Source organism: Apium graveolens, chromosome 1 (assembly GCF_009905375.1).
Source record: "Apium graveolens cultivar Ventura chromosome 1, ASM990537v1, whole genome shotgun sequence".
In the NCBI taxonomy this organism is placed as follows: domain Eukaryota; kingdom Viridiplantae; phylum Streptophyta; class Magnoliopsida; order Apiales; family Apiaceae; genus Apium; species Apium graveolens.
In genome coordinates this window covers 153,096,957-153,164,460 of record NC_133647.1, presented here as the reverse complement: position 1 = coordinate 153,164,460, position 67,504 = coordinate 153,096,957, and the positions used below count along the sequence as shown (strand labels likewise).

At 34.3% G+C, this 67,504-nt stretch overlaps 4 protein-coding genes and 1 long non-coding RNA gene across 5 annotated transcripts; 2 read left to right on the top strand and 3 right to left on the bottom strand.

Moving 5' to 3' along the window:
* Positions 1-18,858: 18,858 nt before the first annotated feature.
* On the top strand, positions 18,859-20,911 carry LOC141668362 (uncharacterized). The gene is made up of 2 exons (XM_074475220.1): positions 18,859-19,092; positions 19,227-20,911. Exons 1-2 carry the CDS (start codon positions 18,924-18,926, stop codon positions 20,669-20,671), a joined length of 1,614 nt encoding a protein of 537 aa, XP_074331321.1. The 5' UTR covers positions 18,859-18,923; the 3' UTR covers positions 20,672-20,911.
* Positions 20,912-23,544: 2,633 nt separating this feature from the next.
* On the top strand, positions 23,545-25,772 carry LOC141668353 (uncharacterized). The gene is made up of 2 exons (XM_074475210.1): positions 23,545-23,833; positions 23,992-25,772. Exons 1-2 carry the CDS (start codon positions 23,668-23,670, stop codon positions 25,500-25,502), a joined length of 1,677 nt encoding a protein of 558 aa, XP_074331311.1. The 5' UTR covers positions 23,545-23,667; the 3' UTR covers positions 25,503-25,772.
* Positions 25,773-26,891: 1,119 nt separating this feature from the next.
* LOC141708310 (dirigent protein 21-like) lies at positions 26,892-27,458 on the bottom strand. Its single transcript, XM_074511876.1, has one exon. The coding sequence runs from the start codon at positions 27,456-27,458 to the stop codon at positions 26,892-26,894; it is 567 nt and encodes a 188-aa protein (XP_074367977.1).
* Positions 27,459-29,727: 2,269 nt separating this feature from the next.
* Positions 29,728-32,382, bottom strand: LOC141721244 (uncharacterized). Its single transcript, XR_012574678.1, has 7 exons — positions 32,326-32,382; positions 31,475-31,557; positions 30,761-30,870; positions 30,632-30,668; positions 30,485-30,555; positions 30,256-30,369; positions 29,728-29,886 (listed from the first exon to the last, which is right to left on the bottom strand). It is a non-coding gene; the product is annotated as an uncharacterized LOC141721244 (long non-coding RNA).
* Positions 32,383-45,943: 13,561 nt separating this feature from the next.
* On the bottom strand, positions 45,944-46,666 carry LOC141721234 (peptidyl-prolyl cis-trans isomerase-like). The gene has a single exon (XM_074524061.1). The coding sequence runs from the start codon at positions 46,612-46,614 to the stop codon at positions 46,096-46,098; it is 519 nt and encodes a 172-aa protein (XP_074380162.1). The 5' UTR covers positions 46,615-46,666; the 3' UTR covers positions 45,944-46,095.
* Positions 46,667-67,504: the final 20,838 nt, after the last annotated feature.

Below are 67,504 nucleotides of genomic sequence, written 5' to 3'. Positions count from 1 at the left end.
CATGATTCCTCTTTCCAATGACTGTTATTCTTTTTCAAAGTCTAGGGAGACGAGGTAGAATTAATTCTACCTGTCAGCATTAAATATCTTTGCGTCTCTTGGCATTCTTTTTCCTATATAAACAACCACTTCACATCAGTCTTTCCATCATATTCTTCTCACACACTTATCCTCCTTCTTCTGTCAAAAACACAATGGTTCGATACAACATGTTTTTGAACACACAAACCTTCACAATGGAGCTCAGTTGTGCCGAATGGCAGCAGGAGTGGCATGTAACAGCCATTCCTGAGGAGATCTGGGACTCTGTCCCACAGGAGGTGCTGGCTCACCTTCTATTCTTCGAGATGGATTATCATCGCCATCTGGAGCGCCTAGAGGAGGAAAGGCGGGAAGCTATCCGTCAGCAAGAGCGAATCATACGACTCGCCATCTTGTTCGTCGAAGATAGGAAGAGGAAGATGACTTAATCTCGTCTTCTTCTTGTTCTTCTTCATCCTCAGCTTTGTCAGGCTTCTCAGCTAGGACTAAAGCTGTTGACGTTAGGATTAGAAGCTTAGGGAAAATCTTGTATTGATGTCCTTTCTATTTCATATATGTTTTGACTTGATATATTAATGAAAACTGTTTTTACTTCAAGATTTTGTCTCTGAGTTATTTTATCTTGTGTTGTTAAATCCTGCTTGATATTCTGATGACCATTTAAATTTTGTCTTTATTTAAGTTCTGATTCTTTGTCAGCACTTATTCATCGAAATTATCTCGGTCATTTTTAACATGATTCATTTTCAGAATATTAATGTTGCAGTGAAAAATAATTCAATCAGTGCTAACGGTTTAAATTTTGAATTAAAACTGTGTCTCTTGATAAATGGAACGGTTTTTCCTTGAAACAAGGCAACTGGGTAAGTAATCATTCCTGTTTTCTCGAGCCCAGTAACTATCCGTTATTACTGCATGTCTGACAGGTGTCCAACGGTAACATTTTTTTTCAGAGTATAAGTACAACAGAGAGAAGATTTCTTTAATCTTTTATTTTCTTTATACTTTATCTCTCTTCTTACTTTTACTCTCTTTCTCATTCTTTCTCACGTTGGTTTTTCATACAGACATTATCTCAAACACCTAACAGGCATACTTGAATCTCAACATTTTTTCACATGGCACCAAAGGATTTAATCATTGATGGAGCAAAGTTTGTTCCAAACAACTATTCTTCAATTCTTGATCATGCTGAAGCTCCATCTGAATTGCACTTTGTGCAAGATCTTCTTGCACATAGTGAGGTTGGGTACGCCTTAACTCAGCCTGAATTATTTTCAAGTCAACAAGTTCTGCGGTTCTGGAGGACTGGAGTTTTTGATGATGGTGGTAAACGAGGCACTCCCAGTATTATCTTCCAAGTGGGTGATTCATCCTTTGTAGTCACTCCTGGTACAGTACGAAGAGCATTACATCTTCCAGAAGATTGTACCTTCTCTATACCAGAGGAATCAGAACTTCGGGGGTTAATGACTGATTTGGGATATGAAAAGAGTCTGACGAAACTTGGACAGTTAAAACGGGCTAATATCAGAAGAGAATGGAGTTTCTTCTTCGATTGCATCACCAAGGCTTTTGGCAACAAGTGTTCAAATTTTGATGCTATTCCCATTATGAGTCAGCACATCGGGTATGCAATTATAAATCAAACTTATTTTGATTTTGCAACTGCTTTAATTGGTTTTATTGGGGATAGGATGACAGAGGATCGAGATGTTGTTTATTTTGCTAGATTCTGTCAACTTATTTACACTTATTGTACTGATGAACCTCAGTTAGTCAGCATCCAAACCCCACCTTTTAAGGTTGCAAAAAGGTACTTTAATGATCTAGTAAATGCTGATACTAAGAAGAAAATGGTTAGATCATTACAGATTCCTAAGTCTGTAAAATAGATCCTGGTAAATGCTGATCCTGATACCTATAGATCTGTTTACTCTGATGTTCAACCACCTCCAACCACCCAAAATCCATCAACCTCGGAACCTACCTCTCATTCTACTCAACCTACCCTCAGAACTTATCTCCAATCCTATCTCTCCACTTCACAGACTGCTCAACCTTCTTCTTCAGCACCTACTGTGAAGCCTACATCCTCTAAGCCAAAGAGAACAAAGACTGTTCCTCACACACCTCAAAAGAGGAGGAGAATTACTTTGAGAGATGAATCAGATTCTGAGGATCAGATTCCTTCTTCAGAACCTGTGGTCAATGAAGCTGAGAAGGCAACTTCTCAGAAGGATTCTGCAATTGGGGGTTCTAGGCTTCTCAAGAGGCTTAGACGTATGACGGTTCCTGAAACTCCCAAGGAATCCAAATCAACAAGGAAGTACAAGAAACAGAGGGCACAAAGGCCAGTTTCAGATGATGAGGAGGAAGCAGCTAAGGAAGGGGATCAGGAATCTCTGATCTCACAAGACAAGGAATTTGCTTCAGTCACTTCTTCTCCATCAACTCCATCTCAGGAACCTGTATCTGACAAGGCTAATTCACCTTCTGTGTCTCTTGTTGATCCAGGCACAAGTGCTGAAATTGATATTCAGAACCTGGTTGTGCCTGAAATACTTTTCTTAGAAGCTCCAACAGCAAATAATCCTTCCACAACACCTGTTACTGATGATGTTCAAACTCCTGAGTTATCACTAACACCTTCTCTGCATCAAGATGCTGATGATCAGATTTTAGGTGAGCATCAGGATATGGCTGTTGATCAGAACTTAATATCAGATCAGCAATTTAAGGATGCTGAAGCCTCCATTGCTACTCACACTGTTGTCTTATCAGAAGATACTGATTCTCTAAGTTCTGATGCTGCAAATGTTGGAGATACTGGTGAGGCTGCTACAACTGTAGATGCTGATGAAGCAGGTCCTTCAGGACATACTCCTCCACTGACTCTTCCTAAGTCTGAACTGGTAAAGGAGTTTGTTATCAGGGATGCACCAGTACCTTGGAGTGAAACTCCTACAGGTCAGGAGTGGACTAAGGAATGAAACTCGGTTTCCTGTGTTCCAAATACTTTACATCTTGCTGAGCACTTGACTAAAGCTGATGAAATGTTACATTCTGATGATTTTAAAACCCAGCTTAGAGTCACTGCATTGAGTACTAAACATCTACAAGGTCTTCATTCTAACACTCATGCAGAGCTACACAAGATTCAGGAGAACTTTATCAAACAGGAACAAGTTTGGAAAATTGATAAGAAAAAGTTCTTCCAACCTACCATTGACAGGGTTGCTTATATTGAGAAAACTCAAGAGAAGCAACAAGCTCAGATTGATCAAATTCTGACAAATCAAGCTTCTCAGCAATCGCAACTTACTGAAATCCAGACCTCAGTGGAACTACTTATCTCTCTTTTATTACCTGCTGATGCCAAAAAGGGGGAGAAGGTAATTAAGTCCAAATGCAAAACCAACAAGACACTGCAAGGAAAGGATGATGGAAAAGATGACCAAGGAAACTCTGGAATGGGTAGTGGTCATAGTCAAGGTAGAAGGTTTACATCAAGACAAGATAGTCACAGAACAAGTTCTGATACTGGGAAAAGAATAAGTTCTGCTGCTGGTAAAAGGATAAGTTCTGATGAACTTCTAGATCTTGATGAGGAAATGTCAAGACAGTTATTTCTTCAAGAAAATCCAGGGATGGACTTGGAAAGTTTAAAGGAAGAAGAAGCCAGACTTAAATCAGAGAAAGTCACATCTAAATCTGAAGCTTCTGGTAAAAAGTTACTTCCAAAACCTAAAGGCATTGTGATCAAAGAAAGGATACATACTGAAGAAACTTTGGCTAGATCACAACCACAGATAGATCCAAGATCCAAGGGTAAAGAAAAGGTTGGTGAACCTATCAAGCCTTATGTACCTCCTGAGGAAGAATAAATTACCGATGGAAAAGATGATCTTGCTCTGACTTCAAGAAAAGTTCTTAAAACAACCTCTGACATGGCTCAAGTTGTTCAGAGTCAAGAAATTGTAAGTTCTGATATTCAGAAGAAGCAAGTAACCTCTGACAGTGCTCAAGTTAACTTGATATCAGAAAATAGATCTAAAACACTCCTACCAGGATTCACTAAAGCAAAACAGACTCAATCTTTGAAGACTACTCCAAGTGGTTTTGAAGCAAGAGTAGTTACTGGAAAGGAAGCTAGAGATAAAACTGGATTGGGAAGTGCTGATGAAAGAAGAGTACACAACACTACCGATGATCCAACTTCCTTGAGTGAACCAGGTATTGGAGCAACTCCTGAGAGATTGAATCAATTAGAATCTGTACAGATGGTTTACCATACCTACTTGAAAGAATACATCATGTTATATTTCATGACAGATGGTAGGGTTTATCATATAAGACAAAATGCCATTCCTTTGAAGTATTTTGAAGAATTGGAGCATGTACTTTTCTTACTTCAAGTGGATGACAGAATAACAGAGACTGCTGCAAACTACTTAAAAGAACAGATTCAGAGACAGAAAAGGCTTTATTCTGTTAAGTCTGACAGCAGATATGTTCCAAAGTACAGAGATCACAATGGGGATATTGTTGATATGAAGCCTAATACTGCACAGATCAGAACGTATCTTGGTATTAAGGGACTTGAATTCAATCTTGAATCTGACAAAGCTTATGTCATAAGACTAGACCAGGAGTTAAGGAAAGCAAAGATTAATGATCTCAGAGCTGCAATCTTTCAAACTGGTGAAGATACTGCAGAGCTTAAAGGTGTTAAAAGGAGAATGATTGATGAACTAAGATATGCTGAGAAATGTTTGTTGAAGAACTATCTCAGAACAACTCCTGACATCAGAGAGATCAGAAGTTGATGAAGCCAAGTCGAAGATCTACAACTGCTTAAATTCTGATATTTATGCAGATTGAAGTTGTTATCAGAAGTTGAAATTGGTAAAACTTTAAGGATTGTAAGTTGTAGTTATCTAGTCTATTTCTCATGCATTTGTACTTAATGTTTTTGATATCATCAAATATCTGTTTAACTTGTATATTTTGTTAATTTACAAGTTGGGGGAGATTGTTAGATATATTTGATAATGTCATGGCTAATATGTCTTATGTTTAGCTTTCAGATCTTGTGTAAACAGGATAGATCAGTACTTAACTGTTGATCAGTACTTATACTGGAAGTCAGGACTTAAGGATATCAGTACTTATATTATCAGGAGATAATCATTAGAAGATAGATATCAGAACTTAAGTGCTGAAGGACGATCAGATAAGGACAGTAGCTGATTAAAGGAAAGAAGATAGAGATAAAACATAAGAAGAGATATGCATGAAGAAGGAATTCCGTGAAGAATGGAATACTTGGAATAGAAGATATCTGATTGATATATTTTAGGAAGCAGAATTATATTCCATATCAATTAGCGATTATCTTGTAACTCTGGAGTATATAAACACAGGCATAGGGTTTACACTATAAGTGTTATCATCATCGAAGTTATTATTATATATAACCCTAGCAGCTCTCGTGATATTTGTTCATCACTGAGAGGTAACAGTTCCATATTGTAACAGAGTTTATTGTTTCAATAAAGTTTGTTTTCTGTTACTCAAGTTCTTTAAGTTCGATTTGAGTGTACTATACACTGTATTCACCCCCTCTACAGTGTGTGTGTGACCTAACAATATTCTTCATCTTCTTCATTGGATTCTTTGTTTAAGCTGGGATCTCAATTTCTTCATTAATATAAAAGTTTAAGGTATCCTTAATCTCTTCTTATTAATAAACATATGTTTTCTATGGCTTTCTTATTTATTCTTGTTGTTTTTATTGCTAATATGAGTGAGTAGTCTTATTCTAGTGCTTAAGGGAAGCCATGTTTGCACCGTGACAATTCTTTGATTTGTTAATAGTTTAATGGGTAAAGAGTGATTCTAATTGATATGCTTTATTATTTAATCTATGTAATTGGCCAATATCGTGGATTAATTGTATGCAAATGGGGGTAATAGATCTAGATATTTTACTCACTAGAGGCACACATACGATTAACAGAAATGAGGATTAGTGTGAGAGCATAATTGGATTTTCTGAAGGTGTTAATGCTTGAGAGAGATTAACCGTTACTTTAATTACTCGACCCAATAAATTGTTGCATTTCTGTGAATGTTTTGGTGTAAGCATGGTGAACCTACATTGCCTAGACTTTAGTTATTTAATTTTAATCACATTAAATTTGCATTACTTAGTTAGCTAGAAATTCACAACACTCAATTTAATCTAGAAACAATTTGTAATAGCTAAATTAAAATCCTTGAAACAGTCTCCTTGTGGATATGACCCGTACTTGCCTGTATCTGCTAACAACAGACACCGTGCACTTGCAGTACTATAATTTACACATCAATATCTCTGAGTTCTCTAATACAGATTTGACTTGTCCATATCTCCAATCTTCATGTCTTCATTTGGCTTGTCGATGTCTCTGAGACTTCTCTATAAACTATTATGGACTTCTCGATAAGTCATTCTGGAGTTCTCGAATGACTTTTCTATATGACTTGATTTGTGACTTGTAGATATCCTGACTTAGAATATTTTTCCTAAACAGATTTATTCAACTCCAAGCTTCTTCACAATTTCTCTGAGGCATGATCTTTTTTATCTTCTTTCATAGTTTATTCTTAGACTTGATACCGTTTACAGAAAAATACTCCAGTCTAATCTTTAACTTTTTTACAGACTCAAGTGATACAGTATAAAATACAAATTTAGATTATCATACATCTAATTCCTAGGGTTGTCAATATGACTTAGTCTTATTATAGTACATGCATGTTTTGCACAACACAAATGATAAGGTATAAGCAACCCGGATAGACCCCAACCCAGATCTAGGGTGAGATAAGCTCAGTTGGGAGCCAAGACCCCCCTCTCCCGGAACAATCAGGTTAAGAGAGCCGATCTCAGATTGACAGCCGCGCCCAGGCCCAACCCGGAGACAGAATCACCTCACAGCTTGAATCCAACCCAGCTAGAATAGACTCGAGAGGGTCCCCCAAATACAGGCATACCCCACAACCCATCAAGAAAGGGCACATGTGCACGTGACAATGATAACTATCAACGACAAATAACTGAGGCAAGCGTGACACGCGTTAACATACCTTTGGGGCATCCTAAAGGTGGTCCTTACCTAGACACGTGTATGCAATCCATCCAAGCCAGGCGTCATCTGCCTCCAACAACGAACGACCTTGATATAAAGGTAACAGTCCTAAACCCTACCTTAGCGCTATAAATACCCCAAAAGGAAAGAGTTTAAGGGTTACACGCTCTATTACACACAGATATACACACACAGCCACCTGCCTTTTCTATCTATTTTCATCTTCCACAAGCGAGTTCTTATTCTCACACCAGAGGCACCGCGAGGCTCAAACCCTCCTCCGGTGTTGTTTTGCAGACTCCCCGCAACACCTACACCTCAACCACCGCAAGAAAGTTCAGACACGGCGTCGGAAGGAGCATATCCGCACATAGAGTTATCAACTATCACATATAGCAAAAAACCTTTGATAACTAATAAGCAAACTAAACTTTAGACATAGTTAAAATTATAGTTAATCCACAATATAAGAAAAGTACTGATTAAAAATATATTAACATCGTAATATCAATATAGTAATATGTTCAACTTTAAGACAGAGTTCCCGTTTGGGAAAATTTAAAATAAATATTTTTTAACTTAAAATGAATAAGTAACTTATAAGTAATAAGTAGATGAATGCTTATAAGTTATCTAATCTAAGTGTTTGGATAATTTTACTTAAAAGTTAGAATTTTATTTTACTTAAATGAACTAGAATAAATTATTTTTAAATATAATTATCTTAATTCGTGAATTTTATGTTAAATTGATATTAAAAAATATATTTTAAAACCAAAATTAATAAACAAATAAAAAATTAAAATAAGTTAAGAAAAAATATATTATTATTAATATTCAACTTATCAACTTTATAAATTAGGCAAAAATAAGTTATAATAAACTTATAACGTAAGTCCCCCAGAAACTAAAATCCGTTAAATTTCATACAAACAGAAGTAAATGACCAGGTTTGGATATAATAATTTATTTCTATTGCTGACAATCAAACCGTGAATGGAAGATGAAAAGATATTTGAAAAACCTTCACGTGTCGACCTTAATAAGAGGCCGAGAATGAGTTAATCCGCTGAGACTGATGTCATGTCCCATGTTTCTCCTCTTGCCTAAATTATTCTTGCAGAACTGTTGAAAATAGTTACAAAGATGTAAAGTTTAGTTTTTTGAAGTTCTTTTAAAAACCAATACAATTATTATAATATTTTTCGATAACTCAAAACATGATTAAAATATTAAGAAAATGAGCAAACACAAACAAAAAAAAATAGAAATTAGGAAACTATGGCTGATATTACAATGTATTTATTTAAGATACATAAGAATTAATAATATAATGAACCGCTTAGATAAGAAATATGCGACCACTTATAATATATATCTTAGTTCTCTTATTGTGCATATATTACAATAATAATGCATATGCTCTGTGTCACTTTAGCTCACGCTTAAATTCTATTTAGGGTATTTCTTTTCTTTCCTTTTTCTTTTTGCTTAGCTATTTAGAAAATACTGTTTTAAAATTTCTGTTTTTTATTTTATAGAGATAAATTGAGTGCTAACTTCTAAGTTACTAAGCAATATTCTAGCTGTAAAGTAAAAATTACAGGAGTGAAATGAACATGTAAAATGGTATATTCTCTCCTTTTACTAACATGTACCATATTATGCTCAAATAATTGTATGCTTGAATCTAATATAAAACATGGACTAATTAAGAGCCAGTCCACTTAATAAATTGGTAAATTAATTTAATTAGGCATTATCAGTAAAAAAATCTAACATGCTTTTGTTCAATATTGACAACTTAAATCTCACCTTGGCAAATTCTGATAATTAGGTCAAGACATGTTCCAGTCTCCCACTCTCCGTAAATCTATAATTTTGGATCTTTCTAGTCCAAAAAAAATTAGATAACAATTAAATTTTATAGAATAATTGAAATTATATTCTCTAATTTACAAAAGTATTTATCTATGATTACAAAGATGAGGCAAAAACACATGGATTGTTTAATAAAAATGTAACAAAAGATTTAACTTTAAAAGTTAATCACTATACAAATCAGGCTATTTACGACGGGTTTTTTGTACTGAAATTGTTGCAATTGAGGCATTTATGACGGAAAATTTTCATCATTTTTTCTCAAGTAGTAATTTCAGTTTTTCGTCACAAATTCCACTTTCGTCGTAAATTAGTGAACATGGACCCACTTCTTAATAAAATTAAAAAATGAACTTGAGATGGAACTAATTGTCGAATGGTTATAGCTAGCGACAAATTAAATGTCGCATTTTAGTCTAAGGGACCCACATTTAATACAATAATAATAGTATTTAAGGTGATAACATTCGTCAAATGTTGGTAACTTGGTAACTTATGACGGATTTGTCGTCGTATCTTAACAAATGGACTCACCTGATTTTTAAAATTTAAATCAAAATAAATAAATAAATATGAGTACTTACTAAATTGCGACGCTTTATGCTATGAACAGCCCTACAAAAACCTTTAAAATTGGAATATAATTTTTATGAAATGAATATTATAAAAATTCGAATATAATTTTTTAAAAAATTATAAAAATTCGAATATTAAATTTTTAATAAATTGGTTAAAACGTTCATTTTCTATAGTTGAAGCTCAAAATTGTAAAAAAAATTGTTTAAGGGTTTAAATAAAAAACCTGTTAAACTTTAATGATCAAAGTGCAATTAGAGACATGGTCAAATTACTTCTTTACCCCTGACGTATTTAACGGTGACGGCAAAACTAACGGAAAGGTGTGCAAAATGCAGTGCCTAAACTTGCATAGGATACAAAGTGCAATTGTTGAAATAAAGGTATCAAAGTGCCAATTATCCAAAATAAAGGGATAGAATATGCAATTTTCTCTAAATAAATAAATTAATATTAATTAATTAATTCAAAATTAATAAGAAATAACCAAACTAATCAAAATAAAAGTATATCAAATTTTACTCATTTCAGGTTATTATAGTTTAATATAGATTAGTCATTAGGAGCAGCTGCTATATCATGTAATGGTAGTAAAATGTTGTACTATACAATAATACTGCAGGATCCCCTCTTTCCCTTTAAAAATAAGTCTCATTCATGCCTAGGACAAACTGCAATTGTAGTGGGAGAGTACTTTGGAGCACAACTAATTCTTGATATGGAAGAAGAAAGGAAAAACTTTGAAACACCAAGGAAGCAAGCTTAGGCACCTAAGTAAACAGAAACAGAGAGGATTGTTTAGCACTTGACCATAAATCAATTAGATTTAGTATTTTGACAATTCATTGAATATATTCATAGATGCATTTATCACATACCACTACAACTCACACTGGAAAGAAGGAACCAAAATCATACTTAAGATTATCTCATTCAAAGCATCACCAACTAAGGTTGCCTCATTGTGGCAATTCAATGAAAAAATAAAAATTCACCAACCAAATGTATATGTATCTAACTCATGCATCTATGATATACCTAATGCCATAATTGTTTTGATCTACTGTTTCATTTAGAAAATGTGGATCCACCAAACCGCCTGTTATAGGTGAAATATAACTCATACTTTGGAATCATGATATCTTCATGCATTTTTCTACTTTGAATTAGTTTTTCTGGTAACTACAGTTTACATATGATAAAGAGTCCGGTTTTTCTATCCGATAATATATGCTTTGTCTACCAGAACACTAATTAAATAAATCCAGCTTGTCCACAAAGACGTTGATAGTGTGCTTAATTAGTATAAAGTCTGCATATTGTGACTTGTGAAAGAGAGATGCGTGAACCAAACTTACTAAATTGTTTGACAATCTTAAGGTAATGGTGTTAATTAAGATAGTAGCAGCAAATGCCATGTCTAAAAGGTCTAGTTATTGTGAGGACATGCAATTAAGCATTCTTATATACATTTCTGCATCTGCATATATAAACTGAATTAAATCTGCTTGAATATATGCAATTATCTATCTTTGTATAATCTGGCTCAGATATTGAAAGATGCTCCTTAAAGGCCACATTCCACAGGGTTAAAGACAGTTCTACTACTGTGAAATTTCGATCTAATTTCATCACAATAAATGTGTTAATTGTTTATGTACTTTGAGATATTTCCAATCTCCCTAACTGTGATAGGAGTACAAATGTTCAAATGAAATTCTGAAGTACTGTGAAGATCATGAAGGATTTATAACAAAATTGACCTTCTATCTTAATAGGGAAGCTAGTTATTAGAGGTTGTAGGCGGGTTTGATACTTTAGATAGAAACTAGTAGATAAGCCGTGGGAAACACGGCCTCAAAATATCAATATTTAATAATGATTATAAATTTTTTTAAATTTTTTTTATCAAAATATATAATAAATAAAATTTTACGATTATAGCAATTTTCATTTTTAAATTATATGCAACACTAAGTAATTGCATATTAAATTTCTTATTGTTAGCTGAATTTGTGTTTTTATATAGTTTGTGATTGCATAATTTTTTCTGATAAAATATTTATTATGTATGTATAAATTTGCAATTAGTGCTAAAATAGCATTCTGTAGGTATGAATCTAGAAATTACAATGTATATACGATTTTGTTTATATAAAAACAATATAAATATGTGGTATATAAGAATCAAAAAATGGGTAAAGTATTACATATAGAATTATAAGTCATATATGAATAAAAAGGAATAAAAATGTTATATTTAGAGTTATAGCAAGATTTAAAAAAGGGTGAAACCAAAAGTTCGTAAAACCGAAAAGAGGTGAAACCAAAGTATCTCTTAAAAGATGATTTTCTTATTAATTAATAATAATACTGTTTAATGGATTCCATTTTATTATTTTAATAAAAAATAAAAAAGAATTCTACGAAAAATAGAAATATCTTAATTATAATATGATTCCAATCTATATTTTGTTAAAAAATAACATAGAACTCTACATGAAAGAGAACTACAGGGGTGAAACCAAAATACCGCGTAATTGTATTAAGATGAAACTAAGTACCCTGTCAAGAAATAATGTGGAGTTCTACGAAAATAGAATTGCAATCATATTATGGTTTGAACAATTTTATTATTTTCTAAAGGTGAAACCAAAATACAATTTTTTATAATATTCATACCATTTTATTAAAATTGAATTCTACCAACAAATTAAAAAATTCTAAATTAAAAATTTCAATTTAAACACATGGCCTATTTACTTGGTCGTGATTTATATTTCTCGGAACCTATTTAGTTGAGTCAATTTATGAACTTATTTATTTTAAAATATAATAAAAAAATAGGATTCAAACCTATAAAAATAATAAAAAATTATGGCTTATAAAAAATTTAAAAATGAGTAAAAATAATAGATCTATTTAATTGAGTCAATTTATGAACTTATTTATTTTAAAATATAACTAAAAATAGGATTCAAACCTATAAAAATAATAAAAAATTATGGCTTATAAAAAATTAAAAATGAGTAAAAATAATACATATACAATTATAAGGCATATAGCAATCAAAAGGATAAAAATAATACACTTGGAGTTATAAAAGGTGAAAGCAAAAGGTGGTGGAACTAAAAAAATAGATGAATATATTTCGTTTATTAATAAAAAAACGGGTAAAAATAATACATATAGAATTATAAGTCATATAGGAATAAAAAAGGATAAAAATATTACACCTAAAGTTACACCATGAATCATAAAAACAAAAAAAATAAAAAACAAAAGGTGATATAACCAAAAAATAAGTGAAAAGCATAAAAAATTTATTAAGAAAGAAAAACGGGTAAAAATAGTATAATATATATAGAATTATAAGTCATATAGAAATCAAAAAGATAATAATAATACAGTTAGAGTTATAACATGAATGTGAAACCAAAAGGTGGTATACTAAAAAATAAGTGAAACTAAGTACCATTTGAAAGATACCCTACAATGCTCCTACAATGCCTGCACTAGCTCCTTTACAATAATAGTCCTTGTAATAAGAGATACACTGCAAACAGTAATTAACAAATAACAAGAATCGCAAGCAAACTGAGTTCAAGTTAAAACTAAGAAGCGATGAGCTATAGTCTTGCATAATTGCAAGTGTCTTGTTCATGTGACAAGGGTTTAATCATTTGTTATCAGTTTGTTCAGTTACGTAAATGGGGTCAAATACAATGAGTTTGGAGGCGATGTATGCACGTCTAGCATTGGAGGAGGAAGAAGGCGGAGAACAGATCGAAGGGGTAACCGAGAATACACAAAGACAAGCAACATTTGTGTTGATTGGAAGGTTTTTAACAGAGAAGAATATCAATTTTCAGGCCATGCAGAATGTGTTGGCATCCATCTGGAGACCTAGGGAGGGTATGGAGATTCATGATTTAGGTGGATTACGGTATTCATTCGTATTTTATCATTTTCTTGATTTACAAAAAGTCATTGAGGGGGGGCCATGGACTTTCGAACAAAACCTTCTGTTACATCACAAATTAGAAGCAAATGAGGATGCCCATTCAGTCCAGTTAAATAAAATGGAGATATGGGTTCAGATTTACGATCTACCTGTAGGCATGATGTCAGAGAAGTTACTGGAGAATGTAGGGAACTATGTGGGAACTTTTGTGAAGGCAGATTCTCAGAAAATTCATGGAGGGTGGAAAGTATTCTATCGTATTCGTGTTATAATGGACGTTGATAAGCCGATTAAGAGAAGAATGAAGCTCAAGAGGGAGGGAGGTGTATGGTCATGGATAAATTTTAAATACGAACGATTAAGTACGTTTTGTTTTGTATGTGGTTTGCTTGGACATTCTGACCGAGATTGTGGCATTGTCTATGCGAATCCTGATAAGACTATCGAGAGGTCATATGGGACGTGGTTACGAGCTCCTACTAGGGGGGGGAAGAATCAGAATATCGGAGCTCGGTGGTTACGTAATGGTGGGGATGGAGGACAGAATTGGCGTTCGAATTCCGGTGGAATTCAGGTACCAGGTAGTGCGGATCAGGCGAAAAATATGGGTGAGAGATTCATGGAGATAGACGGGCGAGTTACCGAAGTTAGTGGAGAGACAGGTGTAATACGGTTTGGCCAGTGTTCTCAACAGAGTGGACAACATAATTTGAGTGCTAAAATTATGGAAGGGATAGAGGTGAGCGGGAACATAAGTGAGGATGAGACAGTTGTCATGGATTCAAAACGAAAGAGGGGGAATGAGGATGTTATGGTAGATACAAGTGCGATAATTAATGTGGAGTCAAATGGGCTGGATATATCTAATGTCGGGCCAAAAAACTTGCTAGAGGCGGGACCTGTTGTGCAGGCCCGCCTACAACAATGAGTCTGTTATCGTGGAATTGTCGTGGGCTGGGTAAACCACGTACAATTCGGTTTTTAAAAGAGCTTACCTAACAAATAAAACCTAGTATTATTTTTCTATCAGAAACCTTATCAAAAAAGAAAAAAATAAGTGATTTATGTAAAGCTCTGAATTATGCTGATTGCTGGTCGGTTGATGCTCAAGGCCATAGTGGTGGAGTGGCGTTAATTTGGAGGAATGAAGGAGGGTGTGAGATAAAAGATGGGGGCACCCATTACATTGATTTCGAAGTGGTAAACGAGCAAGTTGGGCGATGGCGATATACTGGTTTTTATGGTTGTCCGGAGCGGGGAAGAAGGCAAGAATCATGGAATTTATTGAAGGATTTGGCGGGTAGATCGAATCTTCCATGGTGTATTATCGGGGACTTTAATGATATGATGAGTGCGGATGAAAAAAGAGGGGGGAGACCTCATCCGTTTCATTTGATTCAAGATTTTGTTGATGTAGTAAATGAGTGTGGATTGAGGGATTTAGGCTACGTGGGGGATAAGTATACATGGGAAAAATCTCGTGGTAAGCCGAACTGGATTCAAGAGAGACTCGATAGGGGTTTAGCAAATCAAGATTGGTGCAGTCTATTTCCACAAGCGGAGGTTCAAAATCTGGAAGTAGCTACGTCTGATCATTTGCCGTTGTTCTTAAATTTGAATAAGCAGGTATATCAAGTAAAGGAGCGCAGATTTAAATTCGAGAACTCATGGTTACGTGAAAAGGAGTGTGAGTTGGTGGTTCGGAATGGGTGGAATGAAGCATTGGGCCTGGATATTGTGAATAAAATTAATTTATGTGCTGTCCGTTTGAAGGAGTGGGGAGGTGGCTTAGCTTCAGAATACAAGCGACAGGGTAAGGAGTATCGAGCAAGGCTGAGAAAACTTCGTTCACGAAGAGATATTTGTGGGATTAATCTGTATAATGAAGTTAGGTGGCAATACATGAATCTGTTGGAGAAACAGGAGGTGTACTGGAAGCAACGGGCAAAAAATTTTTGGTTACGGGAAGGGGATAATAATACACGGTTTTTTCATAAGTATGCGTCTGGGAGAAGAAAGTCTAATCGCATGAAAAGAATCAAGGACGTAAATGGTGTCTGGAGAGAAACGAAACAGGAGATTCAGGAGGTTGTAGAGGGGTACTTTTCTCAATTGTTTACTGCATCGGGTGAGGATGGAAATATTGCAGATGGGGAGGCTGTAAAACGGGTGTCAGAAGCAGAAAATAACGATTTAATAGCTAAGGTTACACGAGAGGAAGTCAGAAGTGCAGTCTTTTCTATGCATCCGGACAAATCACCAGGTCCGGATGGGCTTAATCCTGCATTTTTTCAATCTTTTTGGAGTGTGGTGAGTGATGATGTAGTCCGGTTTTGTCAGCAGTACATAGACACAGGTGTTCTTCCTGATGGTATAAATCATTCGGTAATTTGCTTAATTCCAAAGGTGAAAGTGCCTCAAACCATGTCTGATCTTAGACCCATTTCGCTTTGTAATGTATTGGTGAGGATTCTTTCTAAGGTTATGGCTAACAGATTGAAAATGTGCTTGGGATCGATTATATCTGATAGGCAGAGTGCATTTATAGAAGGGAGATTACTTACGGATAATGCAATGTTAGCTTTTGAAGTAAATCATTACATGAAGAGGAAGACACAAGGTAAAAATGGATTGGCTGCTTTAAAAATTGATATTTCTAAAGCGTATGATCGCTTGGAATGGGGCTTCGTTTACAACATGATGGTAAAATTCGGGTTTCATGAGCTGTGGATAACTCGAGTAATGAAGTTCTTGCAATCTGTGTCTTATAGCTTCTCACATGAGGATGGTGCTTTTGGTAATATTGTGCCTCAAAGGGGATTACGTCAAGGTGATCCTATTTCACCTTATATTTATATAATGTGTGCGGAAGGGTTAAGTGCCATGATTAGAAGGAGTGAGCAGGTCGGGTTGGTACATGGGTGTACGGTTGCACGAGGGGCACCAACAATATCGCACTTACTATTTGCCGACGATTGTTACTTTTTCTTTCGTGCAAATGCAAGTGAAGCAAGGGTAATGAGAGGGATATTGAATCGTTATGAACAAAATTCAGGTCAGATGGTGAATTATAACAAGTCAGTGGTTACATTCTCGCCTAACACGACTGTGGAATGTAGGAATGCGGTTTGTCATAAACTGGGTGTTCGAGAAACAGAAACACCTGGACGATATCTGGGGGTTCCAATGCGTGTTGGAAGGAATAAGGCAGGGGAGTTTGACTTCCTGGTAAAAAAGGTGGATGACAAATTACAGAACTGGAACAATCAAATAATATCAAGACATGGGAAAGTTACATTGCTCAAAACAGCAGCGCAATCCATACCTAATTTTTGGATGCAGTTATTCTTGATACCTAATACAGTTTCTGACAAGATTGAAAAACGCATGAACGCCTTTTGGTGGGGGAAGGGGGAAACGAATGGGGGGATTAAATGGTTATCGTGGGATAGAATGTGCACAATCAAAGAAGAAGGGGGGTTGGGTTTTCGAAAATTGAATGAATTTAATATAGCGATGTTGGCAAAGCAATCATGGAGGCTGATGGTGGAGAGCAACCCTTTGGTTAGTAAACTCATGAAGGCACGTTATTATCCAAATTCAGATTTTTTAAATGCTTCACTTGGTTCAAATCCAAGTTATCTTTGGCGGAGTCTTATGGAAACCCAGGAAACGATGAAGCGGGGGGTACGTAAGAGGATTGGTAATGGTTTGACGACTACAATATGGAAGGTGCCTTGGCTTCCTGCTCTGGATGATGGGTATATCACAACGGAACCATATGAACAGTTACAGGATATCAAGGTGCAGAATCTGATGGATGAAACTCAACGAACATGGGATGTGGAGGTGGTCTCAGATTTGTTCAATGAACGGGATAGGAGACTCATTTTACAAATACCACTTCCTATACAGAGTAAAGAAGATTCGTGGTATTGGGCATTAGAACACAAAGGAATTTTCTCTGTTAAAAGTTGCTACAGGAAAATTCGAGGTGAATATGCAGGGTTGGATCGAATCTTTTGGAAGAAGATATGGGGTTTGCAAATACCGGGAAAGATGATTAATTTCTTATGGAGGGCATGTATTAATGTCTTACCAACGGCAATGGCTTTGCGGAGTAAAATGGTGAATGTTTCTTCTTGTTGTTTCTGGTGTCATGCAGATGTAGAAGATGCAGTACATGTTCTGTTTACTTGTGGTATTGCAAGAGAAGTATGGTGTTCAGTGGGATTGCAAAATGTGGTCAGGGTCATACAAAATGATACTGTCATGTCAATTCTTAAACGAGTGCTTGAAGTGGGTACACGGGAACAATGGATTATGGTGGGTCTGATGTGTTGGAGTTTATGGACGAGGAGGAATAAATGGGTGTGGGAGAGAGTCCATATGTCTGCTTTTGGTATTAAGGCCATGGCACTTAATTTGGTGGCTGATTGGAAACGTGCTCGAGCCTCAGAGGGTGCAAACCGGAGTGTGACTACTGAACACTGCAAAACATGGGTGAAACCACCGGAAGGGTGGATAAAGATAAATATCGATGCATCGTTTTGTGCAGGAGGCAGTAACGTTGGGATTGGTTGTGTGGCTCGTGATAGCAGAGGCCGTTTTCTTCGAGCAAGATGCAATGTATTGCATGGAACTGCACAGGTGCGAGAGGCGGAGGCGTGCAGTTTGAAAGAAGCTCTAGAATGGATTCGAGGATGGAGAACAGAAAAGTGCATCTTTGAATCAGATGCCAAGCTACTAGTGGATGCATTTCAGAGGGATCGAGGGAGATCAAACTTTGATACTATTGTTGAAACTTGTAGTAGTAGTCTTAAACACTTTAAGGAAGTGTCGATTGTTTTTGCTAGTCGATCTGCGAATAGTGTGGCTCATATATTAGCACAAGCTGCATATTCTATGTCAGGTCCTACGGAGTGGTTTAGTGCTGCTCCAGATTTTATTTCATGTAACCTTGAATTGGATTTAAATTAGTATAAGCAAGTACGTTTTATTCAAAAAAAAAAAAAGTACCATTTGAAAGGAGGTTTTGCTTATTAATAAAGATTATTAATGTATACATTATCATTCAGAAATGACAAACAGACAATGACCTCATTGAATAGAACGACAACGGATGGCTATTTATTAGTTCAATGTGGCCATGAGGCCAAGTTCTTCACTGTATGGGTCCCTAACACTACATGACCATTGTGACTGTGCGTCTGTGAGAAGGTCAAATCATTTTTCACATGAGTGCCATTGTATTATATATACCTTCGTATCTGAGACTATGGAATCAGTTCAGGGCTGCACGATGGTATGATCTTAAATGAAAAATGCTGATTCATTGCATATCCCGCGGAGTCACTCTCGGGTGCTTTATTACACTGCTAGTTGCCGTAAACTTGTGTTGTGGAGGTGATGACAAAACTGTTGAGGTAGTTGGACTAGGAGAATGTGCAGATTGCAAGGACAATAACATTGAAACCAGTTCAGCCGTTTCAGGTAAGACACTATCTTTTGGTTTCAAAGGTAGCATTATTAAACAAAGTGGCACTGAGACATTTTGAATTTTCGAATGAGACATGGATTTGGTTCTACACTATAGCAATAAGTAAGGTGCATATTTATGAATGCAGGTCTTCACATAACAGTTGATTGCAAATCAAATGGAAACTTTCAGACCAGAGGAGTTGGAAAGCTAGATAAAGAAGGGAAGTTTAAGGTTGATCTTCCTACCGAAATTTTGGAAGATGGAAAGCTGAAGGAAGAATGCTATGCACAGCTTCATAGTGCATCAGCAGCACCATGCCCTGCACATAATGGCTTAGAAGCATCCAAAATTGTCTTAATTTTAAAATCTGATGCATCACATATTTTTAGCACTGCTGGAAAACTGAAATTTTCTTCCGCTTTATGTGCTTCAGCTTTCTTGTGGCCTTACTACCATTATCCTCCACTTCCCAGATGGCCACCTTTTCCTCAATTTCCTCATCTCCCTTTCCCGCCGCAAACTCCTGCTGTACCAGAAATTCAACCCCCGGTTCCCGAATTTCCTCCACCACCGGTACAAGAGCTTCCACCGCCAGTTCCAGTATATATGAAGCCCCTTCCACCTCCGGTACAGGAACTTCCACCCCCCGTCCCGGTATATATGAAGCCAGTTCCACCATCGGTACCTGAACTTCCACCTCCAGTTCTTGACCTTCCACCACCCCCGGTTCCACTATATACAAAGCCCCTCCCACCACCGGTACAAGAACTTCCACCACCCCCGGTTCCAGTATATACGAATCCCCTCCCACCACCAGTACACGAACTCCCACCACCCCCGGTACAAGAACTTCCACCACCAGTTCCAGTATATACAAAGCCCCTTCCACCGCCACTTCCAAATCTTCCACCTCCAACTCCAAAACTTTCACCACCACTAGTTCACAACCCGCCTCAGGTTCCAGTGTACAAATCTAAGCCAAAGCCACCAGTGAAGCCTCCTTCAGTCCCAATTTACAAACCAAAACCAAAACCCAGTCCCCCAATTGAAGACCTCACACCTCCAGTTCCAGTTTATAAATCAATACCCAAGCCACCAGTTCCAGTTTATAAATCTCCTCCCGTTCCAATACATAAACCAAAACCCAAACCACCAGTTTTTAAATCCCCGCCTGTTCCAATATTTAAAACAAAGCCTCCAACACCGCCAGTTTACAAGTCTCCTCCGGTTCCAATATCTAAACCAAAACCCGAACCGCCAGTTTATAAATCCCCGCCTGTGCCAATATATAAACCAAAGCCTCAAACACCAGTTTACAAGTCTCCTCCCGTTTCAATATACAAACCAAAACCCAAGCCACCAATTTACAAGTCTCCTCCAACATATAAACCGAAACTTAAACCACCAGTTTACAAGTCACCTCCAATATCACTTGGCAGACCAACACTTAAACCATCAATCAATGTATCTCCTCCAGTCCCCGCAAACAAACCAAAGCCCAGCCCACGGGTTGTTCCAGTTCGCAAGAGGCCAATCCCACCTCCAATTCCAATTTTCAAATCCCCTGTACCTCTTCCACCGCGTGTTTAAGAAACCTTTCTCGACCATTATTCCAAGGAATTTCTGCTACTTTAAAGATGGATACATTTCAGAACTTTCACCTTACTCCCCTCCCATTCATAGGCATTCACATTGTTAGAATTTTAAGTGTGATAATTTTCTTTTCTTATTTTATCAGCAATTTCAATGTACATCTTTTAGCTGAAGTTTGTTCTTGCCTGATCATTGATCAACAAAATAAATAGAAATTCTTTCTCGTTACAGTATTAATTTTCGTTCTTCGATGTTCCTACCTGAGCAATAATATTATTAGTACATCTTTTTAAAGTATCAACTAACATTCAACTGAGGTTTGTCATCGCTACTTAGTGACTCGATAAACATCCTATAAGATTTTGATTAGAAATTGTGTATCTGTATTTTGTATTTATAAACAAAATAAAAAATCTGAAGCTGAAGATGATCTATGCTAAGGACTTCTATGCAAGTCACAAATGCTTGCAAATAATGTTCCAATTTATGCCATCTAAAAGAGATCCTAAGAATACTTTTCTTCATGAACAATAAACATCGAAAAGATATTATAATCCATTTAAACCTGAGATTGCTAAATATTAGTAATGACTACAGACCTCCTGAATCTTGGGCTCCTCTGCTTTCGAGTTTCGACCCATCTATAGTTAAGCATTTTGTCGTTTGACTATACTAATTGGCAAATGGATGGAGTTCTGTAATTCTAGTGTTGCTTTAGAAGGAATGCTACTATTTCTTCTTCGATGTTTTTTGTGTGTTAATATTTCTTGGGGCACTAGAAGCACCATTACCACCATGCAGAGGCTCCTGTTATATCAAATCTCCTGTATTCATGGAGCCAGAAATATATTAAGCCTCCGGTATTGTTTTTTGTTTGGTTTGTTTAGGACTTTATCGAAAATCAGACTCCCTTTCCCCGCAATATAAGATGTTTGTCGAAACAAAAATGTATCAGTATTTTCGAGAAAAAAGACTCAGTATGCAAGAAAAACTGTCCATCAGTAAGAGTACTTTCATTGATGGTGTGCAAGTTAAAAAGAGGATTGTCCAACAACAATAGTACTTTTTACCAATGATAATATTAATGCTTGAACCGACTATTAGCCAAAGCAAGAGAAAAGTAGAGCTGAACAGTACTTGACACCTCTAAAGCTAAAAAAATCTCACTAACACAAATAATAGTTTTGCTATATGCAACATGCTTCTTTCTTAGAGAAGATAATCCAGCTTTCGAAAGGGTAAGAAAGATTTTTAATGCCTATAAGTAGAGATCTAATCGAGGCACCCGAGAAAAATGTAAACAGCCGAAGAGTCTCTAGCATTTGATCAAGAACTAATAAGATGACGTGAGTAACACTGAATGCATTCATTTACACATTTCTCGTGTACTATTACATCTCACATGGTTACATCAACAATCCACCAACTAAGGTTGCCTCATTACAGTACTTTAATGGATAAAAATCATCACTAACCAAAAAACAAAATCTATTCAAAATGATGGAGTTGGAGTTCTAGTGTCCACACTTTTGTACAAAGGGAGCATTATCACAAGCATATATAATATGCCACAACTGTTTTTCTGTGATTTATTCAGCAATTTTGTAAAACTGCAGCCTGTTATGGATGAAAGATAGTGCACAATTAGTTTGTGTCGGTATACCACTATACCTAAACAATAAGAGTCAGATCATATATTCCATTAACACACAAGCACAGCATATACAGAGACTCATTTTTCACATCACAGTGTCTTATCCAATAACCTTCTTAAAACTCTACAATTCGCTAAATAAATATACAGTATATACTGAAGTTTAAAATGAATTTATTTGAGAACGAGAACAAAGAGATTTCTATAATGATTTACAGATATAAAAATCACTAAATATAAATATACTTTAACAACAATGTATATTCGAAACAAATTTGTCACAACTCACAAGTAGTAGAGAGTTTATAATTTAGAGTCTCTCACAACATTGGTGTTTTGTGTTCAAAAGGCTAATATGTAAATGTTTTTATAATTGTATGATTGGTCTACTAAAAGAACACTGGTTAACCAAATCTTGTTGACAAAGATATATTTATCCCGTGCTTAGTCGATAGTCTGCATCATATTGTGACTTGTGAAGGAGAGATGAGTGAGCCCAACTTACCAAATTGTTTAATAATCTTAAGGTTATAGTGTTAAACCAGATAGTCTGCATATATTCAAATAATTTCTGCATATATATATAAGCTGACTTCTACAAATTCAGTATGTCTAGCTGTTTTTTTGGATCATTTTTTTTGGCTAAAATAAGTCCACCTGTTTAATGATTAAATTTCGTGCATGCATTCTGTCGATTGATGATAAAAGTTAATCTTTGTCTAATCTGCTCAAATATCCAGAGATGACTCTTTACAGGTCACATTCAACAGCGTTTGCAAAAAGCAGTTACCCTGGTAAAGTATTGATGCAATTTCATCACACGATGAGGGCTTTGCTTAAAAGCTTTATATCTTTTCAAACTTCCAACTGCGCAATCAAATGTTCGATCTTATCAAAAGTTCTAGCTGCTGTGAAAAATCAGGAATGGCTTGTAACAATATTGACCTTCACCTTTATATGGAAGCTACTTATGAGAGGTTGTTAGCAGGTTCTATACTTTACAGGGAAAAAATGTATTTTAAAGGGTACGCAAACAGTTGAGATCTCATTGAATGAAATGTTAATGGCTGGCTTTTAATTATCAGTTTGCTGTTGAATCGTTGAGGCTAAGTTTTATCTTCATGGGTCCCTAAATCATGTGGCCATTTATGACTGTGTGTTGGAACAAGTTTAAAGTATTTCTCAAATAGCACTATATATAGCAATGGTATTTTGTACTCTGTAGTACTCAGTGATCAAGTCTTTTTACATAGACTTAGAATCAGCTTCAAGGCTGCATTTCTGTATGTTACTGTAATCTCTTTAAAGCTTTTCTGGGGGCAATTTAGGGTGATCACCGATGCGGATTCTTTATATATCCCGAGGAGTCACTCTCAGTTTCTTGGTTACTTTGTTGGTGTCTGTAAGCCTGTGCTATGGCGACGACAGAACTGCAGAGGTAGTTGGACTAGGAGTATGTGCAGACTGCAAGGGCAATAGCATTAAAACTAGCTTAGCCGTTTCAGGTAATACAAATCCTTTTATTATTCTGTGACAAGGTTTCTGTTATTTCCTAGAATATAGTATTTTTTTACCAAGGTGCCGAAAAAATTGCATTTTTGATGGGACACAAATGTTGTTTCACATTATGCAAGTTAATAACGTGCTTATTTTGTGCATGCAGGTCTTCGCGTAACAATTGATTGCAAGTCCAAAGGAAAGTTTCAGACAAGAGGAATTGGAGAGCTAGACAAAGAAGGAAATTTTAAGGTTAATCTTCCTGCAGACATTTTGGAAGATGGAAAGCTGACCGAAAAATGCTATGCACAGCTTCATAGTGCATCAGCAGCACCATGCCCTGCACATAATGGCATAGAAGCATCAGAGATTGTTTTAATTTCAAAATCTGATTTTAAGCACACTTTTAGCACGGCTGGAAAACTCAAGTTTTCATCAGCTTTATGCACTTCAGCTTTCTTGTGGCCGCACTATAAATATCCTCCACTTCCCAAGTTTCCACCATTTCCTCAACTTCCTCCATTCAAAAAATTTGGTCATCCTTTCCCGCTTCCTCCTCTACCTTTCCCTTTACCTTGCCCGCCAAAAACGCCAGTATTCCCTTCACCTGTTCCCCAACTTCCACCACCTGCTCCTGAACTTCCACCAGCAGTACCAGAACATCCACCTCCAGTACCAGAACTTCCACCAGCAGTTCCTACGTACAATCCTCCACCAGTTCCAACATACAAACCAAAGCCACCAATTTACAAGCCTCCGGTTTACAAGCCAAAACCAAAGCCACCTGTTTACAAGTCGCCTCCTGTTCCTGTTTATAAACCAAAACCAAAACCACCTGTCTACATTTCTCCTCCGGTTCCAGTTTATAAACCAAAACCAAAACCACCAGTCTACAAGTCTCCCCCGGTTCCAGTTTATAAGCCAAAACCAAAACCACCAGTTTACAAGTCTCCTCCTGTTCCAGTTTATAAGCCAAAACCAAAACCACCAGTTTACAAGTCTCCTCCTGTTCCAGTTTATAAGCCAAAACCACCAGTTTATGAACATCCTTCAGCTCCAGTTCACAAGCCAAAACCAAAACCAAAACCGTGTCCACCAGTTCACAAACCTTCACCAACACCAGTATACAAACCAAAACCCAAGCCACCAGTTTATAAACCACCTCATGTTCCGGTGTATAAACCAAAACCTGAACCACCAGTTTACAAGTCTCCTCCGGTCCCAGTCTACAAACCAAAGCCAGAGCCACCAATTTACAAGTCTCCTCCAGTCCCAAGCTACAAACCAAAGCCAGAACCACCAATTTACAAGTCTCCTCCAGTTCCAGTATATAAACCAAAGCCTAAACCACCAGTTTACAAGTCTCCTCCAGTCCCGGTATATAAACCAAAGCCCGAACCACCAGTATACAAATCTCCTCCTGTACCGGTTTACAAGGAGCCACTCCCACCTCCAGTTCCAGTTTACAAACCTCCCGTGGTTCTTCCACCACCAGTTCCCGTGTATGAAAAGCCACTTCCCCCACCAATTCCAATTTACATACCACCAATTATCAATAAACCACCTTTCTTTAAGAAACCTTGCCCACCCTTTTTTCCCAAGTTTCCTCCAAAGGACTTCCACCACCCCAAAGATGGATACATTCCATCACTTCCACCATACTCTCCACATCCCTAAACCTTTACATCTTAAAATTTTTTACTGTTTAATATATCTTGTGTCATCAGCAATTGAAATAAATATCTTTTAGCAGGAAATCAATATAAATCAATCGTAAACAGCATATATATCAAGATGGTGAGAAGACACAGGAAGAGTTAAAAGCTAGTGCTGATCACTGGTGGTAGTGCACTTTAATTTGTATTGATATTACCGGTTTGTAATCTTAAAATTTCAAGGCAGTTTGTTCCTACAAGATGAATAACATACACAGTATTTCGTTTTAAATTACATTGCAGCGGGATCCTTCGTCGAATAAAACACATTACCATTTTTACACTAAACAGTAGTATTAGATAAAATCACATGCTTGAGTTTTATGCACCCCCAGACTAAACTAAAGACAGTACATGTTCTGCTTGCGAAACATGTTAAATAATAGTGTTCATCTGTCTTTTTCTTATAATACTGTACCATATGTAACAGTGGAGTAGTTTCACTGCCAAAAAAGATTAATATGTCTACTAGCGAAGGTAGCAACCAATTGATCTTATATATATCCAACCAATGAAGCACAACTGCTCTAACACATACAGTCAAAACACGAACAGGTCGATAGACAGTATTGTCTTTATATAGACTCTGGAATTCTTAAAATGTTCAGATTGATTATACCTCAACGAGTATTTCTTGAAGGTTGCTAAAACCTCAGTGGGATTCAAAGTCATTTTATTAGATATTTTTTATCATAAACCTAATCCCTTCACTACTTTCAGCCCCTTTTAGGTGGATTACACCTCACTAGTTTTTAAACTCCCGTGTTGTAAACCTGCTACCTAATTAGACAAGGGAATTTCATCAGCCCTTTTGTTTTTTCACAAAATGTTTGTCAGAAGGGGTCGCGTTAAAGCTTTTGCTCATTAGCTTGGAGCAAGTATTGGTAATCTATTTATGATCTAAATTTTCCGTTTACTTGAAGTTTTGTTAAAGACAGACTTTGATCAAACTGAACGCGTCTACCTCCTTTAACATTCAATTAGATTTCAGAAGAATTGATAATTTAATATCAGCTTTTAGGTTTAATTTCTGGCATGTATCAGAGAAAACTAAATGAGACCTCAGTGATTATTAATTAAGTATTAAGTCGTAACAAGCTAATATATTACTTAGCAAAAAAAAAAAGCTAATATATTAAGAGGACAAGAATACAGAAGATTTCTTCTTGAAATTACTGCTCTTATCAGTCAGATCACTGAGGACCTAATCCATTATTTAATAGCATCAAAAGATGTACATACATCGGAAATGTTGATTACATATAGACATGCATGCCTAAGAACATGCCATTTTTTTAGGAAACACTAATGTCTGAATCCAAACTGCCCATGCAGGCACCGAACATAAAACCTAATAATGTTGAACAATGACATTGTACTCAACCGTAGCATTACCTCCCGGAACGTCAAAGTAATAGAATTTCAACAGCGCAACTCCTCGTGCAAGCCGGAAAACTCCAGTTCCTCCAACAACAGGCATTTCTCGGTGCTCCTGTAAGGTAGGATTCCGACCCAAAATGCTAAGTGTACTACCATTGTACTTGCCATCAGTAAAAAGCAAAGTCATGGCACAAAGTAGACTGAATTCAACCTTATCTGAAGAAGAAAAAAGGCCCTGTACCCGACCAACCTGCTTCGAATGAAACTCAGGTCCAACTGTAATTGGATCATCCATTATGTTGGTCATACCAAATTTAGTTGGTGAAGTATTTGTAATGTCGGAATTAGCAACGTTTACAGAAGTGGTATCAAAAATATCGTGGAAGTAAAAGTGAAGTTTGGTCACTTTCTGTTTCGCCATTTTAGTCTCCCGGAACCACTTTTCAACTTGTTTTGGCTTTCCGGAAACACTAGAATGTGCAGCTGCCCCTGCCGCAACTGAGCATAGCACCAACAATATTAAAGCAGGCTTCTCCATTTAATTCTTTTTATGATATTTTATTTTTGCATGCAGTAGAGATATGATGCTCAAACTATATATAACGGGTGATCAGAAAGGGGCTGGTTACTATATGGTGAAAGGAACAATACACGCCATTGATTAAGAAATATAAAGGTGAGGGAGAGGGACATTTATATTATCCATATATAGTTTCAGTTGGAAGTATATGTTAATCAATACGACAAATTAGAGACTGCACACTGGGTGGTGTCAATCCAAGTAACGGAGATAATAGATGATTATCTTAACTCGAGGTCTTTTAGGAGTTATCAAAAACAAATTCGTGCGAACTCGACCCAAATCGGACAATATTATACAATTATGAAGTTAAGACATGTTCACGAGGTATGTCTGGGGCAGGGGTAATATATAGGCATAAGCAGTTAGATAACTAACTAGCAAGATCTTTTAGGACGTGCCCAAAAACATTCTCGTGCAGGTTCGGTCCAAATCCGAAAATATCATACTAACAAGGAGCACTACTAATATAATTGTTAACTAATACGTGTTTATAACTTGTTAATCAAACGAGACTGCACACTACTAATAATTAATATATATCTTACTTAACTTGTCTGTTTTCTCTGTTTTTGGTGTGTTAACATGTTCCTCGTGGATGTGTACCTGCACTGTTAACGGATACTTGAGTTGATAAATCTCATTATCATTGTACTTCTGGTTCTTACCTGTATGCTTCAGTTGGGTAATTGTCTTTTCTAAAAAATTTGCAGAATACAATTTTAAGAAGTGTCATAACATTAACTTCTCACCTTCATCCAATTCTTTAATCTGAAACTTTAGCCAAATTTAGTATATATATATATAGTTGACTAAATTGTATAATTTCTACAGATATCGCGAGATAGTATGTTAATTCGATTTTTTGTTGGAATAATCTTAAACTCAGTTATTATTTATTTGTTTTGTTTAGTAAAATAAAACTCGTGTATTTGTTTTCAAACAATATTGACCAAGTGCTACTAGTTTTTAGCCACCACTCTGGGTGTGCATTGAGTATATGTCTCTAGGTGTGAATTGAGTATATGTCTGTATGTATTTGTGTCAATTTAATAGTGAATGAGAAGATGTAGTTTTCATTTCACAAAACACGTATATAGCTTCTGCAATAAACTTTGGTTATAGTTCAACACTTGGTATCAGAGCGGGTGAGGTTGCTCCACCACCGGAGGTAATGAAGCCGCCGATGATGGTGAAGCCAGTGCTGGTGGAGGCGGTCCTCCTGGTGGTGACAGTGTTCTGGGGCGCTACAGTATTTATCCGAAGATTTTATCGGCGGAGGAGCCTGTTAATGTGGATGGTTCCTTGTTTGGGTTGTATGTTCAAATTAATGGTGGCAAAACTGCATGTGTAGTATGGGATGCAGCTGTAGTATGGGGTTGCCGAGAAACATTAGATAGTGTGAAGATTGAAAGTCATGCGGGCTTGTGAAGAAAAGCCATACAGGCTGATAAAGAAGGTTGTCAGATGGGCACCGAAGATCTTGCCAGACGGGCATCGAAGGTCATGCCATATGGGTAAAAATGATCTTGTCAGACGGGCAAACAAAAGAGCCATACGGGCTATATTGAAATAGCCATACTGGCTCAGTTGAAAGCCATTCGGGCTGATGAATAAGATGCCAGATGAGCAGTGATGATAAGTTTAAGATTAAGGGGGTGATTGTTGGAATAATCTTAAACTTAGTTATTATTTATTTGTTTTGTTTAGTAAAATAAAGTTCATGTATTTGTTATCAAACAACATTCACTACACCATAAAATGCCTACTGCAACACCAAAAAAATATTGCATTAGGGGGTAAATATGTTGCTCTTGCCCCACTTTTAAGCTAAGGTAACATTTTCTTAAAGACAGGTTTTTCAATGTTGCCTTAGGGGTCTAAGGTAACATCTTTGGTGCCTAAGGCAACATCGTATTTTATGTTACTATAACTTGCTATTACAACAGAAAGAGAGATCAGTTGTAACTTGTTTTTTATGTTACCTTAGAGTTCTAAAATGTTTTTAAAAAAGTGGGACCCATATTAGGCCCCATTGTGGCATGTGGGCCACTTGTTCTAGTATCAAAGATGTACCTATGATAACATTTTAACAAATATTATAATATTTGTACCAAGACTACTGTAACACTTATCAAGTTAATTTATAAATTTACACATAAAAAATGAAAAATCGCTATTGAAATGAATACAATCTATTGTACAAATATAAAGTATACGACACAAATTTAGTATATCCTGAACTTCATAATTTACCCATTACAACTATCTCAAGTTTATAACCTCAAAAATAACAGTAAAAATAACTAATTAAACCACCTAATTTAACATCCCAAAACTTGACCCTGAACCGATCAGAAGTCCACTTCCTGCTAGTACCATGAAGCTTTTTCCAATCATGATGTAAAATAAAAAACTGTATTAGTAAAATAAAAAACTGTATAAAACTTTAAACGGTAGCAATCTTATAATAGCTTCATTTCTGTATAACTCCATAAGCAGGGATAAGTCTAGAAGATTTGATTAATCAAAAAAGATGCATTTAAAAGAAAATAAGCTTAGTATGGAACATCTGTCCATAAAGGATGCATTTACAAGAATAAAGAAATTTAAAAAAGACTTTCACATAACTTCGATATAATCTAGTAAAACAGCCCCAATCTAAAAGATAATACAAGTATAACTAGCACACGTTGATCTAATAACCTTCAGGGATTAAACTTTGAAGACATAATTTGAAGCATAATATATTTACCTAACTCTTTCCGTACACCAATTTGACGACCAACGGATGTAAAGATTCCACGGTTAACCAACATTTTAATAGCAAGAAAATCATAACCAAGGTAGGTTAGCCGGAAACCATCATCTACAAAACAGAGTACCGAGAAAAAATTAGTTGTGTGAGTCTCGCGATCTTCCAAAATTTGATTTTTATACTTGCTAATGAAAAATGCACTAAAAAGTACATTTGATTAACTTACATTTGGAAGAGTCATGGTGTAACAACTTGTGCTTGAGCAAATTCTTCATCACCTTGTAAGTGCCTCCATGTCTGTAAAATATAATGTATATAAAGAAAAATCTAAAATACAAAAAAGGATTGGAAGAAAAAATATAGATTTGCTTACTTGAGAGAAGCTATACGTGAGTAGGTACAATATCATGCTGAAAAATAGTAAATAAAAGTTAGAACCTCTAAACTCTCGAACCACACACTATAGTGCAGATATTTTATTAGTAGTACGAGAAATAAATACATTGCGCATTCCCATTTCAACAGTAGTAAGAACCCTGAAATCATCTTTGGAGAGATATCTCAACACATTCACATCCAGCTTCATTTATGCTGGTTCTGTTCTTCGTTTTCCTTAACATGTTACTTGCAGTACTTAGTAGAGTCAACACTCAAAATAAAACATATAATTTAAAAAGATAAAATGGCTATAAGTTGTGAACGAAATTATAAAATAACCTAAAAGCTATTCCCATACTGAAATTATAAAGTGAGTGGCAACTGAATTAGTTTTATATGAGTTGGCTCCTTATGTTCTTGATTTGAGCAAGTCCCTAAGAGAGCCGTAGATAAGTGTATATAACCCGTATCGGTTTTTTGTCAACTTTGCTGTAGATGCTTAGTTAAAGGAGAAGAACCATTCTTTTGTTACAACTACATAACTCATCAAGATACAGAGACCACGAGATTCTGGAATCAAATACTACACACTCAACCTTGTCTGACATTTATTTTATTATTTATATCTAAATATCATAATTTTTCTACAACATAATAATAGTTGATAGCTAATTTTCCATGAGTAAGCTATAATAATAGTTGATAGCTAATCCTCACAAAAGTTATGTTCCATAAATTTGAGAAAAAGATTGGTTCACAAGCTCTAAGAAACTAAAACTAATCAAGTGTCACGAGTATTCGAACTGGAAACCGTAAAATATAGATATCCATTACATACCTAGCTACAGTGTACGAGGACTAGCAATGGGACTTGCATTCCACCAAGCCATCTTGATATTAAAGTATGAGGTCACCAATTACCTAAATACATTCAATGTTTGGATCACATCAATACTCATGGTAGAGTGGTGCAGTAAAAAAGAAGTTAACAATATACAAAACAAAATGCGATCTTTTTTTGCTTTTGCTAAATCCTGTTTTGAAGACCTGATTACGCACAGAACAACCTAATGCATAACAATAACTTCCTTTTTAATATAGCCGAGAAATTTACTGTAATGAATAAATCATAAAATAAAAACATAACCTTTTTTTACACAAAGAAAACTAATAAAAACCAGCCAAGAACTTGTCTTACAAACTTTTTCCAAACAAAATCAAACTTACGTTTTACTAACACAAGACAAGTAAACCAATATCCAACTTTGCCATTTTCCAAAGACTAAATCTACAGAATATAATCTGAATTACAGTTAACCTGAGGTTTTTTGTCATCAGGCCATTCAAGTGATTGTAATCTTATAGAAGTATAAAGGCCTCCAAATCTACCACCAAGTATGCACACCCTTTGACTCTGTAACATATACGAAGTATAAAGGAACAATTATAAATTACTTAAATGATTCTCCTCAGACTTCTGCTTTCAAATATGTCTTATTACTTTCCAACTAGGCAAGAGTAACTAAATCTAATTTTTTTTATGGTTTCACTTGCATTCAAGTAACAAATTACATATAAACAGAAAAGGAGAGAAGCAACAGAGAACATAAAACAATAATACAAACACAGAAAATAATATACATATATACAAACAAGCATATATCAAAACCTTTTTATGATTTCACTTACACAAAAACTCTAAATCTCAAACAAGCACCAAATCTGAGCAAGCTCCAACTAAATCCTGATATCAGAGGGAGAGAGAGAGCATATAAGTAAAAAGATCAATTCAGTTTAACCAAATCGAAGAACCCCTAATTTGAAGAACCAAACCCATAAAAGCCCAAGTTTGAGTAATCGATAAAACTATAAAACCATAGCCTCAAAACCTAATTCGAGGAAACGTGAGAGAGACAAATAAGATACCTAACAAATATAAACATAGATGGAGAAAAATAGAGATTATCCCAAAAATCCCCTACTCAATATCCCTTCAAACATAGCCCCATTTTAAATAATAAAATGGAATCAATTGAACCCAAATATAGCATCTGTAATTTGATGAAATTAAAATTCTCTGAGAAAGAGGGAGAGAGAGGGAGAAAGAGAGAGTTGTACAGATGATATTGAATCAAGAGGGGTTAAAAAGATTATAGGCGGCCTTTAGCGAAAAAATGAGCACGTTTTTTGCCGCTCTGAGATTTGGTTTCTAATAATTCACCAGTGGGCCTATTTATATTTATGTGTATTTTATATATTCTATTGAAAATTTTCAATTTAATCAATAAACATCATAATTAATATTTAAAAGTATTAACTGATTTATCAAATAAGTTCTTATTTATTTTAAAATGTAGAAATACTGTAACGTATTTATTTTTCTAAATCAAAATTAATTTTTAGTTTTTAATTAATATAAAAACTAATACATAAATTTATAAAATAAAATCATATTTATACTATTAAAAATATAAACTAAATTATATTGAAAATGCTTATTTTTATGATAAATGTATTAATTACTTTCATGAAATTTAGAAATTTCTAAATTTAAAATAATGTATAAATTTTCTTTTTGGGTAATATATTAGTTTATTAATAATCTAAGGCAAAATTATTCATGTATGTTGCAATGCTCAACAATTTTTATCTAAGGCAACATCAAGTTTGCAGTTAAGGTAACACCAAAACCATAATGTTGTAGTAGGCTAAAAGTAACATAGCTAAGGTAACATAATTAAGCAACATCCATGACGAGGATGTGGCAATAGGACTTTTATGGTGTAGTGATTGACCAAGTCTGTAGGCAGTTTAGTTTTATTAGGAGTTAGTGGAGTAGTGCTAACCGTTTGAATAAGTCAGGAAGTTGCAGGTTTAGCTCCTAGTTTTTAGCCACCACTCTGGATGTGCATTGAGTATATATCTGCATGTATTTGTGTCAATTTAATAGTGAATGAGAAGATGTAGTTTTCATAGTTTAACACTTTGATAGAAGACGTACTAGAATGATAACTGCATAATAAACATGATGAAAAAATGATATGTACAATACCGAAATGCTCTCTAGGACTATATTGTATTATCTTCTAATTTCTCTAAGAAAACAAATTACATGCCGCAAATAAATAAGCAAAGTACAAGTGATACTAAACTGCTGCTACAAACTAGGAACTATATCAGCCACTTCCCACACTATTATAACTACTAAATAAACTTCACTACCTCCTATAATCTCTCCACTAAGAGGTTGACTACTTCATGCTGTTATATCTGATACAGCAACGATTATTATTTTCAAACACTAAACATAAACAAAAATATAGGCCCATCAACTTAACCAAAGCCCAAACAGTTTAGATTAGAATCCAATAATTTTCTGATTGAACCTTAGGCGAGTGATGATTTTGTGATAACATCCATTAGAATCTATGAATTTATAGAAGATATGAAGAGAGAAAGATGAAGAATGTAACAAACACTTTTTTTACTAAAGAGAAGAAATACTGAAGAGCAGCACATACAAAAACAGAAAAAAATGAAAACTTACTTACAAAGCTACCTTCTAATTCTATTTTTATATCTACCAACTAACTAAACATTCTTTAACTAACTTGCTGAGCTGTGTACAGGTTGGCACAGCTTATGTCACAGCTGATGTATCACTAGTAGTACCAATAGCCCCCCTCAAGTTAGGATGTCCATGATCATAAGAAGCCATAGTAGGATCACGGAAACCTAACTTGGATAGTAACTGATGAAAATGAGGAGAAGGAAGGATTTTAGTGAATAAATCGGCAACCTGTGACTGAGTAGGAAGATAGGTGAGTTGAATAAGACCTTCCAAGACTTTGTCCCTAGTAAAATGACAATCAATTTTAATATATTTTGTTCTTTCATGGAAGACAGGATTTTTAGCAATGTGAATAGCATATTGACTTTCACAAAACAATGTTACTGGCTTAAGATGACCAACACCAATTTCCTCCAGCAATCTCACTAACCATGTGATCTCAGATGCTGCAGATGCCATTGCTCGGTATTCTGCTTCGACAGATGATCTGGAAATTGTACTTTGCTTTTTAGATTTCCAAGTGACAGGAGATTGTCCCAATAACAAAACATAACCTGTAATTGATTTCCTAGAATCAGGACAAGCTGCCCAATCAGAATCAGTGAATGCTTGAAGCTTGATTTCTGCATTAGCCCTAAGAAGAATCCCTTGACCAATAGAATGATTTACATATCTTAAAGTATGTATAAGAGCATCCAAATGAGAAGTTCTAGGATTATGCATAAATTGACTTAAAGACTGAACAGCATAAGCTAGGTCAGGCCTAGTAGTAGTCAAGAAGTTGAGTTTCCCTACTAGCGACCTATAAACTTCAGGATCATCTAAAACTTCACCAATATCTGCAGACAATTTAACATTCAGGGGTAAAGGAGTAGATGCTTTCCTTTGAATATCATAAGGACAATCACACAATAATTCTTTAGTGAATTTTTTCTGACTGAGAAAAATGCCATTAGGCAAATGATTAACCTCAATTCCCAGAAAAAAATTCAAAGTCCCCAAATCTTTAATACCAAACTCATGATCTAAAAATACTTTGATATGAGCAATAGTTACCTGATCTGTACCTGTTAAAATCACATCATCTACATAGACTGCTGCTATGCAAATAAGATCACCATTTTTTTTGATATACAAACTATAGTCATTCTTTGACTGAACAAATCCTTGATTCTTGAGTGTAATGGTTAGTTTGGTATGCCATTCTCTAGAAGCATGTTTCAACCCATAGATGGATTTTCTAAGTCTGCATACTTTGTTCCAAGGATTAGGTATACCATCTGGCATCTTCATGTATACCTCCTCTGATAACTCACCATGTAGAAAAGCATTGTTAACATCTAATTGATATAGAGGCCATTTCTTGCTAGCTGCCACTGCCAATAAACACCTTACAGTTGCCATTTTAACCACAGGTGAAAAAGTCTCTTCATAATCTATTCCAAATTTCTGATTAAACCCTTTTGCCACAAGTCTTGCTTTACACCTTTCTAATGTGCCATCTGCCTTAAGCTTGACTTTATACACCCACTTGGATCCTATAGCCTTTTTACCTTTTGGGAGGTCAACTAAGTTCCAAGTGTTGTTTGTCTCAAGAGCTAGAATTTCTTTCTGCATTGCATCAACCCATAATTGATTTTGAGAAGCCTCAGCATAACTAGCAGGTTCAACTATATCACAAATCTTAGCTATAGAACATTGAGTTACTAGTGGCAACTCAGAAAATTGTACTAAGTTGCACCAATGATGAGTTTCAGTAGCAACATTACAGTAGAAGTCATTTAGATAAGTGGGCTTAGTATGAGTTCTTGCAGACTGTCTCCTCGATGGAACAGTAATAGCTGAGCTAATATCAGAAACTTCTGAAGAATCTGTAGAATTATGATCAGAAGGAGTTTCAAAGGGATTTGATAACTCTGGATTAATATGAGCAGTTAATTCTGACTCACTAGGAATCTGAAATATAGTCTGAGTGTCAAAATCAGTAACATTAACTGGTGTTATGGAAGGCAAATAGATTTCAGTGGGAAAACTATTTGAATTTGCATTGGTGAAAAGAAAAGGGAAATGTTTCTCATAGAAAATGACATCTCTGGATATAGAAATCACATTTGTGGCAATATCAAGTACCTTATACCCTTTAGTATGAGGAGAATATCCTAGAAACACTCCTGGTGTAGCTCTAGGATCCATTTTTGTTCTATGAACCTTAAGTGTGCCAATAAAGCACAGACAACCAAATGTCTTTAACTGACTTATATCTGTCATTCTTTTATATAACCTAAAATATGGTGTCTGATTGTCTATAGTTCTCAATGGCATTCTGTTGATCAAGAAAATAACACAAAGTACACACTCACCCCAGTATTTAAGTGGTACCTTAAATTGAAAAGATAATGCTCTAGCAGTTTCCAAGAGGTGTCTATGCTTCCTCTCAACCACCCCATTTTGTTGGGGTGTATAAACACAACTTCTTTGCTGATTAATCCCTTTATCTCTGCAGAATTTTTGTAGTTTGCCTTCACAAAATTCCTTAGCATTGTCAGATCTTATACCTTTGATTTTTGAACTGAATTGAGTCTCCACATGGGCACTAAACTTGATTAAAACATCTGCTGCTTCTGCCTTATTTTTTAAAAGATGCACCCAAGTAAATCGACTATAGTCATCCACTATAGTTAAAAACATAGAACAACCAGAAGTAGATTGAATTTTATAAGGGCCCCAAATGTCAATATGAATCAGCTCAAATATAGAAGTACTTTTAATACTACTATCAGAAAAAGATTGTCTAACTTGTCTAGCTGCAGGACAAATTTTACATATAATTTCTGAACATTGCCTAGTATTGATCTGAGGTTGCAGTAAACTGAGCTGAGAAAATGGCAAATGTCCCATTCTGAGATGCCACAGTTGAGCTTCCTCCAAAGCAGTGCAACAAATTTGTGAATCCTTGTACTCTGTGGTATGAAACAAGCCAGCATGAAGATTACCAAGAAGCATCTGAGAGTGTTTCTGTGAAAGGTCCTGGAGAAGACATATGTCATGTGTAAAAACCATTTGGCAATTCATGTCCTGGCATAACCTTTTGACAGATATCAAATTGAAGTGAAAATTGGGAACATAAAGCACATTGTGCAATTTGATGTCATTCTTTAACAATACATCTCCAACATGTGTAATTTGTACTTTTCTGCCATCTGGAATAGTAATGAATTTATCACTATTATCTATCGCCTTGTATGTATGAAACAATTCAATATTAAAACATATATGATCTGTAGCTCCACTATCAATTATCCAATCATCATTACCTTTGGATAATAAGCATATGTTACCTGCCAAAAGAGCATGAGAATTGTTGCCTTTGTCATTTTGAGGTCCAGATCCAATTTCTGCATTCTGGTGTTTGTTAAACATTTCCAAGAATTGGGAATACTGAGCTTTAGTAAAAGATTCTGAACCCTCTGTACTTTCAGAATTACTCATTTGAGTAACAGCAGCAACTCTTTTGTCCTTAAACTTGAAACCTTGTGGATAACCATGAACTTTGAAACACCTTTCGATGCTGTGTCCAGACATCTTACAATGGGTACAATAGTACTGAACCTTCTTGCCTGCATTTCCTGAGAAATTTCCACTAGTTTTGTTTCCAACATTATTATGGAAATTAGCAGAATTATTCTGAAATTTAGCATAACCAGAACCAGATTGTCCTTATAGTAAGAAACATTCCTCTTATCTGCATAACAAGCCAATGTCTCAGTTTGACTTGTCAATTGTGACAGTTCTTTGTGTCTTTCCTCTTGTGCAAACAATCGATAAGCATTAGCTATACTTGGCATTGGATGCTGCATCAGGAGATTACCCCTTATTGCTGCAAAATCTTCACTGAGTTTCATCATAAATTGCAACATCCTCTGATCTTGCTGCATTTGATATACTCTTTGTTCCAAATTGCAAGTACACAACAGACACGTACACTGTGGCAAAGAATTTGCATCACTAATTGCATCCCAGAGAGTTTTGATCTTGGTGAAAAATTCAGACACATTATCAGTGTCTTGATGAATCTCAGACAATTGTTGCTCCAAAGAATACACCTGAGTCATTGATGTAAAACCAAAACGTTCCTCCAAATCCATCCATATCTCTCTTGCAGTCTTGAGAAATAGCACACTTTTTGCAATAACATCATCCAAATTGAACAATAACCAGGAGCAAACCAAATCATTACATCTCTCCCAAGCCTTAAACTCAACAGATGTAGCCACAGGTTTAGGTATAGTACCATCAACAAATCCAATTTTGTTCTTAGCAGACAATGTTAATATCATAGATCGTTTCCAGTTATTAAAACCAGTTCCATTGAATTTAACTGATACAAGTTGTGTGGTATTTGCATCAGAAGGATGAATAAAGTAGACACTAGTAGGATCTTGATTCGGAGGCAAAGATGCTCGAGTTCGACTTGATTCAGCCATTTTCTATCGCAATTAGAGATTACAAGTACGGAAAAAAAATGTGAATTACAGAAATCTAAACACAACGATGAACAGTGACTCGAAATGATAGATCTTCACGAAATGATACAAGATATGTATATAACAACTTCAATCAATATGAAATCAAGAAGAAGCAAGTATTAAAGATCATAAACTGATACGAATTAACCTGATGAGATGTGATAATCGCGAGAAATCGTAACATATCGAGATGTGTGCAGAAAACACCAAGAACTTGACAATTCTACTGAATATGCTCTGATACCATGATGATTTTGTGATAACATCCAGTAGAATCTATGAATTTATAGAAGATATGAAGAGAGAAAGATGAAGAATGTAACAAACACTTTTTTTACTAAAGAGAAGAAATACTGAAGAGCAGCACATACAAAAACAGAAAAAAATGAAAACTTACTTACAAAGCTACCTTCTAATTCTATTTTTATATCTACCAACTAACTTGCTGAGCTGTGTACAGGTTGGCACAGCTTATGTCACAGCTGATGTATCACTAGTAGTACCAATACCGAGTTAGTAAATAGGAGGGGTTTGATGACTGAATTTCAGAAGAGGTCAAGATAGTACAGCCGAATGTGTGTGTGTGTTAGACTATTGTTTGCATCAAATAAAAGAGTATAAACAGGTCCCTTTCCATTGTAGACAAATCAAGATTTAGTGCATAATCAGCTAAACTACTACGCGTCATACATTCACACCCGCCTTCCGCAGTTTCGCATCCTTTTCAACTTCTAGTGAAAATAATTGTTGTATTACACATATTTGCTAGCTACTACAAATAAATAGTAGATTGCAGAGAGAGATAAAAACATAGGAGTAGAATGAATCAACTGGATATTGCTATTAAGTTATAGTTGGCGGTTAAAAATGATGAGATCAGAAGACAAGAAAACGGTGACACTTGTAAAAGATCGGAAGAAATAAGGGCCGGAGAGATCAAAAAAATGAGACTGGAAGATCTGAACAATTTGTATAGGAGGAAATCAATGATAGAGCAATGCCAATGCAGCTAGAGGCTATCGGTGCTCTTGTGATAAATAATGTATTATTGGTTCAAGCACACCAGGGATACTAACCGCTGGCTTGCTATTTTACCAGCTTTTCGTTTTGTAATGTGCGCATGAGCCCACAATAATAAGTTAATTGTTACATTTGATTGGTTTCTTTCTAATAATCAGTGTTCCGGAAATCGCTAGTCGTGCCAGGGCGGTGAGGGTACCTTCGAGAGATTAATCGGCAAGTCGGAGATTAATCGGAACATTAATCGGAAGGATATAAATATTATTTTTAATTTTTATAATTATATAATGATCAAAATGTCAAATATTTGTTTAAAAAAAGAAATTAGAATGGTATTAAACAATCACTACAAAAAAACGCCTAAATACAACCGCCAAAAAAACGGTTGTATTTAGTTAAATACAACCGAATTCGGTTGTATTTAACTAAATACAACCGTTTTTTGGGCCGGTCGAAAATACTCGAGTCATATTTAGTAGACCGGTCGTATTTACACTAAATACAACCGGCCAAACGAGCGGCTAAATACAACCGCATAAATACAACCGCATTCAGTCAAATTTAAATTTTCAGTTAAAATTTTAAAATCCCGCCCAAAATTTTAAATTTTTTGAAAAAATTTGAACAGTCCCCAAAAAAATAAATTCGACAGCATATGGTCAAAAATATACTGCTAAATACAACCCCATTCAGTCGAAATAAGGAACACCAAATTTAAAAAAAATACCTCACCGGAATCGGAAGGTTTCCAGATTCCGGCGAGCCTTTTAAAAATACACATTATCTGCATCAAATTAAAGCACCCCATTCAACCCGGTACCCCAAAAAATCAAAGTTTCAAAATACCAGCAAAAAACTCATTGAGGACTTTCATCATACAACTTTTGTGCATTCAAAATAAACTCATAACAATTATTACATCTGACCACTCAACACTTATATTTGTCATATCACCCGCTTTAAACTCATTCAACGTGTCTAAGAACTATCATCTCCTGCAGTCGCTGACCCTCAACGCAAACGGAAACCATTCTTCGATCTCCGACGAGCTATATTATAATTATTATCGGGTTCGTTTAGAACGATTTTGGGTTAGATGGGTTCAGATCTGGTGGGTTTAGGACGGGTTGTGGAAAAATGGTGGGTGAGTTTGGGATGATAGTGATGATTATACGTGAGTTTGGGACCATAGTAGAGATTGTTGATGATTATATGAATGATTTTGGAATAAAAAGTGTGTATACAGGGAGTTATGCAGAGGGAGTTGGTTGAACCGTGAGGCAAGAAGGAATGGTGAGCGGAGTAATGGGATGGGGTGGGGTGGGGTGGGGGTTTAATAAATTTTATTTTTAGTTTATTTAATTTTGTTTTATTTTGATTTATAAATATTTCTTGTAAAATGGAAAATCAACCGTTGGATTGATATGATAGTAGTTGAACTTGGTCCGTTAGATATAACTCACGCGGATCGCTGACGTGGCTCTAAATACAACCGTATTCGGTTGAATTTAGGAGTGTCCTTATTATTATTATTATTATTATTATTATTATTATTATTATTATTATTATTATTATTATTATTATTATTATTATTATATAATTTGTTCCTTTTAATAGGACTTATATAATTAATTAATATTTTCCCTAAAATACTATAATATTCAAAATTTTAAAATTTATTTTTGAGAAATCACTATTTTGAATTAATGATTTTGATCAATTTTAACATAAATACCGCAAATATTTATCATTTGATCAATTAATTTTTTTATTAAAACAAATACTATGAATTCGGTTATAGATGTCAATTTACTCCAACTAATCAAAACTTATCTTTATTTTCATATTCAAAATAAAACTAAAAAAATTATAAAAATATTTTTTTAAGATATAACTTAAAAAATATTTCATACATGGATGCTTAGAGTAAATTCTTCCATTGGGTTTTACTATTTAGTCAAATTAGTTTTGAAATATTAGTAAATTCTCCTATTGGGTTTTACTATATATATAGATCTTCACATGGTTATGTTTGGATCATTTATAAATTGTTTTGAAAAAATCGAAACATTAATACAGAACTAAACACTATTAGGGAATACGGGTCAAACTACTAGTTGACTGTTTAAATAGCAAATCAAGTAAATTTATTTTTTTCTAAAATTTTTACCATATCACTAATAGATATAGATCTTCAAATCCTTAGGGTTTGATCATCCTTAAATTGTTTTTAAAAAATCAAAAGATTAATATGAGACTAAACAGTATTGAGAAATACTGGTCAAACTACTACTTGACTCGTAAAATAGTAAAGCAAACAAATTTATTTTTTTCTAAAATTTTTATCATATCACTAATATATATAGATCTTCACATCCTTATATTTGGATCATTCATAAATTGTTTTGAAAAAATCGAAACAATAATATGGGACTCAACACTATTAAGAAATACGGGTCAAACTACTAGTTGACTGTTAAAATAGCAAATCAAATAAATTTATTTTTTTCTAAACTTTTTATCATATTACTAATATATATATCTTCAAATCCTTACGGTTGGATCATTCAAAAATTGTTTTGAAAAAATCAAAACATTAACTTGACCAGTACTTCTAACTAGTGTTTAACCCCATATTGATGATTCAATATTTTTAAAAATATTAAAGAATAATTCAACCGTACGGATGTCAAGATCTGTATATTTTAGTGATATGACAAAAAATTTAGAAAAAAATAAATATATTTGGTTTGCCTTTTTAAGATTTAAGGAGTAGTTTGACCAATACTTCTAACTAGTATTTAATCTCATATTGATGTTTCGATATTTTTAAAAATATTAATGAATGATCCAACCATACGGATGTCAAGATCTATATATTTTAGTGATATGACAAAAATTTTAGAAAAAAATAAATATATTTGGTTTGTCTTTTTAATAGTCAAAGAGTAGTTTGACCCGTACTTCTAACTAGTGCTTAATCCCATATTGATGTTTCGATATTTTTAAAAATATTAATGAATGATCCAACCGTACGGATGTCAAGATTAATATATTTTAGAGATATGACAAAAATTTTAGAAAAAAATAAATATATTCGGTTTTCTTTTTTAACAGTCAACTAGTAATTTGACCAGTACTTCTAACTAGTGTTTAATCCCATATTGATGATTCGATATTTTTAAAAATATTAATGAATGATCAAACTGTACGGATGTCAATATCTGTATATTTTAGTGATATGACAAAATTTTAGAAAAAAATAAATATATTTGGTTTATATTTTTAATAGTCAAAGAGTAGTTTGACCAGTACTTCTAACTAGTGCTTAATCCTATATTGATGTTTCGATATTTTTAAAAATATTAATGAATGATCCAACCGGACGGATGTCAAGATTAATATATTTTAGAGATATCACAAAAATTTTAGAAAAAAATAAATATATTCGGTTTGCTTTTTAACAGTCAACTAGTAATTTGACCAGTACTTCTAACTAGTGTTTAATCCCATATTGATGATTCAATATTTTTAAAAATATTAATGAATTATCCAACCATACGGATGTCAATATCTGTATATTTTAGTGATATGACAAAATTTTTAGAAAAAAATAAATATATTTGGTTTGCATTTTTAAGAGTCAGGGAGTAGTTTGACCAGTACTTCTAACTAGTGTTTAATCCCATATTGATGTTTCGATATTTTTAAAATATTAATGAATGATCCAACCGTACGGATGTCAAGATCAATATATTTTAGTGATATGACAAAAATTTTAGAAAAAAATAAATATATTAGGTTTGCCTTTTTAACAGTCAAACAGTAGTTTGACCAGTACTTCTAACTAGTGTTTAATCCCATATTGATGTTTCGATATTTTTAAAAATATTAATGAATGATCCAACCGTACGGATGTCAATATCTGTATATTTTAGTTATATGACAAAAATTTTAGAAAAAAATAAATACAAAATAAATTGAAACTCAAACTATAATTATTAATTGAACGATAAATATCTCCCTACCATAATAATTTTTTTTGCAAGAACTAAAATATAAATTTCGTGTAAATTTATTCTATATTTTTTCCCAGAAATTTTTCGCCATTTTTAAAAATAATTCGACTGAATCGGTTGAATTTAGTACAAAATGCGTTGGCGGGAAAAATTCCTTCCATTTTTTAGCAAGGCTAAATTCGACCGAATACGGTTGAATTTAGGAGCACGCCTAAACTCAACCGTATACGGTTGTATATAAATACGGTGGTATTTATTCAGTTGTAATTAGTAAGGCTAAATTCGACCGAATGCGGTTGAATTTAGGAGCACGCCTAAACTCAACCGTATACGGTTGTATATATTTACGGTTGTATTTATTCGGTTGTAATTAGTACTAAATTCGACCGCGTAAATACAACCGTATTTAAATACGACCGCATGCGGTTGTATTTAGCCGCGCCCTTAATTTCAACCGAAAACGGTTGAATTTGATGTCGGTTGTATTTGTGCAGTTGTATTTAGCCTTGTTTTCTTGTAGTGAATATCTACACATTTGACATGCGTTATGTACTAATTATTGAGTTTACAATATTAACTATATTTTAATTCACACTTTTAAAATAATTATAATATGTTATTTTTATATTTTAAGTGAGAAAATAAATATATTAGATTACTTGTTACTTCTTATCAATATTTTATATTATAAATTGACATGATTTTTTGACCGCCTAGACCACCTAGGACCGATTTTTGACCGCCTAGCCCGCCTAATCCCGATTTTGACCCGATTTTTTGAAAAAACGCATAAATCACCGCCTAGATCCGAGTCGGGGCGTTTTACCACCGCCTAGCGACTAGGCGGCGCCTAGACGACCGCCTAGACCGATTTTTAGAACACTGCTAATAATTATGATGAGCTCTTTGCACACAAATTCACAATAATAAAAACTATATCAGCTCATTAAATAATCATTGCTGTGTACGCACTATACAAACCATTTGTTAAATACTACTCTCTCCGTTTCAATATACCTTTATACTTTTAAAAAAATTACGCATATTAAGAAATTCTAACATTGTTAAAAAAGTTATATTAGCTATCATATTTATTGCATTGACTACATTATTACACTTTTATTTATGATAGAGAGTTAGTCTTGAAAATAGAAATCAGTGATATAATAATTGTGTGTGGTGTAGAATTCATCTTGAAAACATAAACTAAATTTTATAATTTGAATAGTGAGATTAAAAGTGTAAGTAGACAAAAATTTTAAAACAAAATTTTTCTTTAAACGGGTTTTCTAATGTGTGCCGTTTTCTAATGTGTGCCCAAGTGCACACAATAAACACTAACTTTCATGAGTTTGGTGCATTTTGATTGGTCCTCTAATCATAAATATTGATGGACCCCTGCATTTACCACAACTTCACCAATAAAAATGCATCAAACTCATAAAATTTAGTACTTATTATGTGCGTTTGGGCACACATTAGAAAGACCGTTCTTGAAAAGTGGACAGTAATTTTAAAATGGAGGGAGTATTAATCACAGGAGGGGGGGGCAAATGGGACCAAAATATTTATACTCACACGCATACATGGATCTGCATCGAAAGCCTCGTTTGAAACGAGTTCAAACTTCTGTTCTTATATATATATATGGTTGATAATATTATTAATAAGATTAAGAACATTGATGGAACAGAAGTTTTTCCTTCCCAAACCAGATTCCAATGTTCATCCATGATGGAAAACCACAGAAGACCACACAGGTGCTTGTCACAAAAAAAAAAGATTGACAATATAAACACTGTAAAAAACACGTATTTCTTAATCAACGAATATTGGTCGGAAAAATAATTATAACCGAACAAACCAACCACTTAATTAGGACATTTTTGACCATTCTTGTGATCAGAAATGTCTTCTTTTCTTAAAGTGATAAGGTCTCCTAATATTTGGGCAATCATCTTTTACATTCCTAATTCATACATTGTTTTTTTATTAATAACTTGGCTGACAGGTTTTAATTGGCTTCATTCTCAAAAATCTAGACAACTAAAGTCAGACAACTCATAAATTTTTTTTGCTAGAGTATGCCTATGGACAAACACGTAGTTGCTAGGTATGCCCATGGACAAGTACGGGAAAGACCCTTAACAGTTCGCACATATGATCCAATATGTATTCTACATGAAAACTTATATATCAAAACATCCAACCTTAATTTATAGATAGATAGATAAGAAACATGATAACAATCTCAAATCAAAATACATAATCCATATACCCTAACATAGAGTACCACACTGATAATAGAAAATAAAGAATCTAATTAAGCGAGCTGGCCACAATCAACAATAGTAACAGGCTTAGAAGTCCTACCACCACCGGAACCAACTTTCTCAATAGCTTTGACAACATCAAGCCCTTCAACAACTTGTCCAAAAACAACATGCTTGCCATTCAGCCACTCCGTCTTCGCGGTACAAATAAAAAACTGCGATCCATTAGTTCCAGGTCCCGCATTAGCCATGGACAGTATCCCAGCACCAGTATGCTTCTTCACGAAATTCTCATCCTCAAACTTGCGTCCGTAAATCGATTCTCCTCCTGTACCGTTTCCAGCAGTGAAATCACCACCCTGACACATGAATCCGGGGATCACACGGTGAAAACTTGATCCTTTGTAGTGAAGAGGCTTTCCTGACAATCCAACTCCCTTTTCACCAGTACATAGGGCTCGGAAATTCTCAGCTGTCTTGGGAGTCGTGTCTGCAAAAAGCTCCATCACGATCCTTCCAGCCTTGGTGCCGCCAATCTCCATGTCGAAGAATACCTTAGGGTTTCCCATTGCGATTAAATAGGGTTTTGCTGCGGAGAGTCGTAATGAAATTTAGGGTTTATGACTTGTTGAAAGTGTGCGAATGGGTGTTTATATAGGTTTATGCGAGTAATCTCGGTCGTTAGATATTGAAGAAAATCAACGGTGACTAGAAACCTACCTTTCGCCTACTCCTAATCTACTATGGCCTATGGTTGGCTAATTGAGCTAACCGTGATAGAAAGGGTGATGGCCAAAAATACCTTTTTTTTTAGAAGTTGTAATAAGAATACCATTTTTTAGAATTTATGGCCAAAAATACTCTTCTAATACGTATTTTAGAAATGGGTAAATCTATTACGCATCTGAAAAATGGGTATTGCATAAAAAAATAAAAAAAAAATAAAAAAAAAAGAGAAGAACATGTGATACGCATGTCACAAATGCGTATCACCAGAATCAAAATGGGTGATACGCATTTTGTGAATGCATATCTTATTTTTTATTTATTTTTTTATTTTTTTTTCAATTTTTTTTAATACGAATTACCCATTTTTAAAATGCGTATTAGTATACCCAACTGAAAAATGCGTATTAGACGGGTATTTTTGGCCAAAATTTTAAAAAGAGGTATTTTTGTCACAAACTCTGAAAAAAGAGGTATTTTTATCATTTTTTCTGATAGAAATAAGAATCCTATCTCATTTTATTCCCAATTATTTCTATTTTTATAAATTAAAAAAACTAAGCATTAAATTAAATTTATTACCACCTATCTATTACTATCTATCTATTACTACTATCCATCTATCTATTTATTCTTATTATATAAAATACGAAACATTGAAAATTTTGGTACAGTATTTATTTTTGGTACACGTTAATTTTATAGAATTACCCTTATTTTATTATTATTATATAAAAGACGAAACATTGAAAATTTTGGTACGGTACCTATGTAACACCCCAGTCCCACATCGAGGAGATTTGGGACTTCTGTTTAGTTTATAAGGTGAAATACTACTACTATGTGCACCAACAAATCATGATCTTTTGGGGGCTTGTCGTAACTCAAGTCGGCTATACTCGGGACAATATACTTCGACTTATTTCGGACTCGTAATCGGGACTTGACCCGGTTTTCGAAAAAGGCTCGAAATTTGACCCGGGTTGTCACATATGGTATCAGAGCTGACTCTCGAAAGTTTGATGCGTCAAGTTGCCGGGGACACGAAGGCTGGTGGTATTATACCACAACGGCAAGAGGTCCGGAGATGGGGACACGAAACCGGCCGGTATTATCCCACAATAGTTACAGAGGCAAAAATCTGGACCCATGGGCTGTCTGTTCGGCCTGACGAGGACGTCAGAAGTTTAAGTGGGGAAATTTGTAACACCCCAGTCTCATATCGAGGAGATTTCGGGCTTCTATTTAGCTTATAAGGTGAAGTACTACTACTATGTGCACCAACAAATCATGATTTTTTGGGGGCCTGTGGTGGGTTGGTGTAACCCAAGTCGGCTGCACTCAAAACAGTATGTTTCAGCTTATTTCGGACTCATAAACAGGACTTGACCTGGTTTTTAAAAAAGGCTCGTGATTTGACCCGGGTTGTCACACCTATTTTCTGGTACACGCTAATTCTATCGAATAATCTTTACTTATAAAATTAATTTTTAAAATTTTAAATTAAGAACGTAATATCGGTGCCCCCATGACCTATATGCACCCAAGTAGATTCAGAACCCGCCTTGAACAGAAGCCTCTAAAACCCTTCTCGCTCTCATATATCCGACCAGATCTCGTTAAAAACTTAAAGTACTATCTTTAGTCTTATTCTGAACTCTATTTAGTTACCTATTTTCTTTATTTAATTATTCTTACATAATTACATTTATTTACTTATTATTAATATATTAGAGTTTTGGAATCTAAGTTTCATTTTCAATGATTCGATTATGTAATATTACAATTATTACCAATAAGTAATAACTAACCAATTATATTTTTCAACTAAAATATACTATTTTTTTTATTTTTTTTCTATTAAAAATATTTTATTAAATTATTTCGAAAAATTTTATTTTGTTATAAAAAATAATTGTAATATTTATCTATTTGTCGATACTATACTTACTATATTATAATAATCTAAATATTAAAATTTTGATCATCGTTACCCATTTTTGGATACACATTGATTTTATCGAATTATCTTTATTTTACTTAAAAGTTTTATTAACCTTATTAATAGAATTATAATAGGAAAAGAAATCAAAAAAATAGTTTACATATAATAGAAAATAAGGTATAAAAAATCAACTATAATTTTAATAGGATTATAATAGAAAAGAATTATCCGATTTTTGTAGGACTCAGCATAGCATATTTCAATCCCTTTTTAACAAATTTAAATTCATATTATTTATTTTGTTAATCCTCTTATTTCATTGTTTAATCAAATGACAAAAAATCATATTAAAATGATCCATCACCCTCGGGTCGTGTTTACATATCTATCAATTTTTTTCTTTTTATGTTTGAAAACGGTGAGCACACAATTACTTTGTTGTGAATATAACAATTATTGGGGTTCTTTCGTCGCAAGTATACACCAAACGCCAATAAATAATCATATTTATGTAGAATTGAACTAAATCGTGCATTGCACGAACAATTCTTTTCATGATTATATAATTTTTTTAAAACAAGTTTTTAGCCTCCGTGCAAAGTATGATTTTTAAAAATTTACTTTTTTAAAAAAATTAAAAATTTATTTTTACAATGTTTTAATATATATATATATTGTTACTTCTGATGTTGTTTCAATATTATTTTTTATTTTTGATAGTTTATTATAATACTGTTGTAACAAATATGATACGAATGTTAAATTAAACTACTTTTTTGGCGATGTATTATATAGCTATATATATATATTAGAATATATAATCATATTCTATCTACGGTTATATCATATTTTGGTATTTATTATATATATAATTTTTGGGGAAACATTTAATTCGAAATTACTAATTTGCCCTCGTACTTGAATAAGTATGGAAAAATGTTGTTGAAATGGAACCCATGACATAGTAATAACAAGCATATGATGTCAACCAGTTGAGCTAGAGACTCTTTTGTTTATATTTTGCTAATATTAACTATTGAGTTAAGACTGGATAATTAGCTGATTATAATATAATAATTTTATATTCATGTGTAACATTGGGATTATAATTATTTTTTTAAATTGGTACATTAAATAAATTATTTTTTTAAATTGATACATTAAATAAATAACTTTTTTCTTTCGTGGGGAAACATTTAATCCAGTTGAGCTAGAAACTCTTTTGTTTATATTTTGCTAATATTAACTATTGAGTTAAGACTAGATAATTAGCTGATTACAATATAATAATTTTATATTCATGTGTAACATTAGGATTATAATTATTTTTTTAAATTGGTACATTAAATAAATTATTTTTTTAAATTGATACATTAAATAAATAACTTTTTTCTTTCGTGGGGAAACATTTAATTCGAAATTATTATTTTGCTCTCGTATTTGAATGAATATGAAAAAATATTGTTGGCGTGGAGAATTGATCATGACACACTTATAACAAACATATGACTTCAACCAAGTGAGCTGGAGGCTCATTTGATTATATTTTGATAACATCAACTATTGAGTTACATACTTCTTTCTTTATTTTGGGTGACTAAATCTATATAATTCAATATTTATACAGTATAAAATTATTCTAAGACTTGGGTAATTAGCTGATTACAATATAATAATTTTATACTCATGTGCAACGATGAGATTATAATTATTTTTTTAATTTATAAATCGAATAAATAATTTCTTGTTGATAATATATTATCATATTAACTTGTTGATAATATCTTATCGTATAATAATAATTTATTAATTATCAAGACTCCGGTAATTAACTCGCTTCGAGATACTAACTTTATACTCGTGTAACAACTAAGGGTATAATCAATCCGAGTCGAGTCGAAAACTGTTAGGCTCGAACTAGATTAAAAATGTCCGGGTTCAAGCTCGAACTCAAGTTCAACCGAACCTTAAATTTCAAACTCGCGCAAATCTTGGGTCATAAAAAGTTCGAGAGGCTCAATTTTTTAGGAGAAACAAATAATTCGAAATTACTATTTTGCGCCCGTACTTGAATAAATATGAAAAAATATTGTTGGTTTGTAGAATTGAACACGTGACACATAAACATGTGCCTTCAATCAATTGAGGTAGAGGCTAATATTGAAATAGAATAAAATTATTTTAAGACTTGCGTAATTAGCTCACTACAATATACTAACTTTATACTCATGTACAACAACGGGATAATAATTTTTTTTATTTATAAAAAATTACAACCATTAAATAAATAACTTGTTCATATTATGTTATTGTATTAACTTGTTGATAATATATTATCATATAATAATAATTTATTAATTATCGAGACTTGTGTAATTAACTCACTTTAAAATACTAACTTTATAGTTGTGTACAACAACTAAGGCTATAATCAAGCCGAGCCGAGTCGAAAACTTTCAGGTTCGAACTCGATTAAAAATATTCGGGTTCGAGCACGAGCTCGGTTTCAACCGAATCCTAAATTAAGCTTGAAACTCGGGTCGTAAATAGTCCGGTCGCCTCAAGTTCGGCTTGAAATCTTGAATCAATTTCACCAAATATTGACAAAAACTCGAAATATGATAGGTTATACTCGAAATCGTTTCTATTAAATGTATAAAATATAAATAAAATATTAAATATTTACATACAAATATATTTATATTAAAAAAAAGTATCGGCTCGATAAGACTCGTGAGCCTTATGAGCCGAATAATTTGAAGTTCGAGCTCGACCGTGTAAAAAAATTTACTATTTTGCCCCCATATTTTGATAAATATGATACATAAATATTATAGTATTTTTGGTATCTCCAATTGAAAAAATTATTGAAACTTGATAAAGAACCATTATTTTCAATTATAAGAGTGCATTCTAAACTTTATATTCGTGGCATAATATAAATTTAGGGATATTCGTCGTTACATTAGTTTTTGTAACATGAACCACACAATATTGTATGAAATAACACAAATATCGTAAAAGTACTTTTAAAAAATAGAAATATTTTTTATAAATAAAGCTATCGCGTGCCTTGTACGGGTAATAAAGCTAGTTTGAATAGTAGTTGAACAAGATAATCCTTGAATATGATTGTTTGAACCTCTAATCATACTCTATCTAGGATTGTATTAGGACATATCTCATTCTGTTTTGAATAGTACTAGAAGAATGTATGCATTTCCTATTTATGATTATATTTAAAAAAATCAATTGGTTTTAAAGGTCTTATTCTTTTTAATAAGATATAATATCATTCGTTTATTTTTAAAAATATCATACCAACGGGCGAAATTGTTTTGACAGTATAATACCAAAGTTTTGGATAAGAATTTTTTTATGCTTATTATATATAAGGATATAATATAATTAGCTTTATTGGCCACTTATCCACCAATCTATCCATACTATATTATAACAAACAAAATATTAAAATTTTGATAATCTGTTGGTCATATGGTACTTGCTAAAAAGAAATCAAGAAGCCAAATTATGAAAGGTTTTAATTTTTATTTTGATTTTCAGTTGTTTTATTAATAAATTTGTTATTAATGATAATTAGATATTTATTTTTTCAACTAAATAATCAACTATCTTTTACAACTAAAATATATTAACTTTTCTATCTTTTTTCAATTAAAACACCTCATTTTCAAAATATATCACACGAATATTTATTGAAATAGAAATAAATCTGTATACAATGGTCTCAGGTTAAAAAAATAATTTATACAATTCACACCGGCCAAGAAAAAATTATATTATTTAAGCGATCTTAAAAAAATTTGAATCAAAATATAATTTTTTGGTATTTATATTAGTACCGTAATAAAATAAATTACATTATCATATGGGCTTAAACAAAATTATATTGATGACTCGGGCTAACATAAAAAATATTAAAAAACTAAATGTATTAGTGGGATTTGCTTTGTTGGCTTAAAACAAAATAATAAATACTACGGACGCAATTAAAAAGATAATGTTATTCAATCAGACTATAAGAAAATTAAAAATAAAAGATAATTCATTGATCGATATAATGACGGCCTAAAACAAAATAATACATACAAATCATCCTCGCTGTAACAACGTTTATATTCAACCCACGGTAGAATTTAAATTAAAAATAAACTATAACATGATTATATGATTACGAGATTTATTCTATAAAAATAGTATTTATACTATTTTATTAAAACAAAACAATAGGTAATTCGTTAGTTTGTATTATGTCGTCGGACTAAAACAAGACAATATATAATATTCTTCCGGGCTAGAAAATATTTTTATAATTATTTCAAGATAAAATAAAATTAAAATCAAAAAATAGTTAGACCAGCTAAAATAAAATAATATACAATTGCATCTGAGTGAAATTAAATTATATCACATATTTGAGCTTACATAAGTTAAATTAAAGATTAATATAATTAATTGAATTTGGTGGATATAATGAGGCTTAAGCTAAAATAAAGTAATATGTACAATTAATCTAGACTAAAAGAAAGACTGAAAATCAAACTACAGATAATTCGCACTATTAATCTTGGATATAATTTCCCTTTTAATAGAAACGTAATTATCATTTGTATACACATCTATTAATATCAATAAAATTATATATTTCATTCAATATATAATATATATGGTTTTTTCATAAATACTCAAGTCAAAAAGAATTTTTGTAAAAATACTGTCATTTTTTAAAACAAATTGCAAAAATACTATCTTTCAAAAAATATTTGCAAAAATACGGAGGTTACATTTGCAACCATATCTGCAACTGCTAGCAACCATATATACAACCACAAATGCAAATTTGAAAAAAATGTTAAAAATTATATTTAGTTACAAAATAAGATGCTCACGTGTTTGCAAATTACGAAAAATGAGTGCCCCTGCCGGGCCATTTTAGGTAGATCCATTGTCGAATGACAGGGCAGGGCAATCTGAGTTGGGTTTGAAACAACAGCCATTACAATTACAAATACAATTACAATTACATAGATATATAGACAAGCCCCAATGGATGATGATGTATCATCAAACATTGAAGGGCAAGAAGAAGAAGAAGAAGAAGCATCCTCGTATGCATATTGGGTGAGGAAAGAATTGAAAGATAGCAAAGATGATGCTCCTCTCCGTGTCCCAGAACCAGGACCTGAACCAGTTTAACCTTCATGACGAAAAATGGCAAAAAATGTCTTTGCCGGAGGTTCCAATGATGCCGGTGAGTGAAGCTCCGGCGCCGGTGCCGTCGGCGGAGATGGCGGTGGTGGTGTCGGCGGCAGAGGGAGGTTGTGGTTATGAAGGAAGAGGAGAGGGTTGATGAGGAGGTTGTGGTGGAGGAAGATGAGGTGAGGAAGGATGAGAATAATAAAGAGGATAGAGGGATGGTATTTTTGTAATTTAATTGTTTGTATGTTTAAAAAGATAGTAAATTTGCAAGATTTGAAGTAAGGTAGTAGAGTTATAAATAAATATCCAAAAGTTGGTATATTTGACAAATTCCCTAATATATATTATATAATATATAATATATAATATTATAATATATATTATAATATTATATATTATATATATATAATATATTATAATATATAATATAGATGAGTCACAGAGGGCATTTCAGAATCTGTGGTTGCAGGCTTCTTAACTTGGTTCTTGGCCTCTAAAGCAGCTTGCTTTTGTTGTTGTTTGAGCCTCACCTTTTCTTCTTTCTTAGCCTCTGTAAACTGTGGATGTCCAGCCACCACACAGATTAATTTGTTATTCCTGTAGATTTTAGAATTCCTTTTCTTTAGAACTAAGTCTCTGGGATCCTTGAAGAAAGCAATAGACCTTCCAAGCAACTTCTTCTCATCAGGCTTGGGAGTTTCATAGAACAGGTCCAATGGATTTTTGTCTGAGTTCTTTGGATAATTTCTCTTTAACTGAAAAATCACATTGGTCTTTGGAGATTTGATTGTTGAGGGTTGACCCCTTTTCATGTTTCCTAAGCTCATGTCATTGGCTGAAATTGGTCTCAATTGAGAGAAATGAGAAAAAACTTTGTCTTGTTTCTCAATTGAACCAAATTTCTTCTTAATGTTCTCATTAAGCTTCTTCCATTTTTCATTCAACTCCAATTCAGCTGCTGCTACATTGATTAAATCAATGATGTCAAGCATTTGTGGCTTTATGAAGGCAATTGTTGGAACTATTACCTTGCTGACATTTATGTTGAGCACTTTCTCCCCCTCACTAACTGACTCCCCTTGACTAACAGGAATGATAGAAACTGTCTCCCCCTTTTTGTTAGCATCAAGTTGAGTAGAGTTTGAGGTCTGTACAGCCACCAACTGTTGTAGCATACTTGTGCGAGTTTCCTAATTTGTAAGTATCTTGGCCATTAATTTCTCCACATTTGTTAGTCTTGAATCCATGGCCTCAACCTTCCTGTTCAAATCGGCTTCCTTCCCTAGCTTTTGAGCTATTTCTGTCATTGTGGTGTTAGGGAGCCTAGCATCCAACCTTATTACAAAGTCTTGTTTTACTTTGGAAAGTTCTTGCTTTAGACTTTAGAGCATCCACATATTGACTTTGTTTGAGAGCCTGTATCTTGTGTAGTTGAAGAGATTCCAGGCGAGCTTTAAGTAAACTTTTGGTGCTGGCACTTGTGGATGCTTGAATTACTGTTTGGGTGTCATGAATGAGCTTAAAAAATATGGATTAAAGATGTGAGTAGGAGCATTCCTTGTGCATCATCCATGATAGAATATCTGCATCTCCCCCTATGTTCATGCCTTCTTCTTCATCATCCTCTCCATCATCCCCAAAGGATTCTTCATCATATTCAAAATCAGCACCAGCTGTGGAGGGCATGGCAGTGATTGCATCCTTGGCCCTTTGCATTGAGGCAGTTGTGTGTACCAAGTTAAGAATTCTCTCAGTAGCCACATTATCTTGTTCAACCAAAACTTGATAAGCTGGAACAGGGTGAGTAAATGCCTTAGCTTCATAAGAAACATAGTCTAATATATCTTGATAATCTTGCTGAAATAGCTGTTTCTTTTCAGCCTCATTGACATCCCTTAACTTACTAACAATGGGCTCTTCCCATTCTTCAGTACCTTCTCTTTTCTCATTTTCTCTATTTTCTTGCATCAAGGGCTCCTCTTGGCTTCCCACCCTCACACCCTCACCTTCACCTTTTAAGGTAGGACTCCACTCATTCACTTTTGCCAAGCTGGAAGAAATAGCTTGCATAGTTTCACTCTTTTCCTCTCCTTTTACCTGAGAACAACTCAGCCTCTCACTCTGTTCAATCCCTTCCCTCAATCCTAGAAGTGATTGCACAATCATATGCACTTGTAACAATAGTTGATATTTCAAGTGGTGCAGTGATAGTCAACGGATGAGAAATATCCGTCGAGGCAGTAGTTGAGAGTTTCAACGGATGAATGTTGTTAAGCACATCTGTCGAGATACAATCACTAGTCAACAGATTAACAATATCCGTCAGGATAGTGGAAATGACAGAGTTTGGAGTGGAAACTACTGTAAAATCTGTGGTGATTGATTTAAGATTTGGCACAGATTTCTCAGTAGAATCAGAAAGAAATGGCAAGTAAGCCAACAAACCATCTAGAAGATGATGCTCACTTGCTGTAGATTTTGGCTTCTCCATGAGAGTTAAAGATATGTGAATCATATCCACATCCCAAGAATTTATGGGTGAATTTTGTGTGTAAGGTGCTTCTATTGTTAGAGATTTTAGCTGTGACTTCATATTTACAGGAGCCACATCAAACAGACTTTGAGAAGGTGCTGTAACTGAGTCTTTGACTGCAGCTTGCATAGTGTGTGCACCTTGTATATCCCCAAATATTTTAGATTTCTTCTTTCTTGTGTAAGTTTGGGGTGAGTCTGTGTCCCTAACCCTCTTGGCATGTGATCTTGGCCGAGAGCTTGTTTCAATAGTGACATCATTTTGGGACAATGAAACTAGTAATGAGCTTAAATCCTTATTAAGAACTACAGTTTATTGGAAAACTGCAGTGTGGCTAGGTTGGGTTACACACATCTCTCCCTCCTTATCCTTAGGGTTTCTTTTATGTTCAACCTATCCCTCACCAGGCTTACTCCCCTTCACACTCCCCTCTTTGGTTTTAATAGTTTTTGAAACTAGTCCCTTTTGAGAGGAACTAGAGTGGGGTTTTTGAGACTTGGTTTTGGAAACTTTTGATTTTAGTGGCTTGGGTAGGAATCTGTTGGGGCAAACTCACAGATTCCATAGCCACAGTTATCTTCAAAAAAGCTTGTGGTAGAGAAGTAGCAGAGACAAAAGTATTTACCTCACTTACCTGAGACCCCTCTATGATTGGCAAGTAGACTAGAGGAACCTCACAGAGGTTTTTACCCTGTTCAAATCAACAATAACCCTCTTTCTTGAACCCAACAATCAAGCTTGTTGGTTGGGTTCTCAATGATAACATCTTCATAAACAAAATTAGCTAGCAACATAAAGAATCTAGCATAATATATGTATTTAGACCTTTTCTTAATGTCTCCTAGCTTAAATCCTAATTCATACAGGACAGACTCACTGAAGTTATGGTACTTATCACTAAGGAGCATATATAGCATGTTAACAAGTGAGTATGTCACAACATCAAAGTTACTAATTTTTCCAGAGATGACTTTAATAAAGGAGTCACAGAGAAAGCTCCACTCCTTTCTAAGGTCTTTTCTTCTAACCTCACCTAGCTTGGCAGGGTCAAAAGAATAACCCATTGGAGCAACAAGCATAAAGCTTTGTTATTCCCAAATAATCTAACAAAAAATTACAGAAGGGGGGTTGAATGTAATTCTGGCTACTTTTTCAATTTTAAGAACTGTTCTACTATAAATGTATATCAGTGTTTGATTTAGCTAAAGTACGGAATGGAAGTAATGAAGAAATCAAACATAAAGTAATCAAATACGAGTATTTAAAAACTTTCTGGTGGATTTAATTTATCCACCAGAGATATATATTAATTTAAGAACTCTGTAATGCAATGTCTTTGCACATAACTGCTTACAAGTTGAACTTACAAGAAAAGAGAAATTCTTTACAGATATAGCTTTATCTATTTCTCTTGTAATTGCTTACTAACTTGGATACTGTTCTACTTGCTACACTTGGTTTATATATCACCTAGTTTGTTAGATATATTTGAGATGTTATGTCTAATATGATTCATGTTTAGTTTTCAGATCTTAACAAACAGGACATATCAGGACTTACTGAAATCAGGACTTACTGGAAGTCAGATGTAGTATCTGGGACATATCGTGTAATTATTTTTGCTAATAAATAAATATTATGCATGTTCAGTATTTATTCTATGAATTAATTGTTAAGTGGTATATGTATTTGTATATTTAAAAATAATATCAATTGAGTATTTTAATTTTTATATGTCCAAAATAAAATATAGATAATTGTCATATCTTCCTATTTATTTTTATGTTGATTTATGATTTTATAGGAAATTAATGGATTTTATAAAATCTTTTTCCGAGTATCTATAAACTATTTTATTTAATCGGGAACCAACCGACGTCACCCGTTTTTACGTTTTTATAACCCCAAACTCTTCCGAGAACTCCTTCCTAACCGAATTGCAATATTCTGAGCATTTTCCATATTTCGACTTTTTCGATCCGGCGTACGGTTTGTCCTGTGCGGGTCCCGGCGCAATATTTTCGATACATTATTCATTTCGGTAATTCAATAAAACTCGTATTTTAGATGAACGAGATCTTTTTATTAAACTATTACAATTATCACATCGTAATACGTGTAACCAGGCGCTGAGACCAAGACCGCAGTACAAATTGTACTGATTTGGATAATTATCCCGAAAACTGGTACCGTTTGGATCTGTTTTTATAAATAAACGTACCATTTTGTATCCGGAATGATCTAATGGGATACTAATTTTCCGTAATTATAAATAGCCTTTACCGTAATTTATTTCGTACTGAAAATCATTTCCAAACAGTAATTATAGAATTTTCCAGAGAAAAACCCTAATTTCATAAAACCTACCGAGAATCAAACCTCAATTTCAAGGTGTTACCGGAATCCGTTGGTGAAGCTCAAGTACTCAAATCAAAGCTCTTGAAATATACTATCAGAATCTATGCTTCATATCACTGCAGAATCAAAGGTTTATTTTCTGTAATTTTATTTATTTTCGAATTATTTTGATTAAAAATATGAATTTTTGTACAGATGATTGTTTGAATGATTTGATGCTAGGAAAAATAGGAATGGAAAGGAAGGTGTGAATAAAAGCAATAATTATATGCCTGTTCCTAATGCTCCTAGAAAGAAATGCTATAACTGTGGAAACTCTGACCATCTTGCTTCTTTTTGCAGGAAAAATAAAGATATGAACTCTTTACCTCCTAAATCAGGAGTTAAGAGTCAGTCTGTTAGGTTTAAACCACAAAATCCTTATTTTCATTGTGGTAGTTTATGGCATTCCATTTATACTTGTAAAGAATATCATAGTTTGTACTATGATTATTATCAAATAAAACCTTCTTTGAAGAAAGTTACTTTAATTCCTTCTAGTGTAAAGTCTGATGCAAAGTCTGATATAAACACTGATAAACAGAATGTTAGCATAAACTCTAAAATTAAATCCGCTGCAAATGCTAACAAACTTAAAAAGGCCAAAGGATCCAAGCAAGTCTAGGTCCTTAAAACTAACCATTAGTGGTCTTTGTGATTGCAGGACAATAGGAAAAATATTCTAGTATTGGACAGTGGATGTTCAGGACATATGACTGGAAACAAAGCCCTACTATTAGACTTTGGGGAGAAAGCCTGCCCAGGAGTTTCTTATGGAGATGGCAACATGGGAAAAACTCTGGGATATGGCAATATAAATCTTGGGAATGTCATCATTGAAGCAATAGCTCTTATCTCAGGACTTAAACACAATCTGCTAAGTGTGAATCAAATCTGTGACAGAGGTTATCATGTGGATTTCTTTGAAGAACACTGTGAAGTTGTAAGCAATTCTACAGGCAAAGTGGTTCTGAAAGGTTACATGCATGGTAACATTTATGAAGCCAGACTTTCAACAAGTTCTGATGGTTCTGCAACATGTCTATTGAGTAGAGCATCAATTGAAGAAAGCTGGAGTTGACACAAAAGACTCTCTCATTTAAATTTCAACAACATAAATGAGCTTGTAAAGAAAGATATTGTGAGAGGACTGCCAAAATCAGTATTTACTCCTGATGGCCTTTGTGATTCATGTCAAAAGGCAAAACAAAGAAAATCTTCTTTCAAGAGCAAAACTAAATCTTCAATTCTTGAGCCTTATCACCTACTGTATGTTGATCTATTTGGTCCAGTCAATGTCATGTCTATTGCAAAGAAGAAATATGCTATGGTTATAGTGGATGAGTTCATAAGGTACACTTGGGTGTATTTCTTGCACAAGAAGAATGAAACTGCATCTACTCTAACTGATCATGTCAGACAACTAGATAAGTTGGTCAAAAATTCTGTTAAAATTATAAGAAGTGATAATGGCACTGAGTTCAAGAATTCAATCGTGGAAGAGTTCTGCAAAGAGCAGGATTCAAACATGAATTTTCTGCACCTGGAACTCCACAGCAAAATGGAGTTGTAGAAAGAAAGAACATGACTCTCATTGAAGCTGCACGAAATATGCTTTATGAAGCAAAGCTACCAACCTACTTTTGGGCTAAAGCTGTGCAGACTGCTTGTTTTACACAGAACGCTACACTCATCAACAAGCATGGAAAAACACCATATGAGATGGTGAAGAAAAAGAAGCCAAATCTGAAATACTTTCATGTATTTGGTTGTAAGTGTTTTGTTCTTAAGACTCATCCTGAACAGCTGTCAAAATTTGATCTAAAAGCTGATGAAGGAATTTTTGTTGGATACCCACTTTCCACAAAAGCCTTCAGAGTCTATAATTTAAGAACAAGGGTTGTCATGGAATCTATCAATGTATCTTTTGATGATAAGAAGATTACTGGACTTGAAGATTTTAATGATCATGATCATCTGAGATTTGAAAATGAAGATTTAAGTTCTGATTCTGCAAATTCTGATGGCTTAAATCCCGATCCTGTAAGTTCTGACAGGTTAAATTCTGATGTCATTGAAACTGTGGTAACTACTTCAAGGGAAAATGCACCTGTCCAGGGGTAGCAAGCTGAAGATCCTACCACAACTTAAGACTCTCAAGAAGCATCAGAACCTGTCACTGGCTCTTCAAATTCTGATTCATCAAGTTCTGATGAGCCAAATTCTGATAATTCTGGAAACTATGATTCTTCAAATCCTGAAGGATCTAACTCAAATTCTGAAGTCTCAGAGAGCACAACTATATGGGGAGCATCAGAAAATGCTGATAGAGATAGCATGGATCATGGGGGAGGATCCAGTTCTAGAAATTAACTTTAATTTGTAAGGAAGTGGACCAAATCACATACACCTGACCTAATAATTGGAGATCATGAAGCAGGTGTCAAAACTAGAACTGCAACATCAAATGAATGTCTCTATCATTCTTTTCTATCTCAGACTGAACCAAAGAAAGTGGAAGAAGCTTTTCAAGATGCTGATTGGGTGCAAGCAATGCAGGAAGAGTTGAATGAATTTGAAAGAAATAAAGTCTGGACCCTAGTGCCAAGACCAAAGAACAGATCTATTATTGGCACACAATGGGTGTTCAGAAACAAAACTGCAGTGACGGCATAATTACAAGGAACAAAGCAAAGCTGGTTGCTAAGGGTTACTGCCAATAGGAGGGTATTGATTATGATGAAACATTTGCACAAGTTGCTAGATTGGAAGCCATAAGAATCTTTTTGGCTTATGATGCTCACAAAAATTTTAAAGCCTTTCAAATGGATGTGAAAAGTTCTTTTCTCAATGGAGAATTGGAAGAAGAGGTATATGTTGAACAACCTCCAGGATTTGAAGATCCAAAATTTCCAAATCATGTCTACAGATTAGACAAAGCACTTTATGGCCTTAAACAAGCTCCAAGAGCATGGTTTGAGACTTTAGCTCAATTCTTTCTGGAAAGTGGATTTCACAGAGATATAATTGATAAAACTCTGTTCTATCTCAACCATGGAAAGGACTTACTTTTGGTATAGATATATGTTGATGATATCATATTTGGTTCTACAAATGCCAAGCTCTGTGAAAGATTTACAAAGCTAATACAGTCAAGATATCAAATGAGTATGATGGGAGAACCTAACTATTTTCTGGGACTTCAAGTCAATCAAAATGAAGAAGGTACTTTTATCAATCAATCCAAGTACACCTGAAGTTTACTGAAGAAATTTGGAATGCAAGACTGTTCAACTACATCCACTCCCATGGCCACTGCAACCAAGTTAGATAAAGATACTGGTTCATCAGTAGATATTACTAACTACAGAGGTATGATTGGTTCTTTACTCTATTTAACTATAAGTAGACCTGATATCATGTATGTTACCTGTCTTTGGGCAAGATTTCAGGCTGATCCAAGATAATCTCATCTAATAGCTGTGAAAAGGACTTTCAAGTACCTCAAGGGTACAGCTGATCTAGGATTGTGGTATCCTAGAGAATCAGATTTTAAGCTAATAGGTTACTCAGATGCAGATTTTGTAGGATGCAAAATAGACAGGAAAAGCACTAGTGGAAGCTGTCAATTTCTTGGAGGCAGATTAGTTTCTTGGTTTAGCAAGAAACATAAATCAATTTCCACATCAACTGCAGAAGCATAATATGTTGCTGCAGGAAGCTGTTGTGCACAGATTCTTTGGATGAAGAATCAGTTACTGGATTATAGGTTAGAATTTTCTAAAATACCTATTTACTGTGATAATCAAAGTGCTATTGCTATGACAGGTAATCCAGTTCAACACTCAATGACAAAGCACATCAGCATTAGGTACCATTTTATAAGGGAACATGTGATGGAAGGTACAGTGGAATTGCATTTTGTTCCAACAGATCAATAACTAGCAGATATCTTCACAAAACCACTATGTGAAGCTACTTTTACAAGACTGGTAAATGAACTTGATATGGTTTCAGGTTCTTTCTCTAAGTCTGCTTAGTTTTTGTTCTCATGCATCAGACTTTATGATCAGTGTTTACAGATTGTCTTATCTTCATATAATCTGTGCTTAAACTGTTAATATATTAAATACTGATTATTATCTGATGTGATTCTATAAACTCTGATAGTGTTTTGAATGTTCTGTGACTATTCAATCTGATGAGGATTACTGTGCTAGATGCTGACCTAGTAGTCTTTAACATACTAGAAATCCCATATTTGAATTAGTTGTTTATGTAAAAATTCATTAACACAAGCAAATTCTGATATTGAGCTTAGTCAAATTTACTTTGTGTATCTTATTACTAAGTCACAAACTAGATTCTTGCTTTTTATCTGTCAAATTCTGATGTCAGTAAATCTTAAGGATGAACTAAATGCTGATAAGCCTCACTTATCTGAAGAAAAGAAAAGAAAAGAAAATTACAGTCAGGTACTCCTTTGAGATCTAGAGTAAATATGTGGAAGGGAAGACCCAAGTGCATTGCTAGTATTAAGTTATATGCATTAGAAAAGCAAATAATTTTTTCTTGGTGACTTTTCACATTCTTTGATTACTGGGGAAATACTCTGATAATAGCATAAATTCTGATAAGCAGTTGTGACTCATTTACACTGAGGAGCCACTGTGAAAAAGAATTCTAAAAGATGCATAAAATGAACACAAACAGTTGAGGTGGACTCATGCACAAATTTATCCTATAGTAGACTTCAAAATTAATGACAGATTTTAAGCATTTTTCTTAGTTATGCCTTATTTCTAAGATGTACTGAAGTTTATCAGACTTTAATCTTTGTCTGGTATTTTGCTAAATGCACAAAATCTCACTCCATATGAATGATGAAAATTACTGTGGTGATTAAGTTGTTTTTGACAAACAGTCAAGTGTCATGTGCATAAATTCTGAGGACAAGTTCTTATGGAAGTTCTGATTAAACTCTGAAGAAACAAGTCAGTATATGTATGAAGAATCACAGAGACAAACATTCACTTTTTGAGTTAAGAAGCCATGTTCTGATGACCGTTAAATTCTGATGTAGGTCAAGTTCTGATGTAAATCTTGATGGAAACTCTGATGCTTATGTGGCATTATTTATTTACTTGACTTATTTATGGTAAATACTGAAACAGTCATATTTAATCAGAATATAATTAGGTGAGATAAAAACAGTCATAATCATTTGGATTAGTGGTAAACGTGTTTGTCTTGAAAAACTGCATGTGCACAATAATTATTACTTATTTCCCGTGCCCACTAACTCCTGCTTTAACTATTGACTGTTCACATATTGCCAGGTGTAAATTGTCTGCCATACTTCACGTGGGTTGTATAAATAAGAAAGTTAAAAGATTTTACAATCTTTTACCTAATTCTCTCATTCTCTTATCTCTCTTATTTTCTCTCACCCACTAATATTCTCTGAAGCTCTCTTTCATACAGGCATTTTATTAAACACCTTGAAAACACTTTTTTTCTCACTTGATTTTTAACAGAAATGGCACCAAAAGACATAGTTTTCAATGGAGCTAAGTTTGTTCCTAACAACTACTCAGCTATTCTCTCTAAGGATGAAGCTCCATCACAACTTCACTTCATCCAAGACTTTATGTCTCGAAGTGAAATAGGCTATGCACTGACCCTACCAGACACATTCTCATGAACTCAAGTGCTGGAGTTCTGGAGGTCAGGAGTGTATGATGATGGTGGTGCCAATGGGTCCCCGAGTATTATCTTTACTACAGGGGATGATGAGCATATAGTGACTTTGGCCACGGTTCGACAATCACTTCATCTACCAGACAACTGCATTTTTTCCACAGTTGAGGAGCCATCTCTTCAATAGCTAATGGCCAATCTGGGCTATGAGCAAACTTTGGCAAAGCTTGGATAACTAAAGAGACCCCACATCAGGAGGGAGTGGAGTTCTTCTTTGATTGCATCACAAGAACCTTTGCAAACAAGTGTTCAAACTTTGATGCGATTCCTATCCTCAGTCAACAAATTGGGTATGCTCTGATTACTCAATCTTATTTTGATTTGCTACTGCTGTACTAGGATTCATAGGGGATAGGATGACAGAAGATAGAAATACTGTATATTTTGCTAGATTCTGTCAACTTATTTACAGCTTTTGTAACCCTGAGACACCCCAATTAGCAAGTGAGCTGATTTCACCATTTAAACTTGATAAGAGAGCATTTACTGACTTATTATTTGCTGATAATAAGAAAACTGTTTTGAGAGCCCTCCAAATTCCTATATCTGTCAAACAGTTTCTGGTAAACTCTGACCCAGCCACATACACTACTAAAATTCCTGATGTCCAACCAACTTAACCTCCATCAGCACCTACAACAACTACACAACCAATCATCTCTCAACCTCAACCAACTCAACCTACCATCAGAACTTACTTCCAACCATTAGCTCAATTCCAACAACAATAACAACAACAACCATCAGCACATACCATCAGACCTTCATCCTCTAGGCCAAAAAGGGCAAAGTCTGTTCCTCAACCTCCACAAAAGAGAAGGAAGATGATTCTCAGGGATGAAACTGATAGTGAGGAGGAAGCACAGGTTCATGCATCAGAACCTGTGATAATTGAAGCTGAAACTATGGTTTTTCAAAAAGATACAAAATCTGAAGGGTCAACCCATCAGGTAAATGCTGAAGCTCAAAGTTCCGATACTTTGTAAAGGAAAAGAACTTTAAGTTCTAATGATAAGGCAACTCCTTCACTAGCAAGGAGATTAAAGAAAATGAGAGCTAAAAGGCACATGGCTAAGCCTCCATCAGAAGATACTATTGATAAAGCTGAGGAAGGGGATCAGGAATCTCTGATCTCAAATCCAATTGTGATTGAATCTCTGCCACCTCCAGCTAAAGCCAAAGACACTGCTAATGATACAGTGATCACTCCTACTGTTTCTCCAATCAGATAAACAATAGTTGAAGATTCAGGATTAAGTCCTGAAATTGACCTTCAAAGGCTGATTATACCAACTGTTCTTTTTCTGGAAGCTCCTACAGCAGCTCAGCCATCTACTGATAATTCTCCAATCTTAAATGTTGATGCTGAGATACCATCTACACCAATTCTGGATAAAGAACCTGAAGATCAAAATTTCGATGAAGTTGAATCAGAAACTCCTATAGCCTCACACACTGTTGTGTTATCAGAGGATAATGAGTCTTCTTCAAGCTCTGGAAATAGTATTTCTGTACATACTCCAGCTCCTGTACTTGGAAAGGAAGCATTGGTCAAGAAATTTGTTGAAAAGGATGCTCCTGTACCTTGGGATGAAACTCATAGAGGAGTAGAGTGGACCAAGAAGTGGAATGATTCTTATTTCATTCCAAGCTCTAAAGTTCTGACAGAGCACATTGTTAAGGCTGATGACTAGTACTGATTTCAAGACTCAACTTAAAATCATAGCTCTAACTACCAAAAGCCTTCAAGGTCTACAATCTGAAACTCAAGTAAAGGTTGATAAACTACAAGAATCAGCTAATAAGCTTGATATGCAAATCAAGCTTGACAAGACACAGATTATCAGACCTAAACTTGAGAAAGTAAAAGCAATTGAGAAAGCTCAAGAGCAACAACAAGCCCAAATCTCTGAGGTCCTGACTAATCAAGCTTCTCAACAGGCTCAATTGAATAATATTCAATCTTCAGTGGAACTTCTTCTCTCACTTCTACTATCAGATGATTCCAAAAAGGGGGAGAAGATAGTTAAGTCCAAATGCTCTAATGATCAAATACTGAAGAAGAAAGATGATGAAGCTGATGATCAGGGAAACCCTAGCAAGGGTAGAGGTCAAGTTCAAAATAAAGGCCAGAGCATCAAGGTTTCTTCAAGGGAACTAATTACTGATGCAAGCAAATCTTCTATTCAAAAGAAGACAAGTTCTGAAGCTGCTCAAACTTAAAATCTGATAGCGAGGACTGATACTCAAAATCTGATATCAAGTTCTGATGAGCAAAGTCTGATGACAAAGCCTGATGTTCTGATATAAGGTGGAAGTCAAGATTCTTAAAAGTTCATACAAACTCTGAAGCTCAAGGGAAAGCATACTACAATTTACTACAAAAATCCCAAGATTCAGACACTTGATGAGGAAATTGCTAGAAGATTATTTCTGAAGCATAATCCAGGAATGGACTTAGAAAATCTCAAGGAGGAAGAAGCTAGATTTAAAGCTGAAAAGACAAATCTAAAGACAAAAGCTTCTGTTGCAAAGAAACCTCTAAGGCCTATGGTAAAAAGCATTGTGATCAAGGAGAAGTCACATACTGAGGCATCAAAGCCCAAAACAAGATAACAGATTGAGATTGATCCCAAAGACAAAGGAAAGGGAAAAGTTGATGAACCAACCAAGCCACAGGAGATAAAAATTCCTCAAATTCTGATAAAACCTGTGTGCAAACTGGTTCAAGTTACTGATGATATTCTTACTAAAGATGAAGATGTTCAAACTATGAAAAGAAGGAAGATTACTGAAGAATCAAAGACAGCCTCTGACAAGGCTCAAGTTGTTCAGAGTGAAGAACTGCAAGTTACAACAGAAACAACAAGTTGATTTA

Coding starts and splice junctions, on each gene's coding strand:
- LOC141668362 (XM_074475220.1), top strand. CDS start 18,924: ATGCTGATTCATTGCATATCCCGCGGAGTCACTCTCGGGTGCTTTATT. Junction 19,093..19,226: donor AACCAGTTCAGCCGTTTCAG/GTAAGACACTAT, acceptor TTATGAATGCAG/GTCTTCACATAACAGTTGAT.
- LOC141668353 (XM_074475210.1), top strand. CDS start 23,668: ATGCGGATTCTTTATATATCCCGAGGAGTCACTCTCAGTTTCTTGGTT. Junction 23,834..23,991: donor AACTAGCTTAGCCGTTTCAG/GTAATACAAATC, acceptor TTGTGCATGCAG/GTCTTCGCGTAACAATTGAT.
- LOC141708310 (XM_074511876.1), bottom strand. CDS start 27,458: ATGGAGAAGCCTGCTTTAATATTGTTGGTGCTATGCTCAGTTGCGGCA.
- LOC141721234 (XM_074524061.1), bottom strand. CDS start 46,614: ATGGGAAACCCTAAGGTATTCTTCGACATGGAGATTGGCGGCACCAAG.